The sequence below is a fragment of the Lathyrus oleraceus genome, chromosome 3, assembly GCF_024323335.1.
Source record: "Lathyrus oleraceus cultivar Zhongwan6 chromosome 3, CAAS_Psat_ZW6_1.0, whole genome shotgun sequence".
Lineage (NCBI taxonomy): Eukaryota > Viridiplantae > Streptophyta > Magnoliopsida > Fabales > Fabaceae > Lathyrus > Lathyrus oleraceus.
Genome location: NC_066581.1, coordinates 250,756,487 through 250,828,575, shown reverse-complemented (window position 1 = coordinate 250,828,575; position 72,089 = coordinate 250,756,487). Strand labels below are relative to the sequence as shown.

The 72,089-nt window shown below is 34.8% G+C and overlaps 1 protein-coding gene and 1 long non-coding RNA gene across 2 annotated transcripts; one reads left to right on the top strand and one right to left on the bottom strand.

Moving 5' to 3' along the window:
- The first annotated feature begins 54,338 nt into the window (after positions 1–54,338).
- Positions 54,339–55,545, top strand: LOC127126694 (protein FLOWERING LOCUS T). The gene is made up of 4 exons (XM_051055671.1): positions 54,339–54,603; positions 54,736–54,797; positions 54,903–54,943; positions 55,059–55,545. Exons 1-4 carry the CDS (start codon positions 54,403–54,405, stop codon positions 55,283–55,285), a joined length of 531 nt encoding a protein of 176 aa, XP_050911628.1. The 5' UTR covers positions 54,339–54,402; the 3' UTR covers positions 55,286–55,545.
- Positions 55,546–65,849: 10,304 nt separating this feature from the next.
- On the bottom strand, positions 65,850–66,611 carry LOC127126693 (uncharacterized). Its single transcript, XR_007805070.1, has 3 exons — positions 66,423–66,611; positions 66,085–66,335; positions 65,850–65,994 (listed from the first exon to the last, which is right to left on the bottom strand). It is a non-coding gene; the product is annotated as an uncharacterized LOC127126693 (long non-coding RNA).
- Positions 66,612–72,089: the final 5,478 nt, after the last annotated feature.

Genomic DNA, 72,089 nt, shown 5'->3' with positions numbered 1-72,089 from the left:
AAAAATATAAATTTCATAACCTAAAACCTTGCCAATCAAAATGGCATTTTTGGACCTTTTGCATTTAAATTCAAAGTTTGACCAAACTTTGACTTTTTGAGTTTTTGACTTTTTCTTGATTTGGTCAATTGGGAAATGTTCCATATATCATTTATGATTTGTTCCAAGCCTAAAATCATAACCATACCACCATTACACCATCATTTTTAACCAAAATGCAAAAACTTGAAAATTGGCATTTGGTTTCAAATAAAGGGAAACAAAGTACAGCAGTACATGTATAACCAAAAACAGCAAAACATGTTGTCCTTCTGCAGCTTGTGCCCAGCCCAAATTCTCAGCAAAAACACACCTCCACTTCATTTGTACATAACTAGCAATTTGGCAAATGGTTTCATAAAAAAGCAAAGCAAGGACAGCATTCATGAAACAACCAAAACAGCAATTACTTAAATGATTTGCAGCTGTTTGCAAGGCCCAGCTCGTACAGCATTGCACCCTCCCATATCCACTTACACAAAGTTAGCAAAATGGCAATTGGTTTTCGTTAAGCTAAATCAACTTAGCACTTGGATTAATAATGTTAAACAGACCTTTATAAGGCCATTTGCTGTCAAATAAACCCTAGTGTTCACAGCCTCCACAGACCAAAAACCCTCATTCTCTCTTCTTGCATTTTTGGCAATTGGCTTTTTTCTGCCAAACCCTTGAAAACCCTCGAATAACCTTGATTCCTCCATCATCTAAACATCATTTGGGATTGTTTTGCACATCATTTCTCAACTGTAATCCTCTTTCAAGCTCTGCATCTTCAAAGGACCTTTAATGGCAAGATGATATTTGAAGGGCTCCAAGTGTTCTCGAGCTAGAAAAGCTTCAGCATCCATCACTACAAAGCCTAAGCATCACCTGTTTGCACCTAAATCATCCAATACACCACTGTTTCAACTATTTCTTCGAAACCAAGTAAGTTATCGACTTCCCTCACATGCCTTGCTATGTTATGTTTATGAAAGGTCTTGGTATGCTAGTTTCAATGCATTTTGTTTCGAATGAAATGGTTGTAACATGAGGGAGAAATCTGAACTTTCATTTCTATGTCCAAAGGCATTTTTTATCGAATTGGGGTAATCATGATAAATTGAAGAAAAGGGATGTTATCTTATGCTTGTATTTGTGTTGTTGAAGCTTTTGGTATGCTTATTATAGTTTCCTGAAAGTTTTGATTATGATGGATTGTTGGTAATGATACCCTGTTGCTCATGCTTTTTGTCTGCCCAGAATTCCCATGGTTGTGTTGGTTCTGTTGTTAGCTAAATGTTGTTTAATAATGATACTTCATGGCCATGCTTTATCATTGTTGCTGCTGTTATGTTGGTTCTGTTATGCACTGTTGTGTGGTTTAGGTGAATCATGTTTTGTTTGATGCTTGGTTGAAATCATGCTTGTGGATTACATAAAATGCCTTGCTGTGTGAAACCTACCCTGCACCAGATTTTTCTATGATCATGCTTGTGTATTGCTGAATGATGTGCTGTTGTCGGGTTGCTTGCTATGAGAACATGATACCAAGGCCTTGCTGTTGTGATTGCTTGCCCAAATTTTATGTGATGATGTTGTTGAACCAATGCTGCTAAATCCATGCTGTTGTATGCTGTCATGTACTGTTGTTTGGTTTGATATGATGCTGATGAACACATGCTGTTAATGCCATGCTGTTGTTTGGTCTGCTGTTTGAATGATGATGGTATCATGCTGCTTGCCTTGCCATTGTGTGTTTTGCTCGAATTTTGGCATGTTGATGAACCATAAACATGAAGCTGATGTTGATAATACCATGCTGCTATTGCTGGATCTTACTGCAGTTTAGAAAACCCTCATGAATTGCATTTGAATGCTGTTGATTGTGCCTATTTGGATTTGTCTGTGTGATGATGAACATTGTTGATTACAAATGCCTGGCTGCTGTTTCTAAAACTTGAGCTGCCATGAATTTCTCATTTTTGTTTATTTTGGCATGTTGTTTGTGGTTCCCACTGCCATGCTATTTGGATATCACATGTTGTTAATGAATTGTGAAGTTGAACATACCATGCCATTATGAGATGCTTGTTGAATGTTGGTCTGTTGATGTTGGATGATGAACATGAATATTCCCTGATGTTTCGAAACTTCCAAACCTGCCCAGATTTTGCATGAACTTAGGTTTGGTTGTTACTAGCTGATGTTTGTGTGAGTTTTTATTGCCATGTTGGTTGTGATTTATTGCATTTGATTCATGTTTGGATGTTGATGCATGATGTTGTTGATGATACAATGTTGAAAACCCTGCTGCTGTTTTAAATATGTCCAGAAGATCCATGTGAAACATAATGAATGCTGTTATTTTTGATGATTACATGTTGATGATGAATATGCCAATGCTGCTGTTTGAAATTTCCTGAACATTGCTCATAAAATCCACATGTTGGTATTTGTTGTGTTTGGTCATGAATGTTGGTTTGTTGTATGATCAATGTTTTACATGCTGCTGCTTAATTGATGATGAAATGCCCTGCTATTGAACCATGAACATTGCCATGAAATTCATGTGAAACATTATTGTCCTGCTGCTACACATTTCCATGGCCATGCTGTTTATGTGCTGTTGTGTAATCTACTTGTTTCGAGTGTTAGTTGAGGATTATGAGCATGAAGTGATGAATGTTGCTGTCATGAAAACCTAGCATATTTCTAGAAATCCAGTTCGTGTATGCATGTGGGTTGATGACTGTTACTGCTGGTAACCATGAATCATTGCTTTGGGCCATTTGTTTACCATTTTGTTTGATTTTGGCATGCTGTTAATAAACTATGAATATGATGATGATAACATGAAAGTGATGCTGCAAATGCCAATACTGCTGCTGTTTTGAACTTGTATGAAATGCCTTTGCCATGCTGTTGGTTTTTTTTGCTTGGTTTGATTTTAATGTTGTTGTTTTTTGAACATGATAACATGATGCTGAGCCATGCTGTTAGGAAACCCTAAGGGTTTATGTAGAAAACCAGAATTTTGAGCTCATTGGCGCATGAGCACTGTTCCATTGGTTCCAGCCAATGAGAACATTTCATTTTGTTTGCCAAAGCTGTGCGTTTCAATTAGTGAAATCCATAATTACATCTGTGCCATCCGTTGACTTGTGTTTGACCATTAATCATGCTATGTGTTTCATACTTTGTTCAATTATTCATCAAAATTCAACAATTCATTTTTTGCTCATTTCAACTCCAAAAATTGTGGAATTTTTTGCATTAAACTCATGAACATGTCTAGTATTTGATTATGAATTTTAATCATTTTTCCATTGGCTGGATTTTTAATGATAATTATTTTCTTCACATGTGTGAATGAATGACACATTGTGCCATCCCTTTTGTGAAATTGTCATTTCATATCCAATGAGCTTGAAATTTTTTTGTGGTAAAACTAGACACCTTGACCTTCATTTCCATATAAAGTTTGTGCATTTATCATTTGTGGATTGATAGTTATGATTTTTTGAAGTTGTGTGTTGCATTTGGTGCTATACCATGATCATGCATTTTCACAATTTTTGTTCACACACTTCCCTACATCCAAATGACCTCAAATTTTGCATGAATGATCCCTTGTATGTCTAATTGATGTATGAATTTTCTTGGAATTAATCATGCTGTTTTCCATTTAATTGAGAATTTTCTTCCATATGTGGTCATTTGTTGACTTTTTGTGCTATGCCTTGCCAAATCCTTTGTGAAATTCTCAAATCTTATTGTATGACCATGAAATTTCATATGTGATAACTAGACATCTCAAGCTTTGCATTGGTGTTAATCTCATTCATTTCTCTTCTGTTTTCAAATTGATATGATTTTTTGAAGTTGACCTATGCTTGTTGACTTTCACCATGCTTACTTGAATTTGGTTTGATTTCATGAATTTCATTGACTGCCTTCCTCTCATCCAAATGCCATGAAATTTGACATGCTTGCTATGTTAGATGTTAGGATTGAGTGTGATTTATTTCATAATTTTTGAGAATGTTTGAGTTGACTTTTGAATGAAGTCTTTGCTGTTGATTTTTGTATGCTTCTCTTGCCATGCTTTGCATCCTTTTGCATATGAAATGACCATGATGCATGATTTAGTTATGAATCCAATTGAGAATGCTTCTTGAATGTTTAAACTTGGTTTGGGTTGACTTTGTCTTGCTGCCTTGACTCTTTCTTTCATCTTTGACCCTAGGCTAGCCCTAGTGGTCTTCTAAGCTTATGATTGAGTTCATCTGTTTCAGGTTAAGCACCAATGCCTTGAGGATCATTCAAATATTTGTTTGAGTTGAATTATATGATGTGCTAACCTTTGTTTTGTAGGTGACTCATATGCTTGAGTCTTTGTGCCTTGCACAATTGGTCCCTCTGTGGTTGACTTTTGGTTCATTTCCTTTGATTTTGACTGTTGAGCTGTTTACTAACTAGTTTGACTTTTTCAGGTACTTTAGTTGCCTAAGTTCTTTGAACTTGCTTGCTTGCTTTGCTTTTTAGCATTTGCTTTGAGGTATAATTACTTCTTCTTCATGTAGTCTGGAGACCCGGTCTGTTATTTGACCGGGCAAACTGTCTGAAGTCCTCCTTAAGAGGCAATGCCTGTGTTTGTTTATATTTGTCCCAAGCAGGAAAAGTCCTTCAAGTAAGGCAATTGGTGGAAGGTAGGGATAAGTAATCTATCCCCCACTATTCAGTGTGTCCTCTCTTTGCTCCCATTTCATGGTTGAAGCGTTGAGATAAATACCCAAGATCTAATCGAGTCAATAATATGGAGAGAGTTCCTACTTTCTGAACTCCCACACTTTCTGATATGCTCTCTCTTATCTGAGATTGAAGCAATGAGGCACCCCCCTCATCTCCTTTTCATCTGCTTCACCTGAGCCCCTCAATGGCCAGGTTAAGAGCGACACTTACCTATTACAGTGGACTTTTAAAGTCAAACCCTCTTGTGTGAGCCCCCATTGTTTGGCTATAGAGTGTGCTGTTTGATATTCATTGATTGATTAATTGCTTCATATGCACTTGCTTGCCTGTATGCTATGCATTTATCATCATCATCAATTGCCATTAATGCGTGATCATCTCATTTGTTTTGTGATGCTATCATTGTTGTTTGCCCATTGAGGACAATTGTAAGACCATTGCTTTGGCATTTGCTCCTGTGATATGGAAGGATAGAGTGTAAGACCTCATTGGTCACTCATATCTTCTGTTATCTGTTTGTATGTGAGGATACAGTTGCAAGCCCCTGTAAGTTGGCATCTGTTGTCCTATGATCATGATTTGATTTCTGTTATCTGTTTGTATGTGAGGATACAGTTATAAGTCCCTGTAAGTTGGCATCTGTTATCCTGTGATCATAATTTGATCTGTTTGATTGGTATGTGAGGTTGCAGTTATAAGTCCCTGTAAGTTGGCATCTGCTTTCCTGTGATCATAGTTTGTTCATCTGTTTGTATGAGAGGTTGCAATTATAAGTCCCTGTAAGTTGGCATTTGCATTCCTGTGATCATATTGTTGCTTTTGTTCTTGTATGTGAGGATCCATTGTAAGTCCCTGTGATGTGGCATTGGATTTCCTAGGACCATACTGTGGAGTTAACCTAAGTCCAGATAGATTGGCAGTTGACTTCCATATCTCATTTCTTGTTTTCTTCTGTGGAGATTAGTGTAAGTCCATTGAGTGGCATCTGATATCCTGTTTCTGTTTTAGGAGACTGGTGTAAATCCATCTATTGGTATCCGGTATCCGCCTTTTTTTATTTTTTTGCCTGTGGAGATTAGTATAAGACCATTGAGTGGCCTCTGATATCCCATTTTGTTTTAGGAGATTGGTATAAGACCATTGATTGGCATCCGATATCCGCTTTTACTTGCTTTGTTTGTTTATTATTATCCATTGCTATTCCAAAGGACACACTTGAATCATCTGCTATATGATTTCAAGAAGTGAACCTTCTAAGAAGTTTTACTATCCATCTTCATCCATTCATCATTCATTATGTCCTAGACTTTTCACACTTTATCTTTCAAATTTGACATAAGTGTTGTGCAAACATTTTCATGTTTTCTAACTAAAAACCTGGACTCAAGTCCTTGACTTTTTTTCAAACTTCATTTCATAATACTTATTTGAATTGATCTTAATCATACTTTGACTCCATTTTCAAAATCATAATCAGTAACTCCACCCATTCACTTGTTTTGGCTTTGTCCATTAATCTTTTCATACATGAGCTATAGGTTTGATTTATCTTAGTGGTTGATGTTAATCTCACCTTCTGTCTTTAGTGATTGAATTGTAAGTCTTCCTTGCCTATTATAGGGTTAACCCCTCCCTGGTAAGTTGAAGCTTTTCTCACATGGTGGACGTTGTTGTTTGTATAAGGTTGAGTTTTCTCCCGTGGATAACGTAAGACCTAGGGTTTGTGTTTAAAATTGAACCTAACCCACTTTTGGAAATCTTTTAGCCGAACTACGGCGTTCTGATCCTTACCTTTGATGGAAGGTACGTAGGCAACGGGTTCATCCGTTCGAACCCAATAACCCAATAATAATAAAAATGTATATTCTTTTCTCATCATCCCAATCATGTTTGCACAATCTTTATGTCATAACAAATAATAATTTTTGCATAACAAGTGTGAAAAGGGCTCCCTAGGAGTACCTAGGACGTGATGGGTGCCTAACACCTTCCCATTGCGTAATTTACCCCTTACCCAGAATCTCTGATCTTTTTATTAGTTTTCTACGTGTAAAACTTCTTAGGCTTTTGTTCGCTTTTTAGCCAGTCCTTTGGATAAATAAAAGTGCGGTGGCGACTCGAAATTTTCAATGTATCTCATAGCTTATGATTTAATCGATAGATCATATAGCGACGAATACACCGCTACACACATATATGTAACTTGATCGATCTCAATTTAATTTATGATTCATTCTGTTTTAATCATATTATTACATAACAAAAACAGATATCAGATTCATGGTTTCGTAAGTGGCTCTGATACCACTGTTGGAGAATTGCCATCCAAGGCGCAGCGGAATTTAAAAATTTCTCCATTTAGTGATCCTTACGAATGGGCATGATCAGTGATAGAATCGTTACCTCTTGTGGCGATTCAAACCTTTGGTGCAGATCTCTGATAATGATCAAACCTTTGATACAGATCCACGGGGCGATCACGAACGTTGAACGATGACAATGTCTCTACTCAGTCCACACGAACGGATTCCTTCAATCGCAGTGCTAGCTGTTATGAATGAAGGCTTTGAGTGAGAGAGAGATACGAAATTCCAACTCTTCAGTTGTGTTGTATTCCCTTACAAAGCTTCTGCACAAGAGCTCTATTTATAGAACCACTTGTGTGGGCTTCAAGCCAAAAAGCCCACTTAAGTGCATTTTGGCCTATATCTCATAATATGCCAAAATCACTTAAGTATTTGGTACCTTACCATATTTCGTATTCTACTTAAGTACACCGTACCTTACGATGTTCCTTAATTATTCTATCTCTCATCAATCTGTCCTTTGTGTGTGACCCTATAGGTTTTCGCGATGTTGGCAATTATATTAAATCACACATTTAACATAATAAACAGTGAGCGGTATCTAGCAACACATCACTGCTACCCAAGTCACGAAAATGTCATGTGATCTGACAAAACCTCCTGTGATAATAATTATGTGTACAATTACCCCTTTGCCCTTATGTCTATATTGAACACAAGGTATAGACCGTGTCACCCTTGTCCAGTTCAATATTGGGCCCATAGACATTTATCCTGTTACGCAGGATTGGCAAATTCCATCTAGGACACTCATGTCCTTCAGCATGCTTCGTGGAGTACCCATCAACTGTCTTTATGGTTATCCAGTTACGGACAACGTTGGATCAGCAATAAAGCACTCGACTCTACATTTAGGATCCATAGTGGTTTCAGGTCGAAGAGTGGTATACACTATTATCACCATGAGAATAACTTATGACACTTTGCATAACTTTCTATATAGTATTCTCATAGCGGGTCAATCCGGTATAAATATTACTCCTAATATTCATACCTATGTTTAAGACTTGATAACTCTTTATCCATGATCCATGAGATGTGATCATCAGTCTACAAACATAATAGTCTTAATGCTTTAATGTTATCCCACTTCACATTAAAGCTCGACTACGGATACTTTAAGAATAGTGCCCTTATGTTTAATGTGTTCTCATGATTAAGTCACACTTAATACATTAAACGGACTATCTATTCTAGGGACTTTATTAATCAACCATAATAAAGAAAATGCCTTTTATTATTAATAAATAATTCGATACAAGTACCAAAAATATTGGCCTCTAGGGCTTACACCAACAATAAGGGCTAACAAATCAAGAATCATGGCAGATATGGAACAAGAGAATTCTACCTATAAGGAAACCTTGGCTCAGCTCCAAGGAAAAATGGACGCCTTCCAAGGTAACATGAACACCATAATGGATACCTTCAAGCTTAGAAGGCTACTACCTCCACCGCTTCTGTCAATCCTGCTATTGTTATAATTACTGATTCCATTGTTGTCACCACTTATGTTTATGTTGTTATGGACACTGTGATTCAACCTATGATGAGCCAACCAATATGTCAGTCGGGTCCTAATAGGCATGTTGTTGCCTATCTCTGGGGTTTTCCTCCGAATATTACTCCCCAAACTGCTAATGAGAATGCTTTTATGCCATATCAACTGTTTGTTGTACATCCTGCCAACGGGAATTCTGTTGCCCATCCTTGGGGCATGACCACTCACTCTCCTCAGATGGTTAGTGCCAACAACCGTGAGATCAATCTAGAATAGGCTCTTCAAACTTCTGCATCAGTGATTGTTGAAACTCCTAATGATAATGAAGATGACTACAAAGGCATTAGCCTTCACTTTCGTCTTCCTTCTCGAGCTGCTTAACCTATTTCTCAAAATTTGAATCAAGGTGTTCAGATACCTCCTCCTTATCTTGGGGCATCTTCAACTATTTCACCTCCATTTGTGTATGTTGGGGCAACCTATGCTCCATATCAGGGTCAATATGGTCAAAATGTTGGTCAGATGGTAAATCCGGGATTGATGTATCCTCAAGGGTATCCCTAGTTTGCTTCTCCTCCAGTCATTACTCAGGAAACTCCTCAAGGTGTTCAATTTCCCAATCATCAATTTAATCCTCAGATTGTTAATCATATTGTTGTTGGTTCATATCAGAATAGACAAGCATACTATCGGTTACTAGATGAGAGGATCAGAGTTATTGAAGGTTTCTATGCTTATGGTATGGATGCTAAGGACTTATGTCTAGTTCCTAATGTGGTGCTTCCTCCTAGGTTTAAAGCACCATACCTACCAAAATACAAGAGTTTAAGTTATCCTAGAAGTCATGTCATTATGTATTGTAGGAAGATAGCATCCTACATTGATAATGATGAACTCCTCATCCATTGCTTCGAAGACATCTTATCTTGGGTATCATTGGATTGGTACATGGGCCTAGAATGCAGTAAAATCAGATCTTTGAAGGACTTGTCTGAAGCCTTTCTCAAGCAATACAAATATAACCTAGACATGGCTTTCACCAGGTTACAATTGCAAAACCAAACCTTCAAGAGCAGCGAAACATTCGAAGAGTATGCTCAGAGGTGGTGTGAGATGGCTTCTAGAGTTAGACCTGCACTGAAGGATGCAGAGTTAGTTGATATCTTCATGAGCACACTCCAAGGTTTATACTATGAGAAGATGGTTGGTAGCTCGTCATCCAACTTTACCGACATAGTAACCATTGGTGAACGCATTGAGAATGGGATGAAAACCGGAAAGATTGCTAGTGTTGACAGCCAGACAGTGGCCAAGAAATCTCAAGGTTTTTCTAAGAAGAAGGAGGCTGAGGAAAGTGTTGTGATAGCAAATGTCAACCTTCAAGTTCAGTCACCTATGGCTCCTGTTCTATACTACCCTTATCTGTACATTACTGCTACTCAATATCAACAACCTGCATACCAGCCTCTGTATCAGCAGCCTCCACAGGCTCCAACTTCTCAGAATCAGCGACCTCCATAAAATAAGAGAAACCAGAGTCAAGGTCAGGGCAGACGTTATGATAGAAAGCGTCTTCAACATGGCCAAATCCATGTATCATACACTCAGTTGCTATCATATCTTGTTCAACAAGGGGAAATTGTGCCAAAGGAGATTCCGTCTGCAGCTCCTCCCTACAATCACAAGCATAACCCTAATGTGTCTTGCATATTACACATCAGATACATAGGCCATTCTATAGAAGATTATTTGGTCCTCAAGGCCAGAGTCAAGAGTTAATTGATTAAAAGGTTTTGTCATTCTCCGAGGCAGGACCCAATGTCATTACCAACCCGTTTCCCAATCATTATGGATAGATTGTGAATATAGTTAGTGGTGAAGATTGCTCAGATTCAGTTGCTTCTTCAGAGGAGTATCAAGGCTAGCAATATTATATTGATTCAATCTTGTCTCATTTGTAATCTATTCTTGTTTGTCATATGTAGTTCATTTGTACAAAATTTATGGTTTTCAGATGATAATAATAATGGAATAAACATGCATGTTTTGTTTAAATTCATTCGTGTTCACTCATATTTTATTTTATCAGTATCAAACTGTTTATCAAATAAAATCAAAAGAGAATGATGCAATTAAAAATACACAATATCGTTGCATGTATGCTTTTGAATAAGACAGTGTTGATGATGTAAGACATTGTTCAAATCCCTAAACACCAGAGATATAAGGAAGTTAATCACTAGTCAACCCCTTTGGGCCTTGAAGTAAGAGTTTCTTTTCCTTATATACATACAACCCTCATGTTTAACCAGGGGCATGATAGTCTTCAATTAGTTTGAACGTGCGTTCAAAGTTTCAGAAGGAGAATATCCCATCATGTGATCAATCATATCATATCCTTCTCAAGAGGATGGAATCACAAATTCAAAATGGTTATCCCTTACCACTAAAAGGAGTGAGATAGTCACAAACCTTGCAACAAATCAAACAAGCAGTGTCATAGGATTTGCTACAAAAAGAAAAGATAAAATGAAAAAAAGAAAAATCAAAAGCAAATGAAAAGCCCGCTAAGTGAAAAGCTTGAAAACAAGATTGACTTAGGCAAAAGTTAGGGTATCTCGATGGGCTGCAGACCCAAAGGATCATCCCATGCAAAAATTAGGGTAAACAAAACAAAGAATCAGATGATCAATATCAAAATCCTCAGCAAAAAAAAATATTTGCGACTGCAAACAAAAGTAGAAGGTGAGTGGCTGTCACTCCAAAATCTCATGGGTTCCTTAACCATCATTGATATTATTCTAAATCCTTTTCTGAAAGATGGACGTTTGTTTTAAGCTAACTGAATGTAGGACTAGAGAATATCATGGAGAATGGGTGGGTTAAAATAGGTTTTGAGCCTTATGTCCAAATTCAAGCTTAAATGTGCGTTATGAAACATGTGTCATGAGGTTATATAATTGAAGCAAATGATCACGAACTATATGAATCAAAGCAATATGAAAGGGGTTAATGAAATACATCACAAGCAATGGATCAAAAACATACTTGCATAGGCCCAAGTCTAACAATCAAGTTGTTAACCCTAATCATATGATTAATGGCAAATGCAGGATGTGAGATAAAGTGACCAAATGCATCCCTAATGAAACAAAGATCAACAGATAGATCACCCATGAAGAGCATCCCCACTTAGGGCTTTATAAGACCAAGGCAAGACATATGGGCAAGGACAAATCCAAGGCGTTACAAGCAAACCCTCATCATCTGCCACCCATAGAATTAGGTTTTAAGACCAAGTCACAAGCTTATAAATGGTAAGTGGATGTTCCACAAAGGTACCAAGACTCAAGAAGTAAGCTCATACACATACCCCTATCACTAGGTTTTGACCCCAAAGCAAGATCACCAAACGAATTACCCATGATGAATACCTACATCAAGGACATGAGTCAAGCAAACTAGGGTTTAGTTATGAATGAAAGGCCAATATTTGATTCCACTAGGTCAAGTAAACCACATTCTGTTATTCACAAGCTTTGAATCTATAATGTTTGTCAGAATGCATGCATGATGCATATGAATGCAGATGAATGTGTATAGATGAATCATAAGCGATAGATTAAGTGGAAAGATGAAAAGGGGAGGGAAAATTTTAGGGTAGGACACCCAATATATGTTATCCCTAGTGAGTTGTTGCTCATGGTCATTGACATTATACTTTATCTCCATCATTTCCTACATATCATATTTATCATAAATCATCATGCTAGAATTCATTGCATCTTGCATTATATCCCCAGCATATCAAAAAAAATATATACCAAAAAGAGAGTTTTTTTGTCCATAGCATAGCATGCCATTGCATCTAGGGGCAAAATTTCCGGTTATTTCTATATTTAAATACCTTTCATCCTGATTTCATGAGTATTATCATCACTCATTCCATATGGTAAAGTTATTTAAATAGGGGCAACTGTCACACCCCAAATTTTACCCATATATTTCATAATCATTTGCATCCTAGACACCATTCATGCATAGCTAACCTCAAGATCAAGATATGTTTGGTTTTGTTTCATCTGTGAATTAGGGTTTCCCTCAAAGAGCTCAAAGGATTGATCAGTCAAAATTTTGGATTGATCATCAATAAATAAAGTTCTTATACACTCAAGAGATATCTCTACATCAATAAATAAGTGTATTGTGGCCTAATCACAAGTGCATCAAGCTTCACTTTCACCTGGCTCACCAATTAGGGTTTCTTAGCAACATTCAATTTCATCTGAGAATTTTGATCAAGATATGATATCAAGCCTTGAGACATGACTCCACACACTCAATTACATCCTTAGAGCCCATCTGTGATGTTCAATTAGCTGAAGAGTTTTAATTCATTGGAGATCAAGAAATTCAAATTCATCTGATACACAAACCTTTGACTTTTGAGATTTATGACCAAATATGAACTTCTCAAGTTAAATTTCATGAATATTTGTTTAATTTATGAATTTTATCAAGAGAAATCAAGATAATTGAGGTTACTTGCAAAAAGGGCAATCTTGAAGACATTGAAAATTTCATTAAGTATCCAAATTTCATGTCAAAAGTGACAAACTTCACAAAACCATAACTTCCAATATAAACAACCATTTTCTTTTCTCCAAAGCATAAATGAAATCTCATGTTCCATGCTTCAACTTTTCTCTAGATGGTTGATTCCCTAAAAGTGCAAGGATTTTGAGTTATGAGGCCATGAAGTTGGTGTCTCAAGTTGAAACACTTAGAAGATTTTCAAGTCAGCTTTGATCCTTAAAAAGTAATAAACTTTGGATCCAGTTTTCATTATAATCCATTTTGATTTAGCACAAACTCAAAACATGAAACTTGTAGAGCATGTCTTGGGCTTTCCAAAAAGTACAAGTACATTTTTTTTCATGCATGAGCTATGAGTTTCGAAAATGGGAAGTTAGGGTCCCAAACTTTAATTTCAAGTCATGTTCATGATGAATTCTTGGAGGAAAACCATTTCAAATGTGCAAATCCCTTGATTTCAGGTCCCTTTGTGTACAAATCTCTCCATAATCAGATGTTTACACGAATCCTAAGTGCATTACACAAGGAATTGAGGTTTTGTCCATTGCATTAGACCGTTTATGGATGAATTTGCAAAAGGTCACATTACTACTTTGATAAATATGATTTATGCCAACAACTCTCTCTTTCACCCATGAAACTTGTCCCTAAAGATTACAAACAATCTTAAGTGATCAGAAGCAACCTTGTAGAGGCTAGAAAAGCATAACAAACTCCTTGAAACTCCATAATTCATGCAAACTTCTCATTCATTCTCAACCAAAACCATTACTTCACAACTTTTGTTTATAACCAGTTTCAATCCCCATATTCCCCTATAAATAGAGGGATCCATTAAGCCTCAAAAAACACAACAATTACTCCTCAACACTTCAATAAACTCCCATTCCATTAGAATTTGCAAAAACAAACTATTTTTGCAAGTTCTCTAACCAAACTTATTTCCCACGTGTATCTTCCAAACAAATACCACAAATCATCTCTAGACACTATTTAGAGCTTGTTTAATCACATGAGCAAGTTTTGTGTCCTCTATTTTATCATTCATTATTTCACTACTTCATTTTGCAAAAATATTCGTGTGAGGTAATACAAGTTGTTTCTGGCCATTCTCATTGTTCAAACACTATCTTCAAGGATTAACAAGGCTGGTAGAATCTCTCTCTTATCTCTGTAGTAGCTAAGAAGAAGCATTGAACTTTCTCCAATAGGTAAGTGCACTTGCACTTGAAAACTCTTGTGCATGCATCATTCTTGAAGATTTATTGAAGTAAAAATGTAGTACATGGTATGTTTGTTGTATGTTTGCTATTGTATGCATTATACCATGCTTATACATTGAATTTTATTGTTAAAAAGTTAAAAGTGTTGCTCTGGTTTTTCCCTTGGAACGCTTTATACATTTAGTTTTAGGATGAGATAATGATACCATTAGATTGCTTGCAAAAAATAGAGCAATTTAGGTTCTTACGGTTTTTAATTTCATGGAAAATTGAGAGAGTTATGGTTGTTGGAAGTTTGAGGAAAAACTAAAACAAGTTGTTGTTGTTGAGAAACACGAAGAGAGAGAAACAAATGCAAGAGTGTGAGGTTAGTGATAATGACATGACGCTGACCTTGTCATCTTAGGTCTTGCCCCAGACCCATTTTATTCATTGTATTTTTTTGCCTATTTACTTTTGTTGTTTTTCGTAACTTCAAAGATTCATAACTTGATGATCCCAAAGCCTTTTTGAACCACTCTTTTTTCTATGTAATCATAAATTTGTCTATTTTATGATGGAGAAAATAAATTCCATAATTGATTTATTTTTAACATACTTATGCTTGTCCAAACTTGATACCTTTGTAGGATTGTTTTAGGGTTTCAAATGACCTTCTTTGGTTGATACTTTAATTTTTCTTGATCACCATGACTTATATAAATGTTATACATCATATATGAACTTTGTTTGATGTTGTTAATATGTTCCTCTTGGTTTTGACCTAATTTTGACTTACTTTAATGTATGTTTACATGTTTATATGCTTTGAACTTTGTTATTATGCCATGAACTTTTGTGTGTTTACTTTGCCATTGATCCATAATTCACATGACATTTTTTCATGTCTTGTTGAACCTTTGTGTGCATGTGTGCCCTTGTGTTTGTATTTGTTTATGTGTTTGCAAATGCTTTAAAATTGTAATAACGTGTATTTGTATGACTTGTATGCTTACATGTTCAAACCTTTTGTATGATGATAAACCTTTGATTGTGATCATATTGAACTTTAACATGCATGTCTTGAATACCTTAACTTATTTTCGTGATTAAGTTGATGTTATGTATAAACCATGTCTTATTTCATGCATATACATGTTCATTCATACTTATTATTATACCCATATACATGTTCATGCATTGTTATGCCATTCATCTTTGTTTCTTAATGATGATATATCCATGTCATTCATTCTCATGTTAACTTTATACATCTTTTATTGATGTTGTTGTATCTTTGTTCATGTTCACATGTTGTACATATGTGTTTACATGCCATGCTTGATATTGTTATGATCATGCTTCCATATATTTGTATTGATGTCATGTATGAACATCTTCTTAATTTTCTTATCTTTGTAGATGTCATGCTTGAACATCTACTTTATCATGTGTTTACCTTTGTGGATGTCACGCTTGAACATCTTCTTCATCCTTGTTTGTCCTTGTTGATGTCATGCTTTAACATCTTATTTATCATGTGCTTATCTTTATTGATGTCATGCTTGAACATCTTCTTCATTTGCTTATCTTTGTGGATGTCATGCTTGAACATATTTCTTTACCATTTGTTTACCATTGATGTCATGCTTGAATATCTTTATTTATCATTTGCTTATCTTTGTGGATGTCATGCTTTACCATCTTACTTATCTTTTGTTTATCTTTTTCACCCAATCCAAGGGAACTAACTATTTATTGACTTAGTTTCATAGGTAGTATATCAATCCCTAGTTCCCCTTTGACCTTGTTAGAGTCATTTTCACTTTCAACTTAGATTTAAGTAAGAGTTTATAACTCTTGTAAGCGTGTTTGTTATGACCACTTACTTCCCCCTTTGGAACCTTGATCATTATCAAGTGTTCTTTCACCCTTAGTTAGGTGAACTACGGTTTCTCTGATTCCATCCTTATAAGGATACATAGGCATATTACCATGAAGTTTTGGCGAGAAAACTTAATAAAACCTTTAGGTCCTTCCCAATAAAACATTTCTAAACAATAGCAAACAAACAATACCATAACACAAATACCTTCAAAAGGTTCCTATAGGATACTATAGATACTTAGTATTCTAATACCTTCCCTTAGTATAACCGACCCCCGAACCTTAGATCTCTTTGCATTGTTTTTACATTGAATAATTAGGGTTTTATTCGATCTTTTCCCTTTCCCTTATATAAATTAAAGTTTGGTGGTGAACATTCAATGTTTTATGATTCAAGTTAATACAATAGCTTGATATCTGATTCTCACTGCGACGGGTATCAAAAATGACATTGTGCAAAAAGAATCAACCTCATATGTTGAAAATTGAAGAAGTTATGATCGTTAAAAGTTAGGAAAAAGTCACTTGAAAATATGTCAAATTTCACTAATTCCATAAATGACTTATAATGTGTCCAAACTTTTGATGATCCTCCAAGCATAGTTGGCTCTTGTCATGTAAAGAGAAGTTGTAGGGGATGTTGAGAAGAGTTATAATAAAAAAGAAGCATTCAAAAATGTTGATAATTGAAGTAGTTGTGATCCTTGGAACCTTGACTTCAAAATGTTGACCTTTTGGTCAAACCACCTAGAACAAGCTTGTGTACTTGGACTTTTGTTGCATTTCAAAGCATATGGGTGATCATATGAACTAAAAATAAGGTGTCCTTGATTCCCTCTTGATTAAATTGATCAAAGCTTGGAGTTTCTTGTTGGAGAAAGCATGGAAATAAATACATGAACCTTTGACTTTCCTTGAGAAGTAAGCCACAAAACTTTGAGATGTCCTTGATTGAAAATCCCTACTTTGCATAATAACTTAAGGGAAACAAGACATATTTTTTTGATATTTTAATTAGTGGTTAGATAAATAATGAAGATATAAACACAAAGGTAAAACAAATCAACAAAGAGGTGTTTGGTGATCCCTACAAGAAGCAAATCCAAAGATGGATAAAGGGAAGGATCAAGATGTGACCTTGTTTGCATGCAAAGATGCAAATGAGATGTGGGATCTTAGGGTTAAAAATTAGGGTATGACACTGGGTATATATTGTTGGCCCATATTTTCCATGTTTCCCTCATTGACTCCTCCTAAGTTTTGGGGTGGCACCACTGGTCTAACTTATGGTTGTGGGCTCATAGTTTTAATAAATTTGATTGCTCTTAAACATAATTGATTATATTATTTATAAGTGATTCTATTTAAAATATTTCAAATATTTTTGTCATTTTTAAAACTCTATTAATAAATTAATTTAATATTATTATTGTCTTTTCCACGTAGACAACTCCAATTTTTTAATAAGGATTTATCTTTTTTTCCATTGCTATCACCTATATTTCTCGAATACATAAAAATATTTGGTTAAACTAACATATTCGGTGTCATCGGATTGATCACTTATTTACTATTTCTTAATAATGTTTTAACTAACATTAATTAACTTCATTTTCTTTAAAAATTAAGGACTCTTTTATTTTGATGTATGCCTCCACTTATTATTGAGTTGGATCAGAGTCTTCATAAATATCATTCTCCTTTTTTACCATTGTTTTTTAATTTTCATAACATAATTTTCCTTTTCAAGAAATAGTAATGATGACAAATATAAAAAGATAAATGTTGAAAATCCACCAAAATCTACGAAGAATTTCAATCAATCTTTAATTGTTATCACCTATACAATAACAATGAAAAGAAGAACGATGAAGAAAGAAAAAAAAGTAAAGAACGACGAAGGAGAAAAATTAAATTCTGCATAGTTTCTCTCTACCCACAAACTATGGAAAATTCTGCAGAGTTTCACTTTACAACTGCAAAATACTGTGAATACAATGTTATGAATACTCTATTCACTTTATTACAAGAATAACGGTTACTCTCTTTATTTATAGATTTAGGTTAATTTGGACCTCAAATCAAAGTCCAAAACTATAAAAAAACCAAAATACCTAACCCTACTAAAATAGGCCTAAGTCGAAATCCTGTGTGAAACAACATACTTCGACACTTCGACACACTAACACAACTCGACATACTAGGTGGTTCGACACTTCCGTATTCTGTATTTAGTATATTCATATCGAAAATGCTCTTGGAGCATTGTTTAAGCAACTAAAAATATTCGCTTTAAAAGTGGATCTCACATGAAATATTTCTTTATATATATATATATATATATATATATATATATATATATATATATATATATATATATATATATATATATATATATATATATATATATATATATATATATATATATATATATATATATATATATATATATATATATATATATATATATATATATATATATATATATATTACAGTTTTGATTAGTTATCTTTACAATATCGATTATATACAAACTAAATGCATTTCAAATTTCTAACTTAATTATTTTTAATTTCCCTATTCTACTGAAGGTGTTGGTAGATCCTGATGCACCTAGCCCAAGTTACCCCAGTTTTAGGGAGTACCTTCATTGGTGAGTAAATCACGCGGCTTACAACAGAACATCATGTATGGGATGTTTTTGTTGAATAATACTGTAACTAACACCTTTCTTTCAATGGATTTAGGATGATGACTGATATTCCAGCAACTACCGGGGCTAATTTTGGTATGTATATTATTTTCATACTCTAGGGGTCAAATAGTTGTAGTATACATGAATTAAAAGTTTATTAAAAAATTTATAAGTATATAATGGATAATACATGAATTAATAAGTTTATTAACAAAGTGGAAGCTTATAGTTAGTTAATACTTATATACTGAAATGCAAGATCCAAATAAATGCTATTTATACTTATATATATACGATACACTCACAGACGCTAAATACATAGATATTTTTGTAAGAGAAACAAGTAAGCAGTGTTTATCCATGTATGTGTCGTTTTATGTTTGTGTACATATATCATCAATAAAGAGCTGCCCACTGCCCATTTTATATGTCACAGACGTGTACATGGTATTTATTTTTTGACTTTTCTTATTTAAATTGAAAAATATAAAATAAAATAAAGAAATAGAAAACCCTTTCTCAATGAAAATATCTTCATTTTTGTTGTTCTATATAGTGGCTCCCATCTCATGTCATTTCATGTCATCTCTCCCAGCACTGCAAATCAGAAACAGATCCAACTTTTTTCACATATTAGAAACCGGTCTAAATAATCTGTCAATCTCTTTGTTAAACTGTGTGTTCCCCCAAATTAGAAACCACAACTAAGGTGAAGAAGTTGAGAAACCCTAGTTAACATGTGGTGGTTACCTGCAAGTGATGGCGGCGGCGGATCTGGCGGAGGCAACGCCTGTGGTGATGGAGAACTCTATTTGTAACATTGAAAATCAGATCGTGGTGGCGGTGGCTGATCTGGTGGGTTCTGTTTTGTTTTATAGTAGGTAGTTACTGTTTTAACCTGCTTGACGAACAATAGTTAAATTTCTTGCTTCTCTCCATGCTCATTTTCAAATGGAAAATGAAATATAAATCACTTAACACTTGTATTTTTTTTTACCATTGAGTTCATTTACACTTACTCTGAATTTGTTTTTTTTTTTGGAGTGCAAGAACTTTCATTTCTTTTAATAAAATACACACAAGAACTATCACAATAGATTTGATATGCATATTTTATTAAACATTTTATTCTTTTTTTTTTTTTTGTATATTTGTATCTATGAAACATTTTAATTTGAAGCAAAGATTACCCAGTGCAGTTCTAATTGCTTCCCGTCTCACATTATGAGGTTATAGTTATTGCACAATTTTTTTAGGTACTTCAAGATACATAGCTAATTGAGGTTCATGATTTATGATAAGGTTAGTTTTTTGTTCTGGCCTAACTTATGGTGGATTCTGATATGTTTAAGCTTTCAGGCACATGTTTTTCTGGGTTTTATGTGTGTGAATGTGGTGTTTTTTTAATACAAAATATTTGCCATTCAGGTTATATTCCAGTTATAGAACATGTAAATGAAAGTTACTGAAAATATAACTTTGTAAGTTTTGTTTAAATGGAATTTTGCATGTTTATCTGAACTGAATTTGGTTAGTTATGCGTGACATAGACTGAAATGCAATTTTTTTAAATTTCAATATTATTTATGCTCAATTAGTTATGTAGGGACTGAAATACAATTAAAAAATAATTGTAGGGATTAATTTGAAAATAATAATTATTTTGAAGTACTAAAACACATATTTTGAGGACCAAAATGAAATAAAGAAAATTATAAGGACCATTTTGAAATAAATGATTGAGGGACTAAAATGATAAGTGTGTATATTTCAAAGAACAAAGAACACAATGATATAAAATAAAAGCATTTTTAATCAAATAATTTTGATATATATATATATATATATATATATATATATATATATATATATATATATATATATATATATATATATATAATTTAAAATATTATATGAAAACACAATAATATTGAATTTCGTAAATTTTATGTTTTGGTTGTTTTAATTGAAGATACATTAAAGTCATAAATAATTTTTTTTTGGAGGTTTGATAACTCAAATGGTTGAGCTAAAAAAAATAAAGTTGTAAGTTCCAAATTTAAAGATGGACGAATTAAAAAAAACTAATTTAACAACTAATTAATAGCATTTTAAGTGTTTGTCAACTTTTTTTTTGTTTGACTGGCTATTTTTTTTTTGTAATGCTTCCTTTGGTTTTGTATATTCTTTACTGCTCATGTTCTGTTAAAAAAACTACTCATTGAATAATTATATGTTTAAAAATAATAATTATTATGCACCTTAATTTTCATGTATATGCATGGGCATGGTACCTTATAACAGGTTGCCGCATGATATTGAAACCAAATTAACCTGAACTTAATATATTTCGGTTTCATTCTTAAAATTATTTTAAAAGAGAATTAAAATTTTAAGAAATAAATAAAATAAATAAATTCTAAGAAATAATATACAACTTAAATTCATATGTTGTCATAATATCTATAGTAGAAAAGATGGTAAAAATTAGATTTAAATGATTTTAACATATTGAGAAAAAACATAAAAAATATGTAATAAACAAAAATAAAGAGAAGGCAAATAATTAAAAATAAAAGAAAATATAGAAACGCTTGAGAGCCAAACCCATTTCCTAATTGAGACGGGAAGTTTTGACTAGGGTCATTTATAGTAAACACTGATTCTAAATGCATGTTAATGAGTGATAACACTATGACTGCATTATTAGAAAACATCGAAGGGTTGGTATAAAAACCTGTCATTGTCGACATAGGCACCCCGTATTAGAAATCATGGCGAACAAAGGGCAGTATAGTAAATCTAGACATATAGGCATGTATTCACTAGCCACAATGGGCCTTGGAGTTACAAGAACATTAGCAGTTGTTGATGGAGGAATCACAACTGCTTCTTGCGCACTCGACAACATAGCCATCAAGCTCGCCATGGAGGCATTGGGATTGGTCATAGTTGCAGGCATACATCATGCGTTTGTAGGACCAGCATTATCCTCATTCGCGTTAGTGATTGTACTGGCTCTTATGGAACCAATCATCCTAGTACGTCTTCTAGATATTCTCTCGTGGTTTCTATTTGCCGCACCATTTCTAAGTCTCATGCACTTTCAACGAGCTTTTGAAAAGTTTTCAAAAATGAGTAAATATTTCGTAAAACATAAATTTCAGACAAAGGGTGGCAGTGCCTTTCGGCACGAAGAATACTGATGTAACATACCAGTGGGCCTTGGGAACTTATCAATGGGTGGCAATGCCTTTCGGCACGAAGAATGCTGGTGTAACATATCAGTGGGTAATGAAATCCATGTTTCATGACTTCATAGAAAGTTTTATGCAGGTTTATATAGATGAAATAATCATCAAATCATCGTCAAAAAATGGTCACTTAAACCACCTTCGATGGTCCTTTGAAAGGATGAGGAAATATGGATTAAAAATGAATCGATAAAAATATGCCTTTGGTGTCCATGCATGTGACTTTCTAGGTTTAGAGGTACACAAAAAAGGAATTGAAATAAACCAGAACAAGACGAAGGCTATATTCAATACAGAGTCCCCGTCGAACAAGAAACATCTGCAATATCTTATTGGGAAGATAAATTTCTTGAGGAGGTTCATTTTGAACCTAAGTGGAAAGACAAAAGTGTTTTCACCTTTTCTACGATTGAAAAAAGAAGATGGATTCAAATGGGAACCAGAGCATGAAAAAGTTTTTCATGAGATCAAAATGCACATGTCTAAGCCTCCTATTTTACTTCCTCCCATGAGGGATAAAGTCATGAAGTTGTACATTTTTGCGTCTGATTCGATAATAGAAAGTATGTTAGCACAAGAGGATACTATTACCCCAAATAAGTGTTAAATGACACAATAACTAGGTATAGCTTGATAAATAAATTATGTCTTTGTTTGTATTTCTCTTATACAAAGTTAAAGTATTATATAAAGCCAACATGTGTGTTTGTTTATTCTCACTTTGATAATATTAAACATATGTTATCGAATTTTACATAGTAGAATAGAAAAATGGACTTTAGATTTAATTGAGTATTCTTTAAAATATACGCCTTTAAAGACCATTAAAGGTCAGATTGTTGCTGATTTTATTGTAGATCATGCAATGGTCGAAGTACCACAAATTTATGTGGAACTTAATCCTTAGAGGTTATACATTGACGATTACAGGCATAAACATGGGGTTGGCATTGGAATTTTAGTTATCTCCACCAAATGAATTCCAACAAAGTTTAAATTTAAAATCCAAGGAAGTTGTTCAAACAATGAAGCTGAATATGAAGCCTTAATAGCAGGCCTTAAGATCTTGTTAGACTTGGGGGCAAAGAAACTCGAAATAAAAGGTGACTCAGAATTGGCTGTGAAGCAATTGACAAAATAATACAAGTGAACCAAAGAGAACTTTTTTGATGTACTTCGTCACAACCAACTCACTCTTAAAGAGATTTGATTAAGTCGACATCAAACATGTGCCTCGACTGGAGAATCGAAAAGCTAATGATTTGGCTCAAATTGCTTCAAGATATAAAGTCTCCAAAAATAAATAGAAGAATTAATCAAAGTCAAAAAAAATGTTGATTTCTCCCAGTATTCTCCCTCAGAATTGTCAAAGTCAAAGCTGGTGGAAGGTCAAAGGGTTGGAAGACTTGTGAAATCCTGAAATTTTTGAAATTAACAATTTATCGAACAATGATTGGTGAAAAGTAATTATAGAATATTTCAAAAATCCAACAGATAAAATAGATTGAAAGATCAAATATAAGGAATTAAGCTACGTCATTATTGAAAATGAGTTGTTTAAAAATAATCCATAAGGAGTTCTTATAAAATTTCTTAGCGAAAATAAAGCCTACCTATTTGGAAACTTTTAATATTCATAGTGGATCATGTGATGCATATCAAGCAAACCATAAAATGAAATGGCTTTTGTTTCGACAGGGTGTGTATTGATCAACTATGTTGAAAGACAATATAGAATTTGCCAAAGGGTGTCAAGAATTCCAAAAGCACGTAGGGATCCAACATGTCCCTGCGAGTGAGTTACATCCAATCATTAGGCCTTGACCATTTAGAGGTTGGATATTAGATTTAATTGGTGAAATTCTACCTATATCATCTAAGGGTCATAAGTACATCTTAGTAGGTATTAACTATTTTACCAAATGGGTCGAAGTGGTGCCTTTGACGAATGTTGATCAAGATGTTGTGATCAATTTTATTCAAAGTCACATTATTTGTAGCTTTGGAATTCCTAAAACCTTAACCACTAACTAACATTCAATATTCACTGGTCAAAAGACAGATGAGTTTGCTTCAGAATCAGGAATCAAACTTTTAACTTCTACATCATATTATGCTCAAGCAAATGGTCAAGTCGAGGCGGCCAGTAAAATTATAATTGGCCTCATCAAGAAGTATGTAGTTTAAAATCCAAATAATTGGCATAAGACTTTAGACCAAGAACTTTGGGATTTTCGAACATCTCTTAAGGAAGCAACTAATGTTACTTCTTTTAGACTAAACTTCGGCCATGATGCATACTTGCCTGCTGAGATAAACTTGCAATCAATAAGAATCCAGAGGCAAGGTGAGATCTCATTTGACCGTTATTGGAATATGATAACAGACGAGTTGGTCGACCTAGACGAAGAGAGGTTAGTTTCCCAAAATGTTCTTATTAGACAAAAGGGACGACTAGCTAAGACTTACAATAAAAACGTTAAGTCGAAGGTTTTAACTTAAAACATATCAAAATAAGTTTCAAAAACTTCATTCGGCACGTCGTCTCCATCATTTGGTGTGAGTTGTGCAAGCCTTAGACCATTGACCCTCCTTTTGGGTCATGTGCAATGGTGTCCTTGAGAAAGGGTTCAAAGGTGGCATTAATCCACAATTGTAGAAACCACATAGGGTCTGAGATCAGAAACTTAGCATTAAGATCTTCCCTTGCTCTGAGGTTTTGACATGCAATTACCAAGGATTCATACAGCCCACACAAGATTAATTTTCCGAGGCAAACATCCCTTCTTTCATGAAGTTAGGTAGCCAGATGTATAATTTTTTTGGCCCCCTGTAGGGTGCTGGAGTAGAATACGTAGCGAGAAACCTAGTAGGTGAGGAAAGCTATGTGTTCCTGGGATCCTACATTCTCAATCTAAGTATAATGTTCTTCAAGGTATGTGTTGTAGCTAGGGTGATCAAAGTCAAATTTGGGTTTGGTGTTTGTGATCCTAGAGGGTTCAAATGGTTCCCCCGTTGGTCGAAGACCAATGATTTCTGCTAAGTTAAAGAGTGTTGGGGTTATCATTTCACATGGCAAGTGGAAAGTGTTGGTTGAGGATTCACAAAAAAAGATGGAAGCGACCAACATTTGGGAATTATATTTGGGTCCGACTCTTGAGAGTTGGATTAGGTCAAAGATATAATGATCATTACATATATTTTCATTTTTCTATTGAACCCTATCTAGCCACTTAATGTAGGAAGGGTTGTTATTCGAATAAGATGACCTGAACACCCGATCCTTTAAGAAGCTCAGGTCAGATGGTTCATCTTTGAACACTAAGGGTTCGAAGGTAGGGAAACTGGGGAAGAAATATGCTACAAGCTGGGGTTTCCTAATGGTTCTAGGTAAAGGACCTAGAAAAACATGAGTGATACCTGCAATAGAGTAAGGAATCAGTACCCGAGAATACTAGGTTTCTCTCTTTTCCTCTTCCATAGGAGGCTCTGGGACATATGTGTGATTGTCTTTGAGAACATGGCATGGGATTCCAGCGGCAATAGGAATGTGTGGAGCATGTCTAGGAATGGAGCTATAAGCCATTGATGATTCTTGAAAGTTTGAAAATAAAGAGTTTTTGGGATTGGGAGCTAGAAGTTGCATAAATTCAGAGACTTCTAGGGCTTTTGCGAAGAAGATGGTGGAAAAGGGAAAAAGACGATGAAAAATGGTATAAATATCCACAAGAGGGAAAACTTTTCAGTTTCCCTTCAAAAAAGTTCTTGACAAATGTCATGTTAAGGAGGACATGTGACATTTATGTTTTCTGGGAAACAATTAAATTTGAATGATTTTATTAAAAACCTTTAACTTTGTGGCCCATATTTTCCTAGGAAATCAAAGTATGATGGAAATTCCCATGCACACGTCTGCGACATGACAATTTGGTGAAAAGTAGTTATGATGACTAAAAACGTCTAATTAATATGACGTGTGAAGACTAATCTAAATAGTGTCGAGCAGTTATAGAAGACACCAACTATCTTCCATTTGATACATATGATCGAAAATGACATTTTAATGGGGAATATGTTAGCCTGAGATTTCCAGGTGACTGAAAATTCAACAAATTAATGATCATAACTACGTTGACATTACTAAGTATCTAAAGCTTAAACCAAAAGATTCGACATACTAACTGTATCGACCTAATGGTTTGACTGACCTGTAAATGGATTCAAGGTCAAAAATGATTTGGATGAGTCTTATGAACAAATCCACAAGATTATGATTACCCTCTCTTCCAAACATGTTCAGAATCTTTAAAGTCATATAGCAACTCTTCGACAAGACGTCGAAGTCAACACTTAGTAAGTGTTAAGGACTTAAGATATTTTCAAAGTCCAAAGACTATATGATGTGGAAATGTCTCAATTCTTAACAAGGACAGTTAAGGTGTTCAGAATGGTTATCAACGCAGTTATCATCACGTTTGTTTGGTTTTCAGCAGTTTCTCTTTGAAGACGCGTCGAAGCAAGTTAGAACAAATCAACCCCACGTAGAATGACACCCGTCGAACTTGTAACCAACGAACATTGTCGGCGGTTATTTTAGGACTAGTATATAAAGCGGGCTCATGCCTTGAATTAGGGGGGTGTAAAATACTCATTCATCCTCTATAAAACTAGATTACCCGAGTCGTCGAACGAAATAGTTTGTGAGAAATGTGAGTCTGCATCCACTCTTTAAATTTGCCGCAAATATTTTGTATTCAAAGCTTTTTTGATTTAGTCTCATTCATTTCATTTACTTTGATTATTGTTCATTATCTTTTCCCAAAGTTTGTTGTTTACCTTCAATTGGTTATTATTCAAGCATTTTAAATTCTGATCACACACTTTTCGTTACATCTTTTCTTTGCACAAATTGTCTTTGAGATTTTTCAAGTTAATATTTTAAGTGAATTAAACTCGTGATTATTTTCTAACAACATAAGTAACCAAACATATACTAAATTATTCAGAATATATGTAAGTAACAACTATTAAAATATATAATAATGAATATTTTAATTATTTAAAAATTTATAAACATAATTATCATAATAATATTAAATAATTCAATAATTAATTTATTTTTTAAAAAAAATAAAATATTATTTAAAAATATGGTTAAATATGTTTGTGGTTTTCTTAAATATTTTAAATTTTATTTTTAGTCCTTTAAAAAAATTTCTTCAAAAAATAGTCCTTCTTAAGTTTTTCATCTACACTTTTGATTCCTCCTCTAACTTATCGACGATTTTTATAATTTAATGACAAAACTAGCGACGATTTTAGAGATGGTTTATTATCTAACGACTAAATTAACAATAATATTGACACGATTTTAGTATTATGGACCAAAAGCATAGAAGAAAAATTTTATGAGAACAATTATTTAAAAAATATATTTTGAGATGATAAAAACAAAATTAAAGATATTTGTAAAGACTATAAAAATATTTAATCTTAAAAATATTAAATTTGATTCGATGTTAATTTTATATTAAAAAAACAGAAAATAAGAGAAACATAACCAAATGCTACCGTAAGCATTTTTGTTGTCGAAAGAATAGTATATATATGTTCATTCAAGAATGTCCATACAGTAGCCAAAGAGCAAGGTTCCAATCAGATTATTCAAATAAGAAATAGGTAGACACAAAGCTATAATGCTTTGAATTATAATATTCTCACAAGCTTCTGAGGCTCTTTCTTCTTCATTTAAAAGGAAAATTCAAAAGGACTTAAAGTTGAACATCACCACGTGCTCTTAGGTGGTTCTCGTAGAGTTTAATCTTTTCGACAGAATGTAATGAGATTCCAAATAGGAGGCCAAGTAGATAAACAAACTGAGGACATAAATCAAAGTTGTGTTAATTTCTAACCAATAATAACCAATAAATGTTGCAGTTCTTTAATTCAAGATAAATAATTATTCTAAGATACTGAATTTATTTAATGCAGCCAATCATATGTTGAAACGTTTTCAGTCACTTTCACTTGGAAAGTTTAGGCTAGTGTGACGAATTTGCTCATACATTACGGAAGCAAAAGCATTTTTTTATGTTTTATTTTGTATTGTTTTTAACATGCATGTAGCTAGATGGACAACTTTAATTAGTTGTTATTTATCATGTCTAAAACTTGATTCTGATAGGTGTCAAAATGGGTTTGATGTTTTGAATATATCTATTTTATCTAATTTTTTTTATGACCCAAGATTTTAAGCGTTAACTTTCAGATATATGTTTCGATTCGTCCTACTTTTTATGGATTTTTGCACACAACATTTATATAATATTTTATAATTTTTAGGGTTTAAAATGCAAAATACATGCGGGTCCACGTCATACCACCTTTATTTTTTTCCGAGTGGGTCAAAGTTTAATGTCCGCACCCTCAAATATATTTGTTTCTTACCATCCTATTTTACTTTTGCGAACTTTTATTGAGCGGGCTTAAATGGGACATACATGTCTATTTGTCACTCATATTATCATAGTTTTAATGTCGACATATAATAACTACTCAATCCGTCTCAAATTATAAGACATTTAACACGAATTAAGAAACATAATTAATTTTGTATGAAAAAGGGAAATAATTTGTGACTTTACAATATCTTCCTTCATTATTACACATGAAAAAAAATTAAATAATTGAAAAAAGATATAATAATAAATAATTTATGATATATTAGAAAAATATCAATTAATGTTACATTGAAATAGTTAAAAGATTTATTATTCCTTCGGTTACCCCGACTAACCGAGGGGAAAGATTACTCAGATTTGTCTATACAAGTCATTATGTTTTTTCCTTAATTAACTCGTAAACATAATTTTCTGAGATGGACGGTGTCATACCCCAAAATTTGCCCATTAATATTTCAAGGCATTTTTCAAGGCACTCCGACTCATTCTGCAAGGCACTGATCTCAAAGGAACGAAGGCCCAGCTCACGACAGGCCCAATCCAAGAAAGGCCCAAACTAGCCTGCTCGCTAGGCGAGCAATTCCTTCGCCTAGCGAACACTTCATCATGACACTCGCCCAGCGAAGCACCAGATCCAGTAAAAGCCCAAAATAGCTTGCTCGCTAGGCGAGCAACTCCTTCGCCTAGCGAAGCTTGCGAATATCAGAATTTCTGGGCTTCATTCTGAGCCCATTAGGTCACAACCAAAGCTCTATAAATAGCCAAGCTTCAGTGACCAAGAGGACGGGGGGAAAAACAGACGGACGGAAACCCTGGCACAGAAACCCTGGAGGCTACTTTAGAGAGTTCCGAGTGAAGAAACCCTGAAGGCCGCCTCTCCGCGCCGAAACTACCGCCGCCTCCAAGCAATCAGTCCCTTTCAATATCGCAATTGCACACAGGTTTGCGTATCATCGCTGTTTTACGTTTCCAATTGACATTCTTCACATACATGATGCATTCCGATTAAAGTTTTGATATGTAATTCGATTTCGTATGTGAATCTAAGTATGAGCATCATGTATAATTGTCTATGCTATGCCTGTGATCAAATGCCATAAGAGTGCAGGTTTTCGGACGTCATGCTGCTGTCAAATTCCAAACCCGTGGCCGCTCGCTAGCTCATCGCTAAGCGAGCCTGCAGCGAGCATTCGCTGAGCCTTCGCTAGGCGAAGCAGAGGCGAACGGGACAGTGGCTGCTTTGTCTCTTTGCTGTTCTATCTTATGCTTATCTAATTACGATTTTGCATCATTTGGCCTGAATTCATGACTGTTATGTTTATTTTATGGTGCAATTGTCAAATCATACTTTATCTCAATGCTCTAACCCGTGTGTTGAATGGTGTAAAGGCTTCCATATTTTCAATAAGGCGGCCGGCTAGATACTCCACTTTACGTGTGGGAGACCTTCGTAGAGATGGATTCTAAATTGCTTCACTTTAATGTGAAGATTCATATTGATTGCCTAATTAATTTTAATGTATCAATTTTTAATGTATTGATTTTAATGTGGAGATTCATCCTAATCACCTAATGAACGTTAAAACATGGACTTTAAATAAATGATATCGGACTTCTCTTTGTTACCCCACGATTACTAATACGGTCATGTCCCGCGAATGTGGGGATACCCTTAGCAATGGCCCCTCGATTAAATCATCATAAAATAAATCATGGTCCCTCGGATGTTTCCTTCGAAAGTACGATTTTGTCCCTCGATGACCCTTCGGTGTAGCCTACGGTTAAATGATGATAGTCCCTTCGAATGCTAAGGTATCCTCACAACTGTTGCCTTCAATGACCAATCGATGACCCTATAATGACCCTTTTACATCCAAAAGGGTAAAATTACTTACTTCTCAATAGTAAGGACAGTTTTACCCTCATAAGGAAAAGAAATGCCCGGAAAGACCTCGGACAGGTATAACCCTTAATTGCTCATTCATAACCTAAAATACTTTTCACACCTTACACCTTTCAAAACCTCCATTAGAAAATCACCATTTGGCATACATTCGCACTAGAATCATTGCCGAGTTATATTTTTCTAAACTATTTTCAAAACTAAACGAGATAACCACTTTGTATACATTCATTCAAGAATCATTACAAAGTTAAATTCTCCTTTTTCAAAACATTTCCTACACATTTCTCAACCACTTTTTCAAACTAGAAAAAAAACATAAATGATTGAGCAATTAAGAGCCCATGGATAACCATGGATACAAAGGGTGCTAACACCTTCCCTTTGTATAATGTACCTCCCGAACCTAAGAATCTAAATTAAGGTCTTTCCTGTTCTTTTCCACCTTTCCTTATTGGATAAAAGAAAAGTCGGTGGCGACTCTTGCTAACCGCGACATTGCGATTAAAAAACACAAAAAGTCAGTTTACCGTATGACAGAACTGGCGACTCCACTGGGGAATAACAAAGAGAGGTCACCTTAAAAAAATCATTTGTTTTCAATTGTTCCTTCTTTCGAGGGTATTTTATGCTTGAGTGAAAGATCCTACACCCGGATCTAGTGTACCTTAGGTAAGTAGCAATAGATCATCGCGACTATCCGGCGTATACTGGAATGGTTAAAATGATGGCTACGGTTAATGTGACACTTTGGATGTCCTGATGTTCCTCATGTTTACTTGAGGAAAATTTTGGCATTCGCGTGGTGTCATCAAAGCATTAACCAGACCTTTAGAACCCTAATTGACTCATCCTAGCCATTAGAAAGTAGTGAGATAACTGACTTCGGTTCCGACTGGGGTTGGTTGAGACTCGATACTACACTCTTTGAGATTGGACTTTAGGGAAGCTTCGGTCAACCACTTGGTGTTGCACTGAAGTGGACTTAAAGGAAGGTCAATGATCTGAGATCCTTCTAGAACCCGGTTACTATTCTAGGACAGGTTGAACCAACCAAACTTCAGTGGGGAGGGTACTTACCTATGAAACTCATGCAAGCCTTAAAACTTAGGAATGATGGTTGTGTGACTTGCTTGTGCTTGTTATTTACATAACATCATAACATCATAACATCATAACATCATATCATCATAACATCATGGCATTGAACTAACCATTTCGAGGACTTAGGGATTTAACTTTGCTCTATTTTGTAAAAAAATTATAAAAAAAAATTACAATGTTTCCTTTTTGGTAGTTTATGTAAAGTTAAATTCCAAAAGTCCTTGAAAACATTTCATACATTGCATAGCATAACATTGCATAACAGGTGTTCTAAAGGGATCAATGTTCTCACGGTTTTCATGCAAACAGAAAAATGGACCTCGAACAAACTGTCAAAGATCTCCATGCTCAGAATGCTCAACTCCAGGAAATGATCTTGAACTTATCCAAGGGGCAGGAAGAACTGAAGGCTCTCTTGCTCGAGAAGAAAAAAGACAAGAAATCTGTGAGGCACATTAACCCGGGAAGAAGGCAGTTTACGAAGATCAATATGACTTTAGCACAAGCACTGCAGGGTATGCTAAAAGCAAATTTAATTACCCTCAGAGATCCTCCTGCAAAACCCAACACTACTTCTCCTAGGTATAATCCCGATGCCAGGTGTGCGTATCACTCCGATAGCCTCGGGCATAATACGAACGATTGTTGGTCGTTGAAGGATAAAATTCAGGATATGATCGACGCCGGAGAATTTGAATTGGATCCGCCTGAGACTCCTAAGGTCACCACTGCTCCTCCGCCTAATTATGACAAAACTCTTAATGCTATAGAGGATGCTGACAGCGATTGCGACCTGGATAGCTGGGTCTACCCAACAATTGGTGACTGACTCAATAATTGGAAGGCTGAAGACACTATCCCGATTTCCTTTAGTCGAGAGTAATTGTTATTGCTATTTTAACATTTTAAAGCATTGTGTCTATGCCCGGGGCACAATAGCTAATTTTTCAAGGGTTTTGTCATTTTCATAAGCATATTTACATTCAATAAATCAATGGACTTTTTGCATTCAAATATTGTGCTCTTTATCTTTCTTGTCATTTTTCAAACAAGCTATGTTTCTTGCACACACTCACGTAACAATTTGCCGATCCATATCCACTCCGGATCCTGTTGACAATAATTCTGCTACTGTTCATTACGACTTCGAAAATCCGATCTACCAAGCCGAGGATGGAAGCGAGGAAGATTGTGAAGTCCCTGGAGAACTTGCCCGACTACTGCAAGAAGAAAAGACTATACAGCCGCATGAGGAATCAATTGAAATTGTAAATCTGGGTACTGAAATAAACAAGAAAGAAGTCAGAGGTCTCTTGGGGCACTCGAATTACATTGCCCGATTCATTCCACACTTGACTGCTACCTGCGAACCCATCTTCAAACTACCAAAAAAGAAAAATCAAGAGATGGTATGGAATGATGAATGCCAAGAAGCTTTTGACAAAATCAAGAAGTATCTCCGAGAACCTCCAATTTTGATGCTACCAGTTGAAGGAAGACCTCTCATCATGTATTTGACCGTGTTAGAAAATTCAATGAGGTGTGTGTTGGGGCAACATGACGAGTCTGGTCGAAAAGAGCATGCCATATACTGCCTTAGCAAAAGGTACCGACTGTGAAACAAGATACTCACAGCTCGAGAAAGCTTGCTGCGCTTTGGCTTGGGCTGCTCGCCGACTAAGACAATATATGTTGAATCATACCACTTTATTGATTTCTAAGATGGATCTTATCAAATATACATTCGAGAAACCTGCTGTCTCCTGAAAGAGTTATCACTGATAATGGTACTAAACTGAACTCTACACGCAGTTCAAAATAAAACACCATAACTCTTCTCCGTACCGGCCAAAAATGAACGATGCCATGGAGGCTGCTAATAAGAGTATCAAGAAGATCATACAAAAGATGACAGTAACGTACAAAGACTGGCATGAGATGTTACCATTCGCTCTCCACGGTTATTGCACTTCAGTGCGCACTTCGACAGGGGCAACTCCGTTCTCTTTAGTCTATGAAATGGAAGCTATCTTACCAGTGGAAGTTCAGATTCCCTCTCTAAGAATCATGAAAGAGGCGGGCTTACATGAAGATGAACGGATTCAGACTCGACTCGATCAGATAAATTTGATTGAAGAAACTCGCGGCTGTTTGTCATGGGCAGATATATCAGAAGCGTATGACCCAGGCATTCAACAAAAAGGTCAAGAGACAGGTATATCAAATTGGCGACTTGGTGATCAAGCGTATCATTCGACCGCAAGGTGATCCCAGAGGTAAATGGAATCCCACATACGAAGGGCCATTTATGGTTAAGAAGATATTCTCTAGTGGAGCCATGATACTTGCTACAATGGATGGCGAAGACTTCCCGCATCCTGTGAACGCTGACATAGTTAAAAAATACTACGCATAAGAGAGACCCGCTAGGTCGACGTACCTAGGCAAAAGTAAGGGCATCCCGGCGAACCAAAAGGGTTCGGGCAAAAATTAGGGATAAACATATAAAAACGTACACCCGGCAAGTCGAAAACCTGAAAAGGCGGCTTGGGCAAGAAAGGGTATCCTGGTGGACTGAAAACCTGAAAAGGCGGTCCAGGCAAAAATTAGGGATTAAAGTGTATGACTGTGTCCCGTTCTCGGTCAGCTTCAACCAAGTTCCAAGGGACTGAACAAGCCAATCACTTCTATCCGACAGCAGGAGATGAGATGCTTGAAGACATAATGACAGTGGTGGAATTAGAATCGATAGGACTCTTTCTGCATAGCTTTCTCTTTGTTTGCCTGACAATTTCCTCTTACTAGGATTTCTGTCTCCTTGTACTCAAATTGCCTATTTACATGCCCTCTTTCAAAATCAATACAATTTCATTTCCAAAAAGATGCTTTTGTTTTACCTTTTCTATTTTGTTTGCGTAAACGTCCATTGATTTACTTTGAATTGATTTATGCATTTGAATACGATCAATGTTTACCAAAAATGCATGCCTAGAATGGTAATAGCAATTACTACACGACTTCAGGATCGAGGAGAAGGTCTAATCACGCTTCCCAATGAATCCGTTGCTAATTCGATTCCCCGGCAACGCCACTTATTCCCCAGAAGAAATTGACATACTGGTCATCTCTTCCACCCCCAGCCAGGCTTTGTTGGATATTTCCATCGTCAGACGGCAATCAAGTATCCCCCAGCTAAGAAGGGGTCATCAATACAAATATCTCCAACCAGAAGAATGAGATTTATTTTCCCAGTAGAGTCCCCTGGAAGAACGTTTCAGACACATAGTGCATTCATTACATCATTTCACATCACATACCTACATACAATTTTCGTTCCGCATCATACACATTACATCATTTCATAACATTACATCATACAATGCTCTCATTTATTCCAGATGCATAATTCACTCATTACATCATTTCACAGCACACGCATGCATACAACATTTGCATCTCATGCATCATGACATGGCATGAAGCTAACTTTATTTTTCAGGACAATTATCCTCTTGATACGGTCAAAACAAAGGCCCATTCAGACAGACATCTTTATCAATTACATTCAAGATTCAACTATATCCCTCAGATACCGCCCATCATACGGTATATTCCGAGGTGCAGTCTAGCGTACGACTACTGTCTTCTTCAGATATATCTTTCAGATATACTCCATGTCAACATTCATTCTGACATCCTCCTAACGATGGCATCTCTAAGCCCATCCCAGACATTTATCGCAAATACAGCGTACACAAATACTATCAGATATAGCCTAGCGTACGGGTCATTCTGATTCAGCCCAACATATAACTCCTTCCACTCAGATACGATCTAACGGACGATCCATTCTGATCTTCAACTACTCCCAACACGGTCTAATGTACGACCCAGTTGGACCTTCACTTCTCAGGTATTGCCTAGCATACGGTCCATCCTGATTCATCTCAACACATGACTCCTTCAACTCAGATACGATCTAGCGTACGATCCATTCTGACCTTCAATAACTCAATTGCAGTCTAATGTACGACCAAGTTAGACCTTCAAATCTTCAAATACCACTCAAATGCAGTCTAATGTACGACCAAGTTAGACCTTCAAATCTTCAAATACCACTCAAATACAGTCTAATGTATGACCAAGTTAGACCTTCAGGTCAGATTCTGCTTAGTGACAGTCTAATGTACGACCAAGTTAGACCTTCAAGTCAGATTCTGCAAAGACAGTCTAATGTGCGACCAAGTTAGACCGTCAAGTCCTCGGATTCTGCCCAGATATAGTCTAATGTACGACCAAGTTAGACCAGATTTTGCTCAGTGACAGTCTAATGTACGACCAAGTTAGACCGTCAAGTCCTCGGATTATGCCCAGATATAGTCTAATGTACGACCAAGTTAGACCAGATTCTGCTCAGTGACAGTCTAATGTGCGACCAAGTTAGACCGTCAAGTCCTCGGATTCTGCTCAGATACAGTCTAATGTACGACCAAGTTAGACCAGATTCTGCTCAGTGACAGTCTAATGTACGACCAAGTTAGACCGTCAAGTCCTCGGATTCTGCCCAGATATAGTCTAATGTACGACCAAGTTAGACCAGATTCTGCTCAGTGACAGTCTAATGTGCGACCAAGTTAGACCGTCAAGTCCTCAGACTCTGCCCAGATATAGTCTAATGTACGACCAAGTTAGACCAGATTCTGCTCAGTGACAGTCTAATGTGCGACCAAGTTAGACCGTCAAGTCCTCAGATTCTTCCCAGATATAGTCTAATGTACGACCAAGTTAGACCAGAATTTGCTCAGTGACAGTCTAATGTGCGACCAAGTTAGACCGTCAAGTCCTCGGATTCTGCCCAGATATAGGCTAATGTACGACCAAGTTAGACCAGATTCTGCTCAGTGACAGTCTAATGTGCGACCAAGTTAGACCGTCAAGTCCTCGGATTCTGCTCAGATACAGTCTAATGTACGACCAAGTTAGACCAGATTCTGCTCAGTGACAGTCTAATGTACGACCAAGTTAGACCGTCAAGTCCTCGGATTCTGCTCAGATATAGTCTAATGTACGACCAAGTTAGACCAGATTCTGCTCAGTGACAGTCTAATGTGTGACCAAGTTAGACCGTTAAGTCCTCGGATTCTGCCCAGATATAGTCTAATGTACGACCAAGTTAGACCAGAATCTGCTCAGTGACAGTCTAATGTGCGACCAAGTTAGACCGTCAAACCCTCGGATTCTGCCCAGATATAGTCTAATGTACGACCAAGTTAGACCAGATTCTGCTCAGTGACAGTCTAATGTGCGACCAAGTTAGACCGTCAAGTCCTCGGATTCTGCCCAGATATAGTCTAATGTACGACCAAATTAGACCAGATTCTGCTCAGTGACAGTCTAATGTGCGACCAAGTTAGACCGTCAAGTCCTCAGACTCTGCCCAGATATAGTCTAATGTACGACCAAGTTAGACCAGATTCTGCTCAGTGACAGTCTAATGTACGACCAAGTTAGACCGTCAAGTCCTTCATTCCGCTCAGATACAGTCTAATGTACGACCAAGTTAGACCTTCATCTACTCAGATGCTACCTAGTGACAGGTACATTTCCGAAGTGTAGTCTAGCATATGACTACCCCCTTTCATCGTCAGATTCAGCCTAATGGACGGCATTCTGCTCAGATACGGTTTAACGTACGACCCAGTTCGACCTTCATCTGCTCAGATGCTGCCTAGAGTACGGTATATTTCTGAAGTGTAGTCTAGCATATGGCTACCCCCTTTCATCATCAGACACAGCCTAACGGACGAATCATCCTGCGACTCCAATACGGTCTAGCATAAGACCCATTTGGGTCTTCGACTCAGATACGACCTAGCATACGATTCGGTCTGATCTTCTATCCCCAGTGAAATCACCCGCTTAATGGAGGTTTCGTTCTGCAGCTCAGAGACGATCTAGCGTACAGTCCGTTCTGATTTTTCATCCTCAGCGAAGTCATCCGCCCAATGAACAACTCACTCTGGTATTCAGATGCGGTCTAGCGTATGATCCATTCTGATCCCTTATCCCCAGCAGCATATAACACACTCTGACTCTCCAACGAAGGCGACAGCATAATGGATAACTCACTATACGGGCTAGCATATGACCCGGTACGACATCCATGTCTTCAGACATCGTCTAATGTACGACGCACTCTGAAGCTCTCATCATCAAATTCCCTGGATGGCATCTTTAAGCCCATCTCCATCAAGACTAGCTCCTGATTGACAAGCGCAAATTTTTGGGCATTTTAGTGTTCAATAATCTTCCACCTCCAGACCACGAATGGTGCACATACCATTCTACTCTCTCGGTTCAAGAATATTGAACAGGGGCAGCTGTCATACCCCAAAATTTGCCCATTAATATTTCAAGGCATTTTTCAAGGCACTCCGACTCATTCTGCAAGGCACTGATCTCAAAGGAACGAAGGCCCAGCTCACGACAGGCCCAATCCAAGAAAGGCCCAAACTAGCCTGCTCGCTAGGCGAGCAATTCCTTCGCCTAGCGAACACTTCATCATGACACTCGCCCAGCGAAGCACCAGATCCAGTAAAAGCCCAAATAGCTTGCTCGCTAGGCGAGCAACTCCTTCGCCTAGCGAAGCTTGCGAATATCAGAATTTTTGGGCTTCATTCTGATCCCATTAGGTCACAACCAGAGCTCTATAAATAGCCAAGCTTCAGAGACCAAGAGGACGGGGGGAAAAACAGATGGACGGAAACCCTGGCACAGAAACCCTGGAGGCTACTTTAGAGAGTTCCGAGTGAAGAAACCCTGAAGGCCGCCTCTCCGCGCCGAAACTACCGCCGCCTCCAAGCAATCAGTCCCTTTCAATATCGCAATTGCACACAGGTTTGCGTATCATCGCTGTTTTACGTTTCCAATTGACATTCTTCACATACATGATGCATTCCGATTAAAGTTTTGATATGTAATTCGATTTCGTATGTGAATCTAAGTATGAGCATCATGTATAATTGTCTATGCTATGCCTGTGATCAAATGCCATAAGAGTGCAGGTTTTCGGACGTCATGCTGCTGTCAAATTCCAAACCCGTGGCCGCTCGCTAGCTCATCGCTAAGCGAGCCTGCAGCGAGCATTCGCTGAGCCTTCGCTAGGCGAAGCAGAGGCGAACGGGACAGTGGCTGCTTTGTCTCTTTGCTGTTCTATCTTATGCTTATCTAATTACGATTTTGCATCATTTGGCCTGAATTCATGACTGTTATGTTTATTTTATGGTGCAATTGTCAAATCATACTTTATCTCAATGCTCTAACCCGTGTGTTGAATGGTGTAAAGGCTTCCATATTTTCAATAAGGCGGTCGGCTAGATACTCCACTTTACGTGTGGGAGACCTTCGTAGAGATGGATTCTAAATTGCTTCACTTTAATGTGAAGATTCATATTGATTGCCTAATTAATTTTAATGTATCAATTTTTAATGTATTGATTTTAATGTATTGATTTTAATGTGGAGATTCATCCTAATCACCTAATGAACGTTAAAACATGGACTTTAAATAAATGATATCGGACTTCTCTTTGTTACCCCACGATTACTAATATGGTCATGTCCCGCGAATGTGGGGATACCCTTAGCAATGACCCCTCGATTAAATCATCATAAAATAAATCATGGTCCCTCGGATGTTGCCTTCGAAAGTACGATTTTGTCCCTCGATGACCCTTCGGTGTAGCCTACGGTTAAATGATGATAGTCCCTTCGAATGCTAAGGTATCCTCACAACTGTTGCCTTCAATGACCAATCGATGACCCTATAATGACCCTTTTACATCCAAAAGGGTAAAATTACTTACTTCTCAATAGTAAGGACAGTTTTACCCTCATAAGGAAAAGAAATGCCCGGAAAGACCTCGGACAGGTATAACCCTTAATTGCTCATTCATAACCTAAAATACTTTTCACACCTTACACCTTTCAAAACCTCCATTAGAAAATCACCACTTGGCATACATTCGCACTAGAATCATTGCCGAGTTATATTTTTCTAAACTATTTTCAAAACTAAACGAGATAACCACTTTGTATACATTCATTCAAGAATCATTACAAAGTTAAATTCTCCTTTTTCAAAACATTTCCTACACATTTCTCAACCACTTTTTCAAACTAGAAAAAAAACATAAATGATTGAGCAATTAAGAGCCCATGGATAACCATGGATACAAAGGGTGCTAACACCTTCCCTTTGTATAATGTACCTCCCGAACCTAAGAATCTAAATTAAGGTCTTTCCTGTTCTTTTCCACCTTTCCTTATTGGATAAAAGAAAAGTCGGTGGCGACTCTTGCTAACCGCGACATTGCGATTAAAAAACACAAAAAGTCAGTTCACCGTATGACAGACGGCAAGACAGGAAAATGTTTTAAGGTTTCATAATTAGTTATAAAATTTATCAAGATTGTGTGTCGTTGTCGTTATTACATTCATTGAATATACTAATCTTATCCATCTTGAACAAAATATTTTTTTCTCTCTTGCAATCTATCTCATAGAAAGACATTATTATTGTTGTGGTTTATTCCACCTTTTGCAATCCATTTTTATATTTGAGAATAATTTCTCAATACTGTCATCAATGACAAAAATTCAATGATTTAATTCTTTCTTGACTGACAACATTGAGAAACATATTCCCAATCATAATAAACAAATATTTCAACCCAAAAAATGGTAGATGGTAAGAGTCTATAAGTGATATTCTTTACGGTTCACTATTTTCTTTTTGGGTATGTAATAGAAGTAATTTATTCTCTCAGGTGGGCTAACAACCGAGGGAATTTTTTTTTCAAAAAAGAAATAAAATATTAGCTCAATGTTTAAAAATATCTAAGGAGAAGAGCGACCTTTGTTTATAAACCAACATTTGTCGTTCATTTATAACTATTCAACGCTCAAGACATTGTTAACACATCAATCCATAACAAACACCAGTGATCCACCTGAAACCCTCACGCCAACAAATCAAAATGCAAACGTCACAACCATATTGATGAAAAATTAAGACACAATAATAAACCAATTTGCAACGGATATAAAATTCTCCATACTTGTAGAAACCTTGAGGATCAACAACAAATATAAGACGACAAATCAAATAAATAAAGGTACAAAAGAACACCAATATTTTTAACATGGAAAACCCCATCAATATGAGAGTAAAAACCATGAGGCGTCCAGACCAAAGAAATAACTCCACTATAATCAATTAAGGATGCAAGAGAGTCTTAAAGTGATTCATAAACTAGTGCTAACAACTACAAATCACAAAGCAAACTAGCTTACAAATAAGAATAAAAAAGCTAAAAAAATTATAAAATTTGCAGCTTCAGTGCGAAGCAGATAACTCTCATCTCAAATGTTGTTTTGAAATTCTGAAGAGTAAAAAGTTAGATACATGTGCTACGAACCTTCCCTCTAAATTTGAGCTTGGTTCGATGGTTAACGAATCGAAGATCGCCTATTTAGTGAGACTGGTTGCAGAAAAACGGGAATGAGTTTTTCTCCTCTTTTATCTCTTTTGAATCCTTATTTTCTCTCTATCTTTCTCAATTTTAAATTGACTCTCTGCATTTAAATAAGTGAGACAAATGGACTAATCATAATTGAGCCTTTCTGCACATAGGAAAGGAGCCCAAACCCAACAAATCTCTCTCACACAATTATGTGGAGGAAATCGTCAAACCGACGATATCATAACAAGCTTCAAATTTTCCTCTTGGTAATATTTTAGTCATCATATCAGAATCATTATCATATGTATGAAATTTAGCTAACTTTAATAACTTAACATCCAAAATATCACGTATCCGATGATATCTCACATCAATATGTTTAAACCTATTATAAAAAGTCGGTTTCTTACAAAGATGGATAACGCTTTGACTATCAATAAATAACACATATTTGTATTGAACAATACCAATCTCTTGCAAAAATTTCTTCAATCATAGTAACTATTTGCATGATTCGATAATTGCAATCAACTCAGCCTCTGTAGTAGACAATGCTACACACTTTTGCAATATGAACTGCCAAGCCATAACTCCACCTGCAAATTTAACCATGTAGTCCGAAGTGGAATTTCTTGAACCAATGTCTCCATCCATATCAGAATCAGAGTACCTCACTAGAGTAAGCTTATCTCATCCAAAACAAAGCGTCGCAGAAGTAGTACCACGAAGATACCTTAAAATCCATTTTACAACATTCAATTGCTCTCTACCTGGATTTGACAAAAATCTACTGACTGTACCAACACCATGTGCTATATCTGGTCTTGTACACACTATTCCATACATCAAACTACTCACAACAGACGCATAAGGAACACATTTCATATCAAACGCTTCATCTTCACTTGAAGAACTTTGATTAGAACTCAACTTGAAATTAGTAGCGAGAGGAGTGTTTACCACCTTAGAACTTTCCACTTTGAATCTTTGTAACACTATTTGGATATAATGTTCTTGTGACATCCAAAGTTTCTTCTCTTTTCTCTCACGCATGATTCTAATGCCAAGAATCTGTTTAACTGCTTCCATGTATTTCATGGCAAATGACTCTCCAAATTGCTTCTTTAACCTGTTAATGTTAAAAATACTTTTCCTTACAATAAGCATATCATCAACATATAACAAAAGGATAATGAAGTCATCGTTAGAAATTTTTCTAACAAATACATAATAATCTGAAGTAGTCTTCTGGTATCCTTGATCATGCATAACATACTCAAACTACCTTGGAGCTTGGTTCAACCTATATAAACTCTTTCTCAATCTACTCACGTGATCTTCTTTACCTTTAACTTTAAAACCATCGGGTTGTTTCATGTAGATCTCTTCCTCCAAATCACCATGAAGGAAAACAATTTTCACATCCATTTGCTCATCCTCTAAATCAAGAGTAGTATCCAAACTCAACACGGTTCTAATTGGTGACATCTTTACAACAGGTGAGAAAATATCATTAAAATCAACACCCTTTCTTTGACGGAAACCTTTCACCACAAATCTAGATTTATCTCTTGGAGACTTATAGTTGCTCTCATATTTAACTTTATAAATTCATATGTTTTCCAAAGTCGTTTTTCCTTTAGGCAACTTCACTATATCATAAGTATGATTATCATGCAATGATTTCATCTCATCATGCATTACACCCATCCACTTTTGATTTTCATCACTTTCCATGGCCTCTTGAAAACACTCGAGTTCACCCTCATCAGTCAAGGTCACATACTCATCATAATTATACCTTGTAAAAGGTTATCTTTTCCTGTTAGACCTCCTAATTTGAACTTGAGATGATTCTGGAGCTTCACCAAGATTTTCATCTTGTGACATATCGCTATCCCCTTCACCATCATTAGTTAGAATATTTACCTCATCTCCAAGTTGTTGATCATCAACATAATCATATGACTCACCATTACGATCATCACCACCAATATCATCAAGATTATGGCTAGGTTACCGAACTGGATCAACATTAGACAAACTGATATCTTTCTTGTGTGTAGCCTTCTCTACCTTATCAATGTCTTCAATAGTTTGTTCTTCCATAAACACTAAATCGCTGCTTCGAATAAGCTTATTCCCTATATAATCATATAACTTGTAACCAAACTCATCTTGCCCATAGCCGACGGAGATACATTGTTTTGACTTTGCATCCCACTTGGATCTTTCATCCTTTGAAATAGGCACAAAAGCCTTACAACCAAAGACTCTCAAATGATCATACTTGACATTATTTCCAAACCAAATTTTGTCTGAAAGTTCACTGTTTAAATCAACAGTAGGAGTGAGATTAAGAATATGCACTGTCGTGTAAAGTGTCTCGCTCCAATAATGATTAAGTAACTTAGCTTTAGAGAGCATACAACTTACTCTCTCAATTAGTGTTAGGTTCATCCTCTCTGCCAAACCATTCAATTGAGGAGTTTTAGGAGGAGTTTTTCATGTGCAATACCATGCTTCTTGCAATAGGAATCAAATAGTCCATAATACTCTCCACCATTGTTTGAACAAAAACATTTCAGCTTCTCGCATTTCTGCCTCTCAACCAAAGTATGAAATTCTTTGAAATTTTCCAACACTTGGTCCTTTGTCTTCAAGGCATAAACCCATAGCTTCCTGGAGTAATCATCAATAAAGATAACAAAATAAAGTGCACCACTAAAGGATTTTACCTTTAATGGACCACAAACAACATAATGTACCAATAAAAGCAATTTTGACTTCCTTGAGGGATGATGCCTCTTGAAAGATACTCTAGTTTGTTTACTAGCCATGCAATGAGAATACTTCTCAAAATCTATATTCTTTAATCCAGGAAGAACATCCTTTTGGCCAAAATAGTAAGCCCATTTTCACTAATATGACTAAGTCTTCGGTGCTATAAAGATGTTGCCATGTCGATATCATTCACACTGTCCATATTGACTAAAGCTTTTGTCCAATACAATTTAGAAAGCTTTTCCCCTTTATCCATAAACAAGTTACCTTTGTTGACTTTCCACTTTCCAGAACCAAAGTGATTATCATAACCACAATCATCTAGCATATGCACAAAGGTCAAATTAAAGCGAACATCTAGAGCATGTTTGATGCCTATAAGCAACAATTGAATTCCCATGTTGGTCTGCAAGCAAACATCACCAACAGAAATTACCTTAGATACACCATCATTATCCATCTTCAACACTCCAAATTCACCAGAAGTATAAAATGTGAAAAAATTATTCCTTGGTGTAACATGCAATGTAACACCACTGTCAATTATCCGCATGCCCTCGTCTGATACAAGATTAATAGACTCATGATCACATAGAATAACAAGATTATCACTAGTAGCAGTAGTAACACGATCATCATCATGATCTTCATGGTCTCTTTGTCTAGACTTACCCTTCTTGCATTTGTTATCTCTTTTCCAGTGATAACAATACTTCTGTACATGTCCTGTTTTGTAACAATAATGACATTCCAAATTCTTGTATCACGGCTTAGACTTGCTTATGCTATTCTCTCTGGCACCTTCCGGTTCCTTTTTATGACTTCTCCCCATATTTTTAGTGACAAGTATCTCGGGTTGAGATGAGGAACCATATGTCTTCCTTCTCATCTCCTCATTAAGAATACCACTTTTAGCCGTTTCCAAAGAAACAACATATCTAGGAGCAAAACTTGTGATAGAAACCTAAAACGTCTCCCAAGACTCTAATAAAGATAGCAATAAAAATAGTCTCAAAATCTCATCATTAAATTTGATACTCATTCCTGACATCTGATCAAGGAGCCCTTGAAATTCACTCAAGTGATCTGAAATAGAAGTCCCCTCCTTGTACTTCAAACTTATGAAGATATTCAACAAGAACAATTTATAATTCCATAATTTAAAGGCATACAAGGACTCTATCTTCTCCCACAATTTTTTTGCATGTGTCTCATTAGCAATATTATTATAAACATTATTTTCTACATACTAAAACCACATACCTGTTGATGTTCAAACTCTCATTCTTCATCAAACACAGAATTCGACTTTGCAAAACTAAAAATTGGTATTTCTTCACAAATAGTAACTCTTTCATCTTGCCCTTCCATAAATGGTAATTAAAACTATTCAATAATAGCATCTTCATCTTTGTATTTGACTTCATCATTCAAACAAGTAAGATAGACCTTAACCAAAAGCTCTGATGCCACTCTGATGGAAAATTAAGACACAATAACAAACTAATTCGCAACGGATATAAAATCCCTCAGACTTGTAGGAACCTTGAGGATCAACAACAAATATAAGAAGACAAATCGAACAAATAAAGACATAAAAAAACACTGATATTGTTAACATGGAAAATCCCTCAATATGAGAGTAAATACCACGAGTCGTCCAAAACAAAAAGTAACTCTATTATAATCAATTAAGGGTACAATAGAGTCTTAAAGTGACTCACAAAGTAGTGATAACAACCGCAAATCACAAAGAAAACTAGCTTACAAATAAGAATCAAAAAGCTAAAAAAATTCCCAAATCTGCAGCTTCAGTGAGAAGAAGATAAGTCTCACTTCAGATGTTTTATGAAATTTTGAACGGTCAAAAGTTAGATACATATGTCACGAACCCGACCTCCAAATTTGACCTTGATCTGACGGTTAACGAATCGAGGTTCGTCGATTTAGTGAGACTGGTTGCAGAAAAACGAGAATGAGTTTCTCTCATTTTCTCTCTCTTCTGAATCCTTATTTTCTCTCTATCTCTCTCAATCTTAAATTGATTCTCTCCACTTAAATAAATGAGACAAATGGGATAATGATATTTGAGCCTTTCCCCGTATAGGAAGGGAGCCCAAACCCAACATATATATCATATATTACATTGTGAAAGACAAATATTGATAATAAAAACATTTGGATTGAAAACATTAAAGAAGTGTGAAAATAATCTCTGGAATAAATTATAAAAATAGAAAAAGTATTAATTTAAGATTGATATTCCATACTTAATCTCTTGTCTGGTAATATGATAAATTATTTTTTTTTATCTAATTTTTGTTAATTTTTATAAGTCATTAAATATATATATATATATATATATATATATATATATATATATATATATATATATATATATATATATATATATATATATATATATATATATATATAACAAAAAGATAAGTTGTATTCATATTATTTGAGAATACAAAGTGAATAAGTTGTAGTGAGTTATTTGTGTTTAGAGATCTAAGCTATAGTCAATTGAACTAGGATATACGACATTAAATTTGTAAATAGTTGAATTAGAATAGAAAAATAACTCTCAAATATGAGAGAATTAGAAGTAACTTTGAATTATGAGAGTGAACTAAAATAAAATTTGCTTGTCTTCTCTCTTGACCATCTATGAATTTAAGGTCATATAGAAAATCTTATAAGAACAAGGTCATCATTGATGGTCGTTTGCCACTCCATGCTTCTTCAGGAACCTTGTTCTTCAGCTTCTCGGTAGGGAACCTATTCAGAATATAAACAGTAGTGGTGATAGCTTCACCCTATAAGAATTTTTACAAATTCTTCTACTTCAACATGCATCTCTCCATATCCAATATGGTCATGTTTCTTCTTTCTGCTATTCCATAACCACCATATCTTTAGAATCATTTGAATCTTGCTGTGCGAGGTTTGCTCTTTCCTTCTTGCCTTTTGTCGCCCCCTTGTCTTTATTGTACCAATAGTTCTTGGCCAAGTGACCCTACTTTTCGCAATTATAGCATTGCACACATTTTTCTCTTTGTCTTTCTGATGGGAGTTTCCTTCTCCTCTTTTCGAGGATTTAAAAGTCCTATCACCTACCTTATACTTTTGAGGGTTCAACCAAGACTTCTTACTCTAATTCTTGTCTCATTTTCCTTTGAATTTGTTAGAACCACCATGCTTCTTTCAAGTATGATCATGCAGTGCTTGTATCGAATCCTGAACCCCTTTCCTTTGACAATCCTAATCTCATGTGCCTCCAATAAACCAACCAAATCTTCTAGTTTCAGGGTTTCAATATTGTTGTGTTCTTGAATAGCCACGATAACGTGATCAAAGTGAGAGGTCAACACACGCATTACCTTATCAACTATCATCTTATCAGTTATGGTTTCACCACAACCTTTCATGAGATGAACAAGCTTCTGCACCTTTGAGACATAGTCTGCAATCTTTTCATCTTCTCTACAATAAATCATATTGTCATCGCAAAGTCTGTAATTTGACGACTTTGACTTTCTCACCTCCTTCATACTACTTGACAAGAATATCCCATAACTCTTTCGGTGGTTTAACATGAGAGATCTTGTCGAAATTCTCTGAATCTACCGCCGATTGAATGCAATGCGTGACTTTACAGTCTTTCTTCTTCACCTCCTTGTTCACGACTCTTTGAGCATCAGTTGCATTCTCAACAAGCTCAAAGACGCAGTACCACTTATAAGGTTTCATGAAAGTCGGACAAGGACTTCATATGCTTGCTCCACTAGTTTCAATTTTTTCCATCAAGAATTGGAAGAGAATTCAGAATGCCATTGGTATCATTCATCTTTGCAACGATTGATTAACAATCCACGATTCCGGAAACACGATCACTAACATGTGATTGTTGAAAACATAATCAAGAATCTAACATGAGCTTTAGACACCAATTTGTTAGTTCGTGAGGCACTTTGAGAGAGAGAGAGAGAGAGAGAGAGAGAGAGAGAGAGAGAGAGAGAATGAAGAATAAGGATTCTTACTATTGAATGTTATATAACTGAATTACAATATGCATGTATTTATATATAAAGTTATTTGTACTCTAAGTAACAAACTAACTGACTAAGTAACTAAAAAACCCTAACCCTAACTAACTTGGGCTTAGACTGCAACTTGGATTATATCAGACTATTTGTTGTTATCACGTGATGCACAAATGTCAGTATAAACATTTATCTAGGCTATCAGAAAAAATTGGATGCTAGTAGTTTTTTTTCTGATCTATTATGTGATAATCCTCAAGTTACCACCAATGTTGCACAGCTAACGGATTTTTAAAGAATAATGTTCAAGATCATAAAGGATTGTGTTACTTTGAAGTCAATAAGTGTTGATTGAGTAAGCTGGGATCATAGTTCTATTTTATAGTGTTTAGAGAAGAACATTCAAATAAATCTAAACTACTGCATTTTCAACTACATTAAGAATGATTCTATAGAACTTGGAAGTGGTTCTAAAAGAAACATTGAAGTTTCATTAGTTAAGATACCCTACTCAAAATAAATATTGTTAGGAAGGGTAATGTTGTTAAACAAGTGAAGAAGTTATTAAGAAATACCTTAATAAGAAAATGAACCGTAATTTTAAACTTTTATTTTTAGTTTCATCTACCTCTTGTATCATCCAATCTTTACGATCAAAGAACGAGTATATAAAACTGTTGTATCAATCTATCTTAATGAAAATTAAGATGAAAACGACCTTAAACCTTTAACAAAAAGGTTAAATAAAATGGTAAGTCTTTTAAATCTCTAATGATAATATTATTTAAAACTATGAAACAAACTGTTCCATTCAAATATATATATATATATATATATATATATATATATATATATATATATATATATATATATATATATATATTACATAGTTGTGTAATTTAGTTTTATAGCATTCAATAATAATAATCATTATTATTCATTCTCTCTCTCTCTCTTTCTCACCTCACTGAAAGTGCATCACACACTAATAAATTGGTATCTAGAGCCGCTGTTAATTTCTTGATCGTGTTTTCAAGAATGACACGTTGGTGATCGTGTTTCCGGGATCATGGGCTGTTAATCGCGTTTGCGGCAAGGATAAATGGTAACAATGGCATTCTGAATTCTCTTCCAAATCTTGACGGTAAGAATTGGATCTGATGGAGAAAACATATGCAATCTCTGTTTGGCTTTCATGAACCCTATAAGTGGTTACTAAAAGCATCCCTAAACTTACTGAGAATGCAACTGATGCTCAGAGAGTCGCGAACAAGGAAGTTAAGAAGATAGACTGTAAGGTTGTGTTTTCTATTCAATCGGTGGTAAACGCAATGAACTTTGGTCGAATTCATGATGTTGTGTCGGTGAAGGAGACATGAGATATTCTTGTCAAGTATTACAAAAGGAAATGAAAAGGTTAAAGTCGTCAAATTGCAGACGTTGCGAAGGCAGTATGAATTACTGCAGATGGGAGAAGAAGAAAAGATTGCAGGTTATGTATCGAAGGTGTAGAATCTTATCCATCTCATGAAAGATTATGGTGAAACCCTAAATGACAAGATGATAATTGAGAAGGTAATGCGTAAGTTGACCTCTCACTTTGATCATGTTATCATAGCCATTTAAGAATCAACAATCTTGAAACCATGAAACTAGAAGATTTAGTTGGTTCGTTGGAGGCACACAAGACGAGGATTGTCGAAAGGAAAGGTGTTCAAGATTCGATACAAGCTCTACAGGCTTAGACATGGAAGAAACATGGTGGTTCCAACAAGTTTAAGGGAAAAAGAGACAAGACTCGGAGCAAGAAGTCTTGGTCGAACCCTCTAAAGCATCAGGTGGATGATAGGGCGTCTGAATCCTCTAAAAGAGGAGAAGGAAACTTCTATCAGAAAGACAAAGAATAGAAAAAAGGTGTGTAACGTTATAACGGCGAAAAATGGAGTCACTTGGTGAAGAATTATGTGTACAAGAAAGACAAGGGAGAGACAAAAGGCAAGGAGGAAGGAGAAAACCATGCACGCCAAGATTCAGATGATTATGAAGATATAGTGGTTATGGTTGTAGTTGCAGATGACCATGTCGACTCCAAAATATGATTCCTCGACATAGGCTGCTCGAATCACATGGCTGGTAGGAAAGTGTGGTTGGTAGATTTCTACGAGTCGAAGAAGAACGAAGTCAGACTTGCAGATAATAGTTCATTGTAAGTAGGAGGTACTAGAAACATAGTTATTAAAAGGAGGAATGAAGCAAAAGCTATGATCAAAGACGTACTCTATGTACCTGGAATGAAGTGCAATTTGCTATGTGTTGTATAATTGGTCAAAAAAGGTTTCTTAGTGGTTATGAAAGATGGAGCCTTGGAACTATTCAACACTCATAATAGTTTGGTCTTAAAATATCCTTTGTCAAAGAACATAACATTTAAGACCATGATCAGTTCGACTGTGGTACAATGCCTCAAAACAATTGTATACCACAAGAATAGTCGATTGTGGCATTTGAGGTTTGATCACTTGAATTTTAGGTCACTCAATCAACTGATCACTCAAGATATGGTAACTAGTATACCAAGTCTTGATATGCCTAACAAACTCTATGAAGGTTGCTTAATACGGGAGTAGTCCATAAAGTTTTTCGCTTCTACTATTCCAATGAGATCCTCATGCATACTAGAAGTAGTACATTTAAATGTATGTGACACGTTTGAAGATCATACCATTGGCAGAAACAAGTATTTTGTCTCATTTATCGATGAGTATAATTGAAATCTTTAGATCCATGTGATCAAGCGAAAGGGCAAAATATTTGAAATCTTTAAGAGATTCAAGACGCTTGTCAAAAACCAGAGTGAAAAGAAGATCAAGGTTCTGTGAACAGATGGAGGTGGCGAATACACGTCCAAGATGTTGGAAGAGTTATGTGCAGAACATGATATCGATCATGAGGTAACTGCTCCTTACCCACCTCAACATAATGGATTAAAAGAAAGAAGAAACATGACCATATTGGATATGGTGAGATGCATGCTAAAGTAGAAGAATTTGTCAAAATACTTATTAGGTGAAGCGGTTACCAGTACTGTTTATATTCTAAAGAGGTGCCCTACTAAGAAGCTGAAGAACAAGGTTCCTGAAGAAGTGTGGAGTGGAAAGAGACCATCATGAGTAATTTAAAGTGTTTAGATCTATTTTCTATAAGTGTGTTCTTGATGCCAAAAAAAGGGAGCTTAATGGTAAAAGTGAACCTATGATTCTGGTAGGATATCACAAAACTGTAGCATACAGGTTATTCAACCCAATCAATAAGAAAATCGTAATGAGTTGAGACATTGTGATTAATGAGAACTCTGACTGGGATTGGAATTCTGGTGATGCAAGTAACAAGCCTTTGATGAGCTATGTCGTCGATGAAGAAAGTGACAAAGTCGAAGTCGGAGCAGTTACTGATATTCCATACATAATCGAAGTTTAAGAGGGTGTGGCTAGCACAAGCCAAAGACCTCAAAGAACCAGAGTTCTTCCAGCAAGGCTTCAAGACTATGAAGTGGTTGGTGATGATGAAGTCACAACAGATGGAGAATTAGTTCACTTTTCTTTACTTCCAGGTGTTGAACCAATCAACTATAACAAGCCTTTAAAGAAAAAACAATGGAAATCAGTTATGGTCGAAGTGTTACAAGTGATCGAAATAAATAACACATGGGAGTTAGTCGAATTGCCAACACATACAAAAGCTATCAGAGTAAAATAGGTGTTCAAGTTGAAGCTTAATGTTGACGGATCGATAGCAAGACATAAGGTAATATTAGTAGCTCGAGGATTTCGTTAGAGAGAAGGACTCGACTACTCTGAAGTATATGCACCAGTAGCAAGATTGAAGAATGCTCGATTAGTGATAACCTTGGCATATCAGCAAGGTTGGTCGATATTTCACATAGATATATATCAACATTTTATAAGGGTCCTCTAGATGAAGAGGTATATGTCAAACAACCTCTTGGATTTGTGATACATAAGGAAGCAAGGAAAGTATACAAGTTGCACTAAGCGCTTTATGGCCTCAAGCAGGCACCTAGGACATGGAACATGAACATTGGCTCATACTTATTCGAATTGGGATTCATCAAATGCAAGTCTGAGCATGATGTCTGTGTTTAGGTTGTGGCCCAAGATATAAAAATCATCTGCTTATATGTCAATGACTTGTTAGTAACTGGAAATAACTTGGAGAACTTCTCAAAGTTCAAAGAGTTGATGAAGAAGGAATTTGAAATGTCGAATCTGGGAAATTTATCGTACTTCCTAGGCATGGAATTTCAAATGTCGAAGCAAGCTATGGTGCTACATCAAAGAAAGTATATCAAAAAGATACTCAAGAGATTCATGATGGAAGACTCGAATCCTGCATCCTCACATGTTGAACCAATTTGAAGCTGGAGAAGCATGGAGAGGAAGACAAAGTCGATGCTACGTTGTTCAAACAAAATTGTCGAATCTCTGAGATATGTGTGCAATAGTCGACCTAATATAGGGTTCTTAGTCTGATTAGGGAGAAGATACATGGATGAACCAAATGTGTCGCACATGAAGGTTGCAAGAAGAATCCTGAGATACTTAAAAAGATCGACGAACTATGGAATTCTATTTCGATGAAATTCTGAAAGCAAAGAAGTTGTGATTAATTACTATTCAAATGTTGATTGGTGTGGAGACAACGAAGATTGAAGAAGCACAATTGGTTGCTTTTTTTAAGTATTTGGTGCCTCAATCTCATTGTGCTCGAGAAAGCAACCTGTGGTGGCATTATCGTCACGTGGGGCTAAATATATAACAGGATCCTATGTTGTTTGCCAAGCAATTTAGATCAGATATGTGCTGGAAAGGATTGAGGTTGAAGTAAAGAAACCTCTGGTTATGTAGATCGACGATAAGTCAACGATTAATCTTGCAAATAATACAGTTATGCATGGAAGGAGTAAGCACATTGAGGCTATGTTTCATTTCCTAAGGGAGAAGGTAAACCAGAATGAACTTGAAGTGAGACATTGCTCAATTGAAGCACAATTGACGACATTCTCACTAAAAAGACTAGAGATCGACAAATTCCTATCTTTGAGAAAGAAATTATGAATAGTTCATATCGGTTATGATTAATTTGTGTTCGACAACTTTGATTATAAGGGGGTATGTTGTGATATAATTCAAGTTGTAGCCCAAGTCCAAATTAATCAGGATTAAGGTTTGTTATGTTAGTTACTTAGTATACAAGTAACATAGTTTTATATATATATATATATATATATATATATATATATATATATATATATATATATATATATATATATATATATATAATTGTAATTCAATTTTATATCATTTAATAATAACAATGTTAACATTCATAGGATGACTATTAATTTTGTCATTACCAAAGTCAAGGCAAAAACTATTGGATATGTGATTCATTTTGGACAGTCACATTAAATAAGGGCTAATTGAATAAAGACTCAAGTATACGTTACTTTTTCCCTAAAAAAAAGTGCATGTTTTGAATTTGTATGATATATGAAGAAAAAAAAAAAGATAACCTATTTGTCTATCAATTAAAAAATGTTTTCTCCATTTATAATAAGAAATTTCTGAGAACTATTTTCACATGGTAAAAAATATTTGTAAAATATAAATGCACCATTGACAAATTAATATTATTATAATTTTGTATGGAATTTCTTACAATTTTTTTTTCGAATTTTAACTTTAAAGATTAAAATCAAAATGATTTTAATAGATGAATTATTTTAAAAAAATATATAAAGACAAAAATAAAAAACACATTATCTTACCTAAATCAATGACTGTTTAAGTGTTATATCAACTATATGAAATTAATGTCAAAGTGGTAGCTTATAGTTTTATTTAGTACTTATATACTTCAATGCAACATCCAAATAAAATGAAGGTTATTTATAGTTATATATATACACATTACAAGCAACAGTATTTATACATATATGTGTGTGGTTTTATGTTTGTGTAAGTACATCATCAATAAAGAGCTGCCGATGGGCATTGTTATATGTCACGGACGTGAGCAAAACGACATGGTTTCTACAAATAATAAATTCCTAATACTTATGTTTTGGATAAATACGAAGCAAAAAGAATATTACTTGGAGATGAATATTAGTCTCATGTCCCTTTTTTTCCCTCTATAAATAGCTCCAACACTTAGTGTGTGCTGGTACTACTCAAATTTCACAAAGCAAATTGAGCATACATAGAAGTTTGAGAACCACATATGGCAGGTAGTAGCAGGAATCCTCTCGCTGTTGGTCGTGTAATTGGTGATGTGATAGACCCCTTTGAAAATTCGGTTCCTCTCCGAGTCACCTATGGTAGTAGAGATGTGAATAATGGTTGTGAGCTTAAACCCTCTCACGTTGGAAATCAACCCAGAGTGAATGTTGGTGGAAACGATCTCAGGAACATTTATACTCTAGTAATTTACATTAGATTCTCTCTCTCTCTTTTGATGCACTTTTTGCTTAATTGACACCCATGTTATATTATACAATAATGTACTAGTATTACTCTAGTTTGTTTACTTTTATTTCTTCTTCTATCATTACAGGTTCTTGTGGACCCAGATTCACCTAGCCCAAGCAACCCTACTTTTAGGGAGTACCTTCATTGGTGAGTTGATCAATTACATACCTTATACGCTAATTTGAACATGATTTGTAAGAGACTTCCGTTAAATATATATAATAACTAACATCTTCTCTTAATAACCTCTAGGTTGGTGACTGATATTCCAGCTACTACTGAGGTCAGTTTCGGTAAGAAACTTCTGAGAACTATTTTCACATATGTTTACACTTTACGAAATGCCTATCACTAGAATGGTTGATTTGCATCCTGATTTTGAGTTTGATTGATTTGGTTTGCACATAGGTAACGAAATTGTGAGCTATGAAAGGCCACGACCCACCTCAGGGATCCATCGTTTCGTGTTTATACTATTCCGTCAGCAGTGTAGACAAAGGGTTTACGCTCCAGGATGGCGACAGAATTTCAATACAAGAGAATTTGCTGAACTTTACAATCTTGGATCACCAGTTGCTGCTGTTTTCTTCAACTGTCAAAGGGAGAGTGGCTCTGGTGGAAGAACATTTAGATAATTACATCAACTATATGAAGTTAATGTCAAAGTGGAAGCTTATAGTTAGTTAATACTTATATACTGAAATGCAAGATCCAAATAAATGCTATTTATACTTATATATATATATATATATATACACGTTACACTCAGAGACGCTAAATACATAGATATTTGTAAGAGAAACAAGTAAGCAGTGTTTATCCATGTGTGTGTCGTTTTATGTTTCTGTACGTATATCATCAATAAAGAGCTGTCCACTGTCCATTTTATATGTCACGGACGTGTACATGATTTTTGTTTGTTTACTTTTCTTATTTAAATTGAAAAATATAAAATAAAATAAAGAAATATAAAACCCTTTCTCAATGAAAATATCTTCATTGTTGTTGTTCTATATAGTGGCTCCCATCTCATGTCATTTCATCTCATCTCTCCCAACACTGCAAATCACAAACAGATCCAACTTTTTTCACATATTAGAAATCGATCTTAATAATTTGTCAATCTCTTTGTTAAACTGCGTGTTCCCCCAAATTAGAAACCACAACTAAGGTGAAGAAATGGAGAAACCCTAGTTAACATGTGGTGGTTACCGGTAAGTGATGGCGGCGGCGGATCTGGCGGAGGCAACGCCTGTGGTGATGGAGAACTCTACTTGTAACATTGAAAATCAGATCGTGATGGCGGTGGCTGATCTGGTGGGTTCTGTTTTGTTTTATAGTAGGTAGTTACTGTTTTAACCCGATTGATGAACAATAGTTAAATTTCTTGCTTCTCTCCATGCTCATTTTCAAATGGAAAATGAAATATAAATCACTTAACACCTGTATTTTTTTTTACCATTGAGTTCATTTACACTTACTCTGAATTTATTTTTTTTTTTGGAGTGCAAGAACTTTCATTTCTTTTAATAAAATACACACAAGAACTATCACAATAGATTTGATATGCATATTTTATTAAACATTTTATTCATTTTTTTTGTCTGTATATTTGTATTTATGAAACATTTTAATTTGAAGCAAAGATTACCCTCTCACATTATGAGGTAATAATTATTGCACAATTTTTTTTAGGTACTTCAAGATACATAGTTAATTGAGGTTCATGATTTATGATAATGTTAGTTTTTTGTTCTGGCCTAACTTATGGTGGATTCTGATATGTTTAAGCTTTCAGACACATGTTTTTCTGGGTTTTCTGTGTGTGAATGTGGTGTTTTTTTAATACAAAATATTTGCCATTCAGGTTATATTCTAGTTATAGAACAAGTAAATGAAAGTTACTGAAATTATAACTTTGTAAGTTTTGTTTAAATGGAATTTTGCATGTTTATTTGAACTGAATTTAGTTAGTTATGCATGACATAGACGGAAATGCAATTTTTTTAAATCTCAATATTATTTATGCTCAATTAGTTATGCAGGGACTGGAATACAATTAAAAAATAATTATAGGGATTAATTTGAAAATAATAATTATTTTTAAGTACTAAAACACATATTTTGAGGACCAAAATGAAATAAAGAAAATTATAAGGACCATTTTGAAATAAATGATTGAGGGACTAAAATGATAAGTGTGTATATTTCAAAGAGCAAAGAACACAATGATATAAAATAAAAGCATTTTTAATCAACTATTTTTGATATATATATATATATATATATATATATATATATATATATATATATATATATATATATATATATATATATATATATATATATATATATATATATTAAAATATTATTTGAAAACACAATAATATTGAATTTCGTAAACTTTATGTTTTGGTTGTTTTAATTGAAGATACATTAAAGTCATAAACATCTTATTATAAAAAATATTGAGATTAATAATTTAGATAAAAAGATCTTATTTAATAATTATGGTGTAGGTTGTATTTAAAACTATAATATTCCAAAACAAAACCCTTTGAACTAGATAATATCTCCAGCTGGAGGAGAAAGAAGAAAATATCTTCAGCACACTGTTCTGCACTAAGTGGCTACCACCGTCATCTATGAAATCATCTTTCCTAGTTTGCAAGGAAATTACAGTTTCAACATAAATTTTTCATCTCATTCTAAATCTTAGTTTTCCCCCAAATAATAAACCACAGAAGCAAGGTAAATGAAAACAGTGAAGTCAAAAAGCTCTCACTTAAATCAGGAACCCTAGTAAACCACAGTTCACTGAAAGAGACGACAGTGGCTGAATTACCTGATGCTACGGTGGTGATTGTGGATGACTCCGTTCTGTTACAGTGAAAATCCTGTTATGTGGTGGTTCTGTTGACGGATCTGTTTTCACTCTAGGTTTTCCTGGATCTACCGTTCTACAACGTGCTGGATTCATGATATGATGAGTATGAGTGGCTTCTGGTTTTAATTTCTGATATATTATATAATATATCTATCTGAGATCTAGTTTTGTTGTAAGTGTGCTTTCGAAATTATGAAATATTTGCAGGGAAACACTGTCTGAGTTCATTCAAACTGTATATTCTGAGTTTTGGTTTTTAAAGAAATTTCCTGAGTTTTGGTTTTGATTTTTATTCTTATAAAAAATCATTTTAGATGTTTTTTTTTTAATTGTTGAATGATCTTTGGATTAAATAATTTCCATTTTATTCAACCTGTTTTATTTATTTATTTATTTATTTATGTTTGAGTTTTGTACCAGGACTTTAGACATGTTTTGCCTTGTAGGTCAAATGTGGTATTAAATTGTGATTATCCAGATGGATCCACTAGAAGATATTTTACTGCCTAAAATTTCTGTAGTTAAGTTAACACTCCTAATGTTGGCTTAAGATTAAGTTTTGTCCTATATAGGCTATAGCCTTTTAATTTTGAATATATTATAACTGTTTAATTATTACTTGTTATTAATTTTAATCATAACTACTTTTATAATTGTATATAAGAATAACTGCTTAAGCATGATCATATATCCGTTTATTTGATCAATTAGTTAAGTGTATTTCTGCTAGCTATCAAATGCTTTTGTTCCTGCTATATCATTTTAATTAATTTAAGTTTCAATTTAATTCTATGAATAAAATCTAATGTTTATTATTTTTATTATTATAAAGTTGAAAAGCTTAGTTACATTTTATAAAAAAAGAAAGAAGGAAGCACACTTACATCAATTGAAAGAAGAGTTGTCTATGCTCAAATCATTAGTCATTCAGCTCCAATGTTTAGGGATAGTCTGGTCCTTTAATCATGAAAAATAGAAATAAGTGCTGCCCGCCGTTGCTTCTGTATTAACTTAGTGCAGAAATAAAGAAAAGCAGGAACATATGCAATACCATATCTCCCATGCTTGTAGAGTTTAGTAATTTCCCAACAAATTAAAATATCTAAAGTAACCAAAAAAAGAAAAATACCTAAAAACCCTTTCAACTAGACAATATCTCCAACTGTAAGGAAAAATTAAAATATCTTCAGTGCACTAGTGTTCTGCACTCAGTGGCTACCATAACCTATGAAATCATTTATACTAGCAAGTAAATAAACAAGTTTTACACAAAATTTTCATTTCTTTCTAAAATTTCTTCTTAACCATAGAAGTAAGGTGAAGAATGTAAATCCTCAGAGTGAGGTGAAAGAGTTCTCACATATATCAAAAACCCTAACTAATCAACATTTCACTGAAATATATGGCTGTGGCGGATATACCTTATGCTTCCGACGGTGGTGGTGGTTAGGGGTGTTCAAAACCAAACCAACCCAATAGAAAACCGCAAACCAAACCAAACCAAATCAAACCGAAACCGCAAAAAACCGTATTTGGTTCGGATTCGTTTGGGTCATTTTTTAATAAAACCGCACAGTTTGGTTTGGTTTGCGGTTTGTATTTTGAAAACCGAACTAAACCAAACCAAACCGCATTATGTTACAACCCAAACTTCACTTATCCCACATCCAACCCAAACCTCAAACCTAGTATGCCTTAACCTTACAATTACAAACGATTTTCTCTTAATCACACTTAGGGTTTCAATTTCAACCTTCTTAAATCTCTCATAATAGTATCACACATTCTTCTCATCTTCTTTTTCATGTAGGTCTCGCATAGTCTACTATAATAAGTCCTCTATTATGTTCTTTCTTTTTTATCTTTTATGTTACTATTTTCTCTTCCAATTACGTTTTTATTGCACTTTTCTTCTCAATCTCACATCTCTTATGTTCTTTTTTTCATCTTCTCTAATCTCTCATCTCATATGTTTTTTTATGTTTTATTATAATGTCTTTGATATTATTTTATGCTACTATTTATCTTTGTTTTTTATTCCACTTTTGTCTAATCTGATTTTTTGTATATTGAATGAAATGTTTTTGTCTAAATATGATGAATTTTGATGTTATTTACTAATGTATGAATGACTAAACACAAAGTTATGTCATTATTTCTAGGAGTATATATGGCTCAATAAAAATATTATAAAAAACCGAACCAACCCAAACCGCATTGATTTGGTTTGGTTTTATTTTTAAAAGCCAACCGAACCAAACCGAACTGCGTGCTTATTTCTCTTGCGGTTCGGATGATTTTTATCGGAAAAACCGCCCAAACCGCACCGCGAATACCCCAAGTGGTAGATCCTGATGCACCTAGCCCAAGTTATCCCAGTTTTAGGGAGTACCTTCATTGGTGAGTAAATCACGCGGCTTACAACAGAACGTCATGTATGAGATATTTTTGTTGAATAATACTGTAACTAACACCTTTCTTTCATTGGATTTAGGATGGTGACTGATATTCCAGCAACTACCGGGGATAGTTTTGGTATGTATATTATTTTCATACTCTATGGGTCAAATAGTTGTAGTATACATGAATTAAAAGTTTATTAAAAAAGTTATAAGTATATAATGGATAATACATGAATTAATAAGTTTATTAACAAAGTGGAAGCTTATAGTTAGTTAATACTTATATACTGAAATGCAAGATCCAAATAAATGCTATTTATACTTATATATACACGATACACTCACAGACGCTAAATACATAGATATTTGTAAGAGAAACAAGTACGCAGTGTTTATACATGTGTGTGTGGTTTTATGTTTGTGTACGTATATCATCAATAAAGAGCTGCCCACTGTCCATTTTATATGTCACGGACGTGTACATGGTATTTGTTTTTTGACTTTTCTTATTTAAATTGAAAAATATAAAATAAAATAAAGAAATAGAAACCCTTTCTCAATGGAAATATCTTCATTGTTGTTGTTCTATATAGTGGCTCCCATCGCATGTCATTTCATCTCATCTCTCCCAGCACTACAAATCAGAAACAGATCCAACTTTTTTCACATATTAGAAACCGATCTAAATAATTTGTCAATCTCTTTGTTAAACTGTGTGTTCTGTAACACCCCAAGAGAAATAAGACACTTATTTAATTTAAATTAATAATTAAATGATTAATTTAATTAAATAATTGGAATTTTGGATTTTATTATTATTATTATTTTGGGAATAATAATAATTGGAATATATATATAAGTGGGAATAAAGAAAAGGGTTTCATTCTTAACAAAGAAATTTCACGTGAAACTCAGAGAAGCTGCAGAGAAGAGAAAAAGGGCAAAGAGCTGTAGAGCAACGGTTGAAGAACGGAAAAGCTAAAGCTTCGAGAATTGCCGGATTATCTCAGGTAAGGGGGGTTTATCGTCGTTTAATGGGTATTATAGAATAACATGTCATGGGTAGTGAGAAGCCGTTGATTTTAACCCTAATTGGAACTGTATATGCTGAAATTGACGTTGAATAAACCGTGTTAAAAACTGTAAATTGAATTGATAGTTGTGTGAGTCGAAAATGTTAGACCAGGGTACGAATCCCAATTAAAAACTTGAACCGGCGCTACCAATTTACCGGACGAATGGTTCTGTTTAGAGATGGTTGTAGTTGAGGAAACGGCCGGAAAACCTGTGAAACGTAAGCTACCGGAACCCTGGAAAACTCAGAAAAATCTGAGTCTGCGCGCGAGCGGTCGACCATAGGGTCGGCGTGCGCTGACCCGTGAGGCATGCGCTGACTGCATGCGTCGACGCATGGTAGTTTTGCGCCGACCAGTGAGCTAAGCGTCGACTGTATGCGTCGACGCATAAGGTTTTGCGCCGACTCCCTCCAGTTGAGCAGAGTCTTTGCAGAATGGAAAATAGTTGATTTTATGTTGTGAGTGCAAGTGGTAGCTGGCCTATCATAGTTAATTGTGAGGAATGAATTTATTAGGTTTATGGTTGTGAAATGTTGATGCAATAATGTTGAAAAGTTGATTTTTTTAGTTGCCTTGTTGAAATTATTAAGTTATAGGCCGATGAGCCAACGCTGATTCTAAGTTGATTTGTTGAGAATTACTGAGTTGTAGGCTGAAGAGCCAAAGTTGATTATGAGTTGTTCTGTTGAAAAACTGTTATGTGGCTGTTGTTATTATGTTGTTGAGCTTTCAAGTCGTACATGACATATACATTCATATGCATTAAGTCGGGGCTTTTGCTCACACCACGTTGGCCTGGATTGGCAAAATTATGGGGCTTTTGCTCACACCACGTTGGCCTGGATTGGCAAAATTTTAAGTTGAAAGTTGAAGGCTTATGCCTTGATGCCCACTAAACTGGCAGTGATTTTAAGTTGGGAGTTTTACTCCAAATGGTACCACATGCATGAAGAGTCGAGTCTCATTGAGTTGCATTTTATGTTGTTATTGAGTTGCCTTTACGTTGTGGTTGAATATGATAATTGAGTTGACTGTGCCGTTGCTTAATGCATGATATAATTAGGGTGATTAACGTGTAGAATTACTTAACATAACATGATAAATTATAATATTTGTTATATCGATTGAGGAACTCACCCTTACAGCTATATTTTTCAGGTAACGAGCAGTGAGTCGAATAGAAGCTAGTGCTTGAAGTCTAGTGTGGTTAGAGGGTCATGCTCTGATAGATGTAACATCGGGACGGGATGTTTGAATTGTTGAATAAATGTTAATTTTGATGAATTACAGATGTTGAAATATTTTATCCGCTGCGTATTGTTAAAGAAGATTTATGTTGAATAAAATTGAGCATGACTGATTTTACGTTGACTTTTGTGAAGAAGTGGTTATGTGACACCCTTGAGATGTATGATTACTCTGATATGTATGATTTAAGTGTTGTTATTTTATTATTAAACATTGGGGTATTTTAGAAGGGTGTTACATTAGTGGTATCAGAGCAGGTCGGTCTGTCCGGCCAGTTGTCGTGTCGTTACTGTCTAACAATTGTGTAATTGTTATTAATCTAACGTTAAGTTGTGTTGCATTGATAAGTTGAAATGGCTGGAAGGAATGACGCTGCAATGGCTGCCGCAATGCAAAATACTGTGAATACAATGTTATGAATACTCTATTCACTTCATTACAAGAATAACGGTTACTCTCTTTATTTATAGATTTAGGTTAATTTGGACCTCAAACCAAAATCCAAAACTATAAAAAACCAAAATACATAACCCTACTAAAATAGGCCTAAGTCGAAATCCTGTGTGAAATAACATACTTCGATACTTCGACACACTAACACAACTCGACATACTAGGTGGTTCGACACTTCCGTATTCTGTCGAGCAACGTATTTCGACACAAGAAATTACCATTCAACAATAAATTTTTTTTCTCCCTCTAACCATTTTATTTTTTATTTTTGAGGACTCATTATTTTAAATTGTTATAAGATCTCTCGAGAAGAATCCGATGACATATTATTACCTATTTACTAATTTATTTTTGCATAATCTTAAAATATCAAATTCTTTTAAATTTTAACTTTTTAATTTTTTGTTAAACCATACTTCAAATTGATAAAACGAAATGAGTTTTAATAATTTTTTAACTAATCCCTCCTTCTTATAACATTTAGTATTTTACATTAAATATGATCTTGTTCTAATATATAGTAAATTGTTGATAATGTTTGAACAAGATCAAATGCTCCTCAGGGAAGTGGATTGAAGGAAATTTGAAAGATAATTCCTTTTCTCAAAATGAACAAGAGGTGGATCTCATATTTTTGCATTTTGCATAGGCCGATAATCGGTGGTTGAGATTGGCTGCTTGGCCGATCATTGCGCAAATTTGATCTTTATCTTGCTTCTTTCAGATTGCTTGACAAATCAACTTAGGATTGGATATGATTTTTTGTCTGGTGACTATTATTAATGTTATTTTTATATTTTTGGGATTTTATTACTTTTTAAAAATACTTTTTTGATTAAAATTCACAATTTTATAGATGAATAAATATGCTGTTGTAGTTTGAAATCTATGTTCTACTTTATTTTTAGGTCTCTGCAGAGCTATCGCTATCAACTGCATTGAATTGTTAATTTAATTTTATTTGTTTTTAACTTTTCAAAATAAACATAAATGCTCTTCCAATTATTCTTTAGTGTTTTAGTATTTATGATATTTCTCACTCCCTTTTGCTTAAAAAAACACAAACATGAATCTATTATTAAAGAATTATGATTTTTTCATTAAAATAAATAATTATTTTATGAAAATTGAACACAAAACTACTACAAATATTAAACTTTGGTTTATCAATTTATTAATAAGTTCATCCTAGATACTTCTACATATGAGATTTTCTACCTTACAAAAGCTTTCAACCAATAATATTACAAGTTATATATATATATATATATATATATATATATATATATATATATATATATATATATATATATATATATATATATATATATATATATATATATATATATATATATATACTACGCCAAATAAGGGAAAAGAGGGCGCTTATATATATATATATATATATATATATATATATATATATATATATATATATATATATATATATATATATATATATATATATATATATACACTACGCCAAATAAGGGAAAAGAGGGCGCTTATTTTGGTCTATAACAGCGCTTTTAAGCGCCCTCTAAAGTGACGCTGGCATAGGTAAAGACAGCGCTTTGTTTTTCTGGAGAAAGTGCTGTCTAAAGTGGCCCTTTAAGGGCCACATTATAGTGCGCTTTCAGAAAAAGCGCCCTCTGGAGTGGTCCATAAAGGGACACCTTAGAGGGCGCTTGCTGGAAAAAGCGCCCTCTAAAGTTGTCAATGTAAAGTGTTTAGAGGGCGCTTTCTGGAAAAAGCGCCCTCTAAAGTTGTCAATGTAAAGTGTTTAGAGGGCGCTTTCTGGACAAAGCGCCCTCTAAAGTTGTCAATGTAAAATGTTTAGAGGGCGCTTCCTACGTAAAGCGTCCTCTAAAGTGTTAAGCGCACTCTAAAGTTGTCAATGTAAAGTGTTTAGAGGGCGCTTTCTGGATAAAGCGCCTTCTAAAGTTGTCAATGTAAAATGTTTAGAGGGCGCTTCCTACAGAAAGCGCCCTTTAAAGTGTTAGTTGTTTTAAAAAAAATTGTTTGAAAAACAGTGGATATTTAATTGGTAACCTGTTCGCATGCTGCAAAAGTGTAAAATTCATATTGATTTCATCCTTTAATCCAATGTTATACACCATTAATCCATTGATATATACAACATGAATCCATTTATATACAACATTAATCCTCCATATATACAACATAATATATGATTCTTTGATCAACAATATACAACAACATATTCATGAGTTAGTAAAAGTACAACAACAATATACAACATATATACAACAACAGCATACAACAACAACATTCCATACATATATGTACAACAATATACAACCTAGCTATATGATTCTTTGATCAACAATGAATTGACACAATTCATCCTTCATTTCATCCAAATGAGCTCTTGAGTAAGATTTGTATTCCTCAAAGTACTACAATTAAGAGAATAAAACATATTCATGATTTAGTAACAAATTAGATGAAATATCCGATAATATTAAAATAAACCCTAAGTTATTATTCCATACCATTTTTGGGATGTCTATACGATTCAACGCAATGATATCTCTCATAAATCTCAATACAAAAAATCCGCAATCGACCGAATTATTTTGCTGAGGACACTACACAGAAAAACAAACAATATATATATAGTTAATTTCTTACAAACACTATTATAAGCAAAAAAACAAACACTATTATAAGCAAAAATAAGATACTTAATATATACCTGAACTCTGATCCAGGTAATGTCCTTCCTATTGCGATAATTCTTTTTCGATCTAAATTTTATTATTGCCCTAACAAAATAAAAACGTATATTGAGATCAATCTGACAGACATAATTAAATATACAAATACACACGAATATTTAGGGGAATTTCACTTACGCGTCAACCGTCTTCTTCATACTCGGATATTTACTCAAATCACCCGATAACGAATCGAGATAATACACTATTAGTCTCGAAAGATCCATAGCAACCAACACCCAGTGACCACTGTAAAATAAAACAAAAATTTAGATGAATGAAAATTTTCTACGTAAAAGATATACATAGATTAGAATGAAATTATTAGAAAGAAAATCTAACCCGTTGCCAGAATTAAACGGTAAAAAATACAAACTGGGTGTATTCTTATCGTCGGCCGCCATGAATCTATCGACTAGATCATTCTTTACGGATGTTGGATTTTTCGTTATTAACGTTGCGTTGATACGGGAAGCAGCAATAAAATTGAAACGGTTACACAATTCAGTTCCCCGCAGCAATGTTACATACATATACCTTAAATAGAAACATAATAAACATTAGACTACTCATTGAAATGTGTAAATAAATTGTTCAACTAAGTAAATTATAGATTGATCGGAGTACCATATGTATGTATGAATGACAGCGATGCCCAATTCGTCGTGTTCAAAAAGTTGTTGCATGTCCTCCTTTGCAATTATTTCGAAATGAGCAGCTCCGAAAACACCTTCATCAAAATCTATAGTACGAATGGCCCCTTGCATAATATCGGACTCATTCACCATTTTCTCAAGACGCATCATAATTTGAGATTTTGTCCCGGACGTCGTTGGAGGAATATCGTTACCAGCTTTTTTCAACTTTCGACCGGGAACCTAAAAATTCATATAAATTAAATCATGACTTTTTGTGATGCAACAGAAATGTTGCGTATATAATTCAATAGGTATATATATTTGTACCTCTTTTAGAGATGCAACCGACTCGATGCGTCTTGAAATCCCTTTACCAACTTTATGCGTGGGTCTTGTAGGAGTCTAACATTACCATGTAATAAGGATTGATTAAATATCATAATTGTAGCTGAATTGAAATGTGAATACTAAAGATTCATAATCATTTAGAACATATATACCTCGGCATCTGGGAAAATTAGATCTGACGGCCATCCAACAAAGGATCCGACTGCTTCTCGCATCAACGTTGTCTCTGAAACAACGTCAGGTAATGGTAGAAGCGCGTCGGTATCTAATACAAGGTCAACCGAAACTTTCATATATCCCACCGGGAGGGGATTATGGTGAAGTAATTCACCCGAAGTGTTGTGCACTTTTCCCTTGCCAACCATGCGATAAGTTGGTGACGATAGATACAGCTGACAAGGTGAAATGCCCTAAACCAATAATAAATGTTATTGTTAACGTGTATATGTGTCAAGTAAAAAAGTGCTATTTTAATTTCATAATAACATATATAATTACCTCGGGAAATTTCGGTTGACAATTGATACTAGCTCGGTCACTAGTATCTTTTGCCTCGGAGGCGCACCTTTCCTCTCTATACCTTGCATTCTCGTTTTGCAGTTGGAGTACTTGTGCCCTTAACTCCGCCAAGGTCTCCATCACCTCTTTGTTGGTAGGATTTTTTGTTTTTGGTTTTTTATAAAATGACGACGGAGTCACACCAAAACCCTTACCCCTCACACGACCGGAATACTCAGGAACATTTAGTACTCGACTAAGTACGCTCCTGCAATCCTGGACATCGGTTAAAGGTACGGTTTGGGATAAAGTCTCCTAAAATATTATTAGAGGAGATTAAAAATGAATTATATGTCTAACAAAATTTTCGATATAATTAAAGAAATAATGTTACATATACTTACACATTCGTCATAAACAGTTTGGACCGCTTCAACGACAGCCCCATCCTTCCCAACCCGAGCAGCCTTCCATAATACGTGCTCCGGAAGAGATGTTGCGTCACTTTTCTCCTCGGCTAGCTACACATTGAATTAGATTATAAGATCATCAATTATAACATATTGTGACAATGTATAAGCTCATAGCATTTGAATATACTCACAATTCTTTGTTGTAACCGTGCATATCCCGTACGCCCTTTTTTGTACGGATACGCGGGTTTTGATGCCCTTTTCCGATTTATGTCGCTTACTTCCTGGATAAAAAAGTTTAAGGCATATTAGAACCAAGTAACTTAACAATTGTATAATACCATAATTAATAGACATTACATGGAATTTTTCGTTTCTTCGTTTGGCGACAAAGGTATTCCATTCATCGGCTGAAATAATCTCGGCATACTTCATTGGCCGTTCTGCTTCAACAAATTTTCCTTCCTCATCCTTGAGAAATTTGTTGGACAAAAAGGATCGAAATCCTCGGAGTCTTTTTCCGGCCAATTGAATACAATATTTTTGCCGGCTTTCATCGATGTGAAAGGATCTCTAAAAAACATACACATGGAGTGTGTTATTATAAAGTAATATTATAACAATATATGGTCAACAAATAGTCAACAAAAAAAACATATAACAATATATGGTAAGTACCTGTATCTCCGACCATATTTTTTCTTTGCCAACCTTCAAGTCCGGACTTCTCCAATTATCACATGTAATCGGAATATGTTGTCGAACAAGGAAACCAATGTAACTTGCCAACATTGAACCGTTAGGCTCAATTAGTTGGTCTTCAGCACTCCAATGTACTTCAAATTTTACACCCTTGTCTCTTGCACGAATGATTGACTTCATAACCGTCAATCCTCGTTTGATTTCTTTTTCAACATTGTTACGTGATCCATTCGCGTCATGGGTATCGTCTTGGTTAGCCATTTTATCTGTAATATAGAAATGATTCAATAAGACCCAAGTAAGACAATGATTCAATACGTGAACACATTCATATACCTTCCATTTCTCATGCAAAAGACCTACTGCATGCAAAAGACCAATGCAAACTCACACACACCTACTGCATGCAAAAGACCAATGCAAACTTATGGTGTTTGGAACATGAACAAACTTGCATCCATAATCATCAAACTTCCAAGCACAAGCTCAAACACACTTCAAATGATATCAGTTTTCAATCAGAAATAAAAAACTCAGTTTGCCCTAAACAACATTAATCAACATAATGCACAAAATGTAAAACTAAGTTTAAAAAATGCCCTAATCAAACACATGAAGAAAGTGAACGGTAAAGATGGAGAAGAGAAATACCTTCAAGGTGACGGTAACGATGGAGAAGAAAGTGAACAGTGACGGTGGACGTGAACGTGAACGCAGCAGCAGAAAAAGGCGACGGCGACGACGACGGTGAGGGAGGGAGAACGAACGGAGGACGAGAGTAATCGCAGTAGACGGTGGACGCAGTAGAGAGAAAACCCAGTTACGTAAACGAAATAGCTTGTAGAGAGGGAAAATAAAGAGACATGCAGTATATGTTATAATTTTAATGTTTACTAAAGGGGACCTAAGAGGGCGCTTCTGAAAGCGCTCTCTAAGGCTTTCCAAAAGCGCCTTCTAAACTGGAAATGTACATGGACTTAGAGAGCGCTTTTTTAAAAGCGCCCTCTAAGGGTAACCTTAGAGGGCGCTTTCACTAAAGCGCCCTCTATTGTTGTCCCTCCATTTCCTCATTATTCTTTTTTGGCTTCACTTTAGAGGGCGCTTTGTTACAAAAGCGCCCTCTAAAGGGGGCCTAAGAGGGCGCTTCTAAAAGCGCTCTCTAAGGCTTTCCAAAAGCGCCTTATAAACTGGAAATGTACATGGACATAGAGAGCGCTTTTTCAAAAGCGCCCTCTAAGGTTACCCTTAGAGGGCGCTTTCAATAAAGCGTCCTCTATTGGTGTCCCTCCATTTCCTCATTATTTTTTCGCTTCACTTTAGAGTGCGCTTTGTTACAAAAGCGCCCTCTAAAGTGCGCTGTCTATTCCAATAGTATGCTCTTTATTTTTTCTCTTCACTTTAGAGTGCGCTTTTGTAATAACGCGCCCTCTAAGGGGCGCTGTCTATTCCAGTTTTTGGCGTAGTGATATATATATATATATATATATATATATATATATATATATATATATATATATATATATATATATATATATATATATATATATATATATATATATATATATATATATACTTCTGCGAGAATATCTTTTGACTGAATTTATTAAGATTATTAGGTAAAATAAAAAGGACCACGACCCATAAAGAGTTTTCATCGTTTTGTACTTGCTTTTATTTTCACAAAATCTTTTTGTACTTTTGTGTTTGCATTATTCCAAATATATTTTCACCATCTAAAGTAAACACTTGAATTTTATGTTTCTTCTTCTAAATAAAATAAATAAATAGATTAATTATCAAATAAAAGATATAAAAATATAATAAACGCGAAACCCAGAACTGAAAAATATCTAGTTCTGAAAGGCGGTAATCTTCTTCATAGTAGAAGCCGTCACTTACTAAATCACCCCTCCAAGCCACGCAACGCTCACCCCACCTCACAACTTGTGCACAATTTTCCATTAAACCAGTAGCCGCTATATTTTTCATCTCTATCCCAAATTTTTCTCATATATATATATATAAATTACAGTTTTGATTAGTTATATTTACAATATCGATTATATACAAACTAAATGCATTTCAAATTTCTAACTTAATTATTTTTAATTTCCCTATTTTACTGAAGGTGTTGGTAGATCCTGGTGCACCTAGCCCAAGTTATCCCAGTTTTAGGGAGTACCTTCATTGGTGAGTAAATCACGCGGCTTACAACAGAACGTCATGTATGAGATATTTTTGTTGAATAATACTGTAACTAACACCTTTCTTTCAATGGATTTAGGATGGTGATTGATATTCCAGCAACTACCGGGGCTAGTTTTGGTATGTATATTATTTTCATACTCTATGGGTCAAATAGTTGTAGTATACATGAATTAAAAGTTTATTAAAAAAGTTATAAGTATATAATGGATAATACATGAATTAATAAGTTTATTAACAAAGTGGAAGCTTATAGTTAGTTAATACTTATATACTGAAATGAAAGATCCAAATAAATTCTATTTATACTTATATATACACGATACACTCACGGACGCTAAATACATAGATATTTGTAAGAGAAACAAGTACGCAGTGTTTATACATGTGTGTGTGTGATTTTATGTTTGTGTACGTATATCATCAATAAAGAGCTGCCCACTGTCCATTTTATATGTCACGGACGTGTACATGGTATTTGTTTTTTGACTTTTCTTATTTAAATTGAAAAATATAAAATAAAATAAAGAAATAGAAAACCTTTTCTCAATGGAAATATCTTCATTGTTGTTGTTCTATATAGTGGCTCCCATCTCATGTCATTTCATCTCATCTCTCCCAGCACTGCAAATCAGAAACAGATCCAACTTTTTTCACATATTAGAAACCGATCTAAATAATTTGTCAATCTCTTTGTTAAACTGTGTGTTCCCCCAAATTAGAAACCACAACTAAGGTGAAGAAGTTGAGAAACCCTAGTTAACATGTGGTGGTTACCTGCAAGTGATGGCGGCGGGGGATCTGGCGGAGGCAACGCCTGTGGTGATGGAGAACTCTATTTGTAACATTGAAAATCAGATCGTGGTGGCGGTGGTTGATCTGGTGGGTTCTGTTTTGTTTTATAGTAGATAGTTACTGTTTTAACCTGCTTGATGAACAATAGTTAAATTTCTTGCTTCTCTCCATGCTCATTTTCAAATGGAAAATGAAATATAAATCACTTAACACCTGTATCTTTTTTACCATTGAGTTCATTTACACTTACTCTGAATTTGTTTTTTTTTTAGTGCAAGAACTTTCATTTCTTTTAATAAAATACACACAAGAACTATCACAATAGATTTGATATGCATATTTTATTAAACATTTTATTCTTTTTTTTTGTCTGTATATTTGTATCTATGAAACATTTTAATTTGAAGCAAAGATTACCCAGTGCAATTCTAATTGCTTCCCGTCTCACATTATGAGGTTATAATTATTGCACAATTTTTTTAGGTACTTCAAGATACATAGCTAATTGAGGTTCATGATTTATGATAAGGTTAGTTTTTTGTTCTGGCCTAACTTATGGTGGATTCTGATATGTTTAAGCTTTCAGGCACATGTTTTTCTAGGTTTTCTGTGTGTGAATGTGGTGTTTTTTTAATACAAAATATTTGCCATTCAGGTTATGTTCCAGTTATAGAACAAGTAAATGAAAGTTACTGAAAATATAACTTTGTAAGTTTTGTTTAAATGTAATTTTGCATGTTTATCTGAACTGAATTTGGTTAGTTATGCGTGACATAGACTGAAATGCAATTTTTTTAAATTTCAATATTATTTATGCTCAATTAGTTATGCATGGACTGAAATTCAATTAAAAAATAATTGTAGGGATTAATTTGAAAATAATAATTATTTTTAAGTACTAAAACACATATTTTGAGGACCAAAATGAAATAAAGAAAATTATAATGAGCATTTTGAAATAAATGATTGAGGGACTAAAATGATAAGTGTGTATATTTCAAAGAACAAAAGACACAATGATATAAAATAAAAG

Coding starts and splice junctions, on each gene's coding strand:
- LOC127126694 (XM_051055671.1), top strand. CDS start 54,403: ATGGCAGGTAGTAGCAGGAATCCTCTCGCTGTTGGTCGTGTAATTGGT. Junction 54,604..54,735: donor TCAGGAACATTTATACTCTA/GTAATTTACATT, acceptor CTATCATTACAG/GTTCTTGTGGACCCAGATTC. Junction 54,798..54,902: donor TTTAGGGAGTACCTTCATTG/GTGAGTTGATCA, acceptor AATAACCTCTAG/GTTGGTGACTGATATTCCAG.